At 42.3% G+C, this 72089-nt stretch overlaps 1 protein-coding gene across 1 annotated transcript; it reads left to right on the top strand.

The window, feature by feature from the left end:
* Positions 1–17993: 17993 nt before the first annotated feature.
* Positions 17994–59990, top strand: gpr153 (G protein-coupled receptor 153). The gene is made up of 6 exons (XM_020506178.2): positions 17994–18105; positions 21982–22646; positions 29642–30071; positions 47871–48060; positions 50743–50924; positions 53686–59990. Exons 2-6 carry the CDS (start codon positions 22258–22260, stop codon positions 54508–54510), a joined length of 2016 nt encoding a protein of 671 aa, XP_020361767.1. The 5' UTR covers positions 17994–18105; positions 21982–22257; the 3' UTR covers positions 54511–59990.
* Positions 59991–72089: the final 12099 nt, after the last annotated feature.

The raw sequence follows: 72089 nt of genomic DNA on the forward strand, positions 1-72089 counted from the left end.
AGATAGAAGACAGTTGAATGGTTTTATGAATTGCGTGTTTTATGTATATGGAATTGGATCTCAGAAAATACAACGCTTTGGCAGCATAGAAAACAGTAAATTACAATACAGAAATGACTAGAAAATGGATGCATCTGTGGTTAGGTCTACAGCCTGACTCCCCAAAGCTTCTGGTATAACGTAGCAGGTAGCCTAGCTGTTAAGAGCGATGGGCCAGTAACCTAAAAGGTCACTGGTTCAAATCCCTAAGGTGGGCATTGTGCCCTTGAGCAAGGTAGTGTACACTGAAGAACAACTGCTCCCTGGGCATTTGATTAAGGTAGCCCTCCCCCCACCTCTCTGAATCAGAGGGTTAAATACGGAAGAGGCATTTCAGTTGAATGCATTCAGTTGTGGAACTGACTAGGCTTTCCCTTTCTTGCGCCTTTTCAATATATCAACTACAATGGTGTCTTGTGAACATTATCAATCATTTATATCAGGCACATATTCATCCTCAGGCAGAGACTGTAGTACTTTGTCTCAACTTTTTTGTTTCCTATTGAATTGCGTAAAACATTTTCGTTTTTGTTAATTAAGTTATACCAAGCTTTAGTGTCTAATGGCAGGTAATGATTTGTCTTGGTTCTGCCGTTGCGTTGCATTGTGGCCAGTTGTTTGCGCCAACCTAATCATTTAAGTATTGTCTAACAGGGCCATAAGGAAAGGGACGGTGCCACCACTTTTGTCTGTAGATTACCATATATTACACAACTGACAGGATATTGGAAATTTGTTGTCGGTGTGACTGAAGACCACATTTGCCTACTGAGCTAAACCTTAGACATTATCTCTGAGAGAGCCACTACACAATTGTTTAGGTCTCTGGCATCTTGTTTAGGTCTCTGGCATCTTGTTTAGGTCTCTGGCCGTCTGGTGAACTGGCTCCACTACTTTCACTCTTCTTTTCAATCTTGGCACCAGTGTTACTGACCATGTATCGTCCGGACTGCATTAACCTGCTAAGCAAAAGCCGAGACGTTGGGTCTTTCAGCCCAAACACAAAATTACAAGTCTTTCAGGTCTCCGGCAAGGTTACTCATCACATGAAACAAGTGAATGAACTATCTCATATACCACATCTATCTATATATCATTGATAGGCCTACATCTGAGCACCAGTACAAACCCTTTCTTACACACATCTGAACATGAGCACACATTTACCACACACCTTTGAAAACAAAGACCAATATACTGGACACAAATACTATTTACAAATACACATTCATGTACACACTTGAATACAATTATACATGCAATCATACACCAAATTACATGTAGCCTATGCATTTGCACATGACTTGAGAATATTCCATATCATACACACCTGAACAGAAATGAGATGCTTCCTAGTCATTCAGTAGTATTAATTAAGGCAGCTTATGAATCATACACACAAGCTTGTCACCTGCCGCCCCTCTGATTAAAATATTTTAACTAGGGCATTGCCGACTGGGATTATTTTTTAGACTTGTGAATTACGGGGTGCAGGTGCACTAGATAGCAAGGTTATTATAGTAAACTAAAACTGAAATTTAAGCCAAAACTAATCATGAAAAAACAATTTAGTAAACTGAAATAAAATAATTAACTTGTTTCAAAAACTAAAACTGTACTGAAACTATTATCTTCGACTCTAAAACACAATAATAATCATTGTGAATTATGTTCAGTTTTAATTTTCTTTTCAAACATTGGGCAAAAATCAAATGGGTTTTCATTTAGGTTTTCAAGTTTTTGGGGGATTTTCAAGTTACTGATCTGTCTGTGAGGAAAGCCGCTGGAGACAAGAAGCAAGTACAGGGAGGGAACATTTAGTGAAACACGGACAGGAACAGAATACTGAGTTTTCCCCTGTCTGGACAGGGGAAAACAAAAACACCAGTGCTGACATAGGGATCTAACAGAGAAACAAACAGATATAGGAGGGGCAATCAACAAGGTAATGGAGTCCAGGTGAGTCCAGCGAGCGCTGATGTGCATAATGATGGTGACAGGTGTGGGTAATGATGGGCAGCCTGGCGCCCTGTAGCGCCAGAGAGGAAGAGCGGGAAGAGGTGTGACAGTACCCCCCCTTCCCCCTAGGGGCGCAACCCGGTGTCCCACCTGGGTGAGCCTGACGGGCCGGCCGAGATGTGGGAGCCTGATGAGCCGGCTGAGGCGTGGAGCCTGACGATCCGGCAGAGGCGTGAAAGCCTGACAATCCCGCTGAGGCGTGGGAGCCTGATGAGCCGGCTGAGGTGTGGAGCCCGACGACCCGGCTGAGGCATGACGTGGAATGGGCGCTTGCCGAGCCAACCGAGGCAATGAAACCTCTCGAGTCGGCAAAGGCTTGGATGCCCGATAAGCCAGCTGAGGCACCCCCGGGTTCCTACGGCAGTGGCACCCGGGCTTGACGTCTTCAACAAAAAACAAAACCCTCCCTGATGCTTCAAATATGTGTAAAAGGAATGACGCTGGAGACAAGAAGCAATTACAGGGAGGAAACATTTAATGAAACACGGACAGGAACAGAATACGGACAGTGTCTGGACAGGGGAAAACAAAAAGTCCAGGTGAAGTCCAGGTGAGTCCAGCAAGCGCTGATGCGCGTAATGATGGTGACAGGTGTGCGTGACACTGTCAGGTCGAGCACTAGCGAGGAGGAGCGGGAACAGGCATGACACTGTCAGGTAAATGCTGCCAGGAGATTGTGATGTTTCAAATAGGCCTAGCTTGTGCATCACTATCACTAGCTAATCTCAGTTAACCTGGAACTAAAGTATTGCGTAATTGGTCAGCTGCTCGATTAAGTTCTGGGTCCCTACATGTTAAGAGAAGTGTTCAAGAAATGCTAGAACGAGGGGTGGAACTGGAACGAGAAGCTCCACCCTCTCTCTTTGCAAGTTTGGGGCCCGAATTTCCCTTCCCCTTCCGAAATTCAAAAGATGCTAACACCTGCGAAATCGTGATTTGTCAAAATAACCAGTGACAAAAAAAACAACATCGGAACTACTGCAGCTCGTCATAACTTTGTTGATATTTTTATCAACCTACTGCATACCTATTAAAATATACATTTTAGTGTGCAGGGTGTGCTATCAGCATGCTAACACTCATTAAGACAGAGCGGTAGCATCGCTAGCATTCACTGGTTGAAGTTGAAGTAACATTGGAGTGTAATTGAGTTCACTGGTGACGATGACATGAATATACAGGTAACTGCCAAAATAATGGAAACACTTGAGTAAATGAGGGATACAAAGTGTATTGAAAGCATGTGCTTCCACAACTCAATTGAACACTTATGGGAGATTCTGGAGTGGGGCCTCAGCTGAGACAGCATTTTCCACCAACATCAACCAAACACGAAATTATACAATTTCTCGTGGAAGAATGGTGTCGCATCCCTCCAATAGAGTTCCAGACACTTGTAGAATCTATGCCACGGTGCATTGAAGCTGTTCTGGCTCAAAGTGGCGCAATGCCATCTGTATGTCGTTATTGCTTGAGTTCAGGCGTGGCTGAACTGTTTTTAATGGGGAAAGGTTGGTGCGTACCCCGCTTCTGTGATTTTCGTTGAAAGCTCTGCTCCCGGTGCGTGGACCTATTACTGCCGAATATAAAAGAAAGATAAAAACACACAAATATAATCAAGTTGGTGGAGATTACACTTTAGGACAGGTGGAAGGTCAAAAAAGGAGACCATGAGAACATCGTGGGGAATCATTGTACATGGATGAGGTCTGCCAAGTTTTTCAAATGTCAAAGGGCTCTCACAGAAAAAGTGTGAATACCACTGCCAACCTAGCCGCTGGCCTTACCACACTCTACTGGCAAATACTTGACTCTATGATGGTAGTATATGGGTCATTCTACAGAAGTGGTGGAAATTGGGGGTTGGGAAAAAAGTCAAATTTGTATCCTATCCTATTTTTTCTAACTTTAAGCATATGTCATACAGTACCAGTCAAAAGCTTTCCAATCTTTAGGGATCTCGGACGATACAAAAGAGAGTTTGAACAGAATGGTAATAGGGGTTGCAACAATGGCGGCGGATAATTACAGATACAGTACCAGTTAAAAGTTTGGATACACCTACTCACAGCAATAGAAAACAACTGTTGATGTCTGTATACAATGCTCCAGGCTATGACAATGTCTTCCTGTTCTTTGTTTTGTTATGTGTTATACAGTACCAGTCAAAAGTTTGGACACACCCACTCATTCAAGCGTTTTTCTTTCTTTCTTTTTCTTTTCTTTTAATTTTACCCCCTTTTTCTCCCCAATTTCGTAGTATCAAATTATTAGTAGTTACTATCTTGTCTCATCGCTTACAACTCCTGTACGGGCTCGGGTGAGACGAAGGTCGAAAGTCATGCGTCCTCCAAAACACAACCCAACCAAGCCGCACTGCTTAAAACAGCGCGCATCCAACCCGGAAGCCAGCCACACCAATGTGTCGGAGGAAACACCATGCACCTGGCGACCTTGGTTAGCGTGCACTGCGCCCGGCCCGCCACAGGAGTCGCTGGTGCGCGATGAGACAAGGATTTCCCTACCGGCCTTAATTTTTACTATTTTCTACACTGTAGAAAAAAATAGTGAAGATATCAAAACTATGAAATAACACATATGGAATCATGTAGTAAAAACAAAAAAGTGTTAAACAAATCAAAATATATTTTATATTTGAGATTCTTCAAAGAGCCACCCTTTGCGGCAGGTAGCCTAGTGGTTAGAGCATTGTGCCAGTAACCGAAAGGTTGCTAGATTGAATCCCTGGGGTAAAAATCATCTGTCGTTCTGCCCCTGAACAAGGCAGTTAACCCACTGTTCCTAGGCCATCATTGTAAATAAGAATTTGTTCTTAACTGACTTGCCTATTTAAATAAAGGTTAAATTAAAAAATTAAAAAATTGCCTTGATGACAGCTTTGCACACTCTTGACATTTTCTCAACCAGCTTCATGGGGAATGTTTTTCAACAGTCTTGAAGGAGTTCCCACATACGCTGAGCACTTGTTGGCTGCGGTCCAACTCATCCCAAGCTATCTCAATTGGGTTGACGTTGGGTGATTGTGGAGGCCAGGTCATCTGATGCAGCACTCCATCAATGTCCTTGGTCAAATAGCCCTTACACAGCCTGGAAGTGTGTTTTGGGTGTTCTTGTTGAAAAACTATTGATAGTCCCACTAAGCGCAAACCAGCTGGGATGGCGTAGCGCTGCAGAATGCTATGGTAGCCATGCTGGCTAAGTGTGCCTTGAACAAAAATCTCAAATTTGGACTAATCAGATCAAAGGACAGATTTCCACCTGTCTAATGTTCATTACTCGTGTTTCTTGGCCCAGGCATGTCTCTTCTTCTTATTGGTGTCCTTTAGTAGTAGTTTCTTAGCAGCAATTCCACCATGAAGGCCTGATTTCACGCAGTCTCCTCTGAACAGTTGATATTGAGATATGTCTGTTACTTGAACTCTGTGAAGCATGTATTTGGTCTGCAATCTGAGGTGCAGTTAACTCTAATGAACATCATCTGTAGCAGATGTAACTCTGGGTCTTCCTTTCCTGTGGCGGTCCTCATGAGAGCCAGTTTCATCATAGCGCTTGATATTTTTTGTGACTGCTCTTGAAGAAACTTTCAAAGTTCTTGCAATTGTCTGGATTGATTGACCTTCATGTCTTAAAGTAATGATGGACTGTATCTCTGCTTATTTGAGCTGTTCTTGCCAATTATGGACTTGGTCTTTTACCAAATAGGGCTATCTTCTGTATACCACCCCTACCTTGTCACAACACTGATTGGCTCAAACACATTAAGAAGGAAAGATATTCCACAAATTAACTTATAACAAGGCACACCGGAATTTGAAATGAATTCCAGGTGACTACCTCATGAAGATGGTTGAGAGAATGCCAAGAGTGTGCAAAGCTGTCATCAAGGCAAAGGGTGGCTACTTTGAAGAATCTCAAATATAAAATATATTTTGATTTGTAATAACACTTTTTTGGTTACTACATGATTCCGTATGTGTTATTTCATAGTTGTGATGTCTTCACTATTATTCTACAATGTAGAAAATAGTTTTAAAAAATAAGAAAAACCCTTGAATGAGTAGGTGTGTCCAAACTTTTGACTGGTACTGTATGTTTTAGAATTTTTTATTAATTAATATACAATGAAAAGATGAAATGTCTTGAGTAAATAAGTATTCAACTCCTTTGTTATGGCAAACCTAAATATGTTTTGCTAAATAAATTGCAGTTACTCCACAATACTAACCTAATTGACAGAGTAAAAAGACGGAAGCCTGCACAGAATAAAAATATTCCAAAACATGCATCCTGTTTGCAACAAGGCACTCAAGTAATACTGCCAGAAATGTGGCAAAGAAATGCACTTTTTGTCCTGAATACAAAGTGTTAGGTTTGGTGCAAATCCAACACAACACATTTCTGAATACCACTCTCCATATTTTTAAGCATAGCGGTAGCTGCATCATGTTATGGGTATGCTTGTATTCTTTAAGGACTGGGGAGATTTTCAGGATAAAAAATAAATGGAATGGAGCTAAGTACAGGCAATATCCTAGTGGAAAACCTGGTTCAGTCTGCTTTCCTCCAGACACTGGGAGACTAATTCACCTTTCAGCAGGACAATAACCTAACCCACGAGGCCAAATCTACACTAGAGTTGTTTACTAAGAGGACAGAGTGGCGGAGTTATAGTTTTGGAAATCTATGGCAAGACTTGAAAATGGTTGTCTAGCAATAATCAACAACCAATTTGACAGAGCTTGAAGAATTTTGAAATTAATAATGGGTAAATATTGTACAATTCAGGTGTGCCAAGCTCTTAAGAGACTTACCCCAAAAGACTCACTGCTGTAATCACTGCCAAAGGTGATTCTAACATGTATTGACTCAGGAGTGTGAATACCTATGTAAATGAGATATTTCTGTATTTAATTTTCAATACATTTGCAACAATGTCTAAAAACATGTTTTGACTTAGCCATTATGGGGTATTGTGTGTCGATGGGTGACCATTTATACAAATATTTAATACATTTTTAATTCAAGTTGTAACTCAACACAATGTGGATGGATTAAGTCAAGGGGTATGAATACTTTCTGAAAGCACTGTAAATGAAGGACTAGATGGATATAACTCGTTTTAGCATAGACACTGCCATTCCACCATCAGCTAGGTGAGGAATTCTATGAGTTGGAAGCCAATTATCAAATAAAATAAACGTTTATTTGTCACACGTAAAACACAGGTGTAGACTAACAGTGAAATGCTTACTTACGGGGTCCTTTTCCAACAATGCAGAGTTAAAGATAAAAAATGTCATAAAAAATAGAAATAGTGACACGAGGAATAAATATCCAGTGAATAACGAATAACAGTAATGAGTAAAAATAAGATGGCTATATACAGGGAGTATCAGTAGTGGTATGAGGTAATTGAGGTAGCTATGTAGGTAGGGGTTAAGTGACTAGGCACTTAACTAGGATAGATAATAGACAGTAGCAACAGCTAATGTGGTGAGTGTTAAAGTGTGTGTGTGAGTTTGTAGTGTTTGTGTGTGTACAGTGCATTCCAAAAGTATTCAGACTCCTTGACTTTTTCCACATTTTGTCACGTTACAAGCTTATTCAGAAATCTACACACAATACCCCATAAAGGGAAAACAGGTTTTTAGAAAAGTTTGCAAATGTCTAAAATCAGAACAGAAATAACTTATTTACATAAGTATTCAGACCCTTTGCTACGAAACTCGAACTTGAGCCCAGGTGCATCCTGTTTCCATTGATCATCCTTGAGATGTTTCTACAACTTGATTGGAGTCCACCTGTGGTTAATTCAATTGATTGGGCATGATTTGGAAAGGCACACACCTGTCTATATAAGGTTCCACAGTTGACAGTGCATGTCAGAGCAAAAACCAAGCCATGAGGTCAAAGGAATTGTCCGTAGAGCTCTGAGACTGGATTGTGTTGAGGCACAGATCTGGGGAAAGCTACGAAAACATTTCTGCAGCATTGAAGGTCTCCAAGAACACAGTCGCCTCCATCATTCTTAAACGGAAGAAGTTTGGAACCACCAAGACTGCGCCGCAAGGTCAAACTGAGCAATAGGGGGGAAGGGCCTTCGTTAGAGCTACAGAGTTCCTCTGTGGAGATGGGAGAAACTTCCAGAAGGACAACCACCTCTGCAGGACTCCACCAATTAGGCCTTTATGGTAGAGTGGCCAGACAGAAGCCACTCCTCAGTAAAAGGCACATGGCAGCCTGCTTGGAGTTTGCCAAAAGTCACCTAAAGGACTAAGGAAATGAGAAACACGATGCCAAGTGTCACGTCTGGAGGAAACCTGGCACCATCCCTATGGTGAAGCATGGTGGTGGCAGCATCATGCTGTGGGGATGTATTTCAGTAGCAGGGACTAAGAGACTAGTCAGGATCGAGGGAAAGATGAACGGAGCAAAGTACAGAAAGATCATTGATGAAAACCTGCTCCTGAGCACTCAGGACCTCTGACTGGGGCGAAGGTTCTCCTTCCAATAGGACAATGACCCTGAGCACACAGCCAAGACAATGCAGGAGTGGCTTCGGGACAAGTCTCTGAATGTCCTTGAGTGGCCCAGCCAGAGCCTGGTCTTGAATACCCAAGAAGACTCGAGGCTGTAATCGCTGCCAAAGGTGCTTCAACAAAGTAGACATTTGCAAACATTTCTAAAAAGCTGTTTTTGCTTTGTCTTTATGGGGCATTGTGTTTAGGTTGATGAGGGTAAAAAATGATTTAATCCATTTTAGAATAAGGTTGTACCATAACAAAATGTGGAAAAAGTCCAAATGTGTTGGAGTGTCAGTGTAAGTCCGTGTGAGTGTGTGAGTAGAGTCTAGTGTGTGTGCACACTAGTCAGTGCAAGAGAGTTAGTGCAGAAATGGGTCAATGCAGGTCGTCCCGAGCCATTTATGATTAGCTATTTAGCAGAGAGAACAGTCTACAACTTGGGTGGCTGGAGTCTTCTTCAAATTGGGTTTCCTATGGTTTGTAAACCAAAAACTAAGGTTATATCCAGGTTCCAAGACCAATATTTATACCAGGACATTGTTTCCAAGATCCAGACCTAGCAAGTTGAGAGCATGACAAGTTAAAGACCAAATTTATAGTAGAGTGCATTATAGTAGAGTACAATGAAGTACAGTAGAGTAGGTTACAGTACAGTATAGGGGTGTGAACTTTTAAACATTAAAATGTTTGAGCAAAATTGGGATGTTAACATTTTTAAAAATCCTTAACCATTTCTTTGTTTTAATTTTTTCTCACAAAATTAAAATCCCAGTGCAGTTATTAAAAAACTACCACTAACAACAGGTCACGATCATCATAATAAAGGGGAAAATGTCAATTACAAAAAATGCCTAACGCAGCAATGCTGTAAAGTTGGGAGATATGCATCTTTCAAATGATTTACCACAGATAGGAAGTGCTCTGCACTTTACCACCATTAAGTTGGAGAAGTGGCAGAGAAAGGCAAGCGACAGCAGAGAACAGCCTTCTCTGCCCTGAGTCAGTATATGGAGTCTGCTGCTGCGCTGTGCTTTTAGCTGACCCAATGTTACAACGATTGGTGCTTTGTAAACATGCTGAAGTACGGACTGACTACTCGGAACTTCATCAGCAAGCTGTCAAACTATTGCAAATGAGTGACAAGCTACACATTGTTTATCAGTGCAGTGCCCAACATCCTTACACTCTTAGAGAAAAGGTGCTATCCCAATAGGACAACCCTTTTTTTTCTTGCAGGGAGACCCTTTCGGGTTCCATGTAGAACCTTTTCTACAGAGTGTTCTACATGGAACCCCAAAGGGTTCTACCTGGAGCCAAAAAGGTTTCTACCTGCAACCAAAAAAGTTATCATATGGGGACAGATGAAGAACCCTTTTGGGTGTAGCTATTGTAGCTTGCTAAAGTTCCATCCATGTGTACAGGTTAGCGTTTTTCGAATCTTGTTCTGGAGGCAGCTCTGCAGAGTGGTCACTAGCTGGCACAGCCACAAAATCATAAAACCTAATCCTAACCTTAACCCTGACCTTAACCATACTGCTTAGCCTCCTAACCTTAAATGAAGTCCAAAAAGCAATATTTAGAGCGAATTTTGACTTTACAGCTCGCCTATCTAAGGAGAAGTCACTCAGTTCTGCTTCCAGGACAAGACTCATGACAATAAACGTCAACCTGCCCCTGGTTTTGTCAGTGAAGCTAACTAGCTAGCTAGCTAGCTAGCAGGCAGGCTACAACAAGCTAAATCAGCTGAGGAAATCACTGGTGACCGATATACTTGCACATATTTTGTGCATGAGTAGAGAGAAGTCATTTTGTCATTTTGTTTTCTCACTGTCTATCAGAGTGTGCGTCTGTGTCTGTCCCAGTGCCCGTGTTTCATTGCGAGTGACCTGCACAACAGGTCACGGGAGACAATGCTCACAAAGGGATTTAGAATTTTGTAATATTGTTACGTGGCAGTTGGAATGTTGAGTGACCAAAACCACTATCAAACTATTAAACAGTGATCACAATAGAAAGTGGCCCCTCGATACAGGACTTAGGGGCCAAGTTTTCGGTTTGAGATTCAGCCTATGACTGAATTATTGCCCCATAGCGGTCATACGCAATAGGACCATATTCTGCATTGTGAATTCACAAGGGATTTTTACGGAAAACTGATAAAAAATGTCTGTTTAAACATGAAGAAATGTTCCATTTGTCACATCCCTACTACAGTAGAGTACAGTAGAGTACAGTAGAGTACAGTAGAGTAGAGTACAGTACAGTAGAGTACAGTAGAGTGGGGTACAGTACAGTACAGTAGTGCACAGTACAGTGGTCCTCTGTAGTTCGAGATGCCCGTGCTGTCACAGTTGCCATAATGGCAAAGATACAAAGATGAGACCTTTATACACTCACTGGTTAGTTTATGATGTAGACCCATCTAATCCCGGGTCGGACCCCCCTTTGCCTCCAGAATGGCCTGAATTCTTCTGGGCATTCTACAAGATGTCGGAAACGTTCCACAGGGATGTTGGTCCATGCCTACGTGATGGTATCACGCAGTTGCTGCAGATTGGACAGCGGTACATTCGCGCTGCGAACAGCCCGTTCCATCACATACCAAAGATGTTCTATTGGGTTGAGGTCTGGGGACTGACCAGGCCACTCAAGTAAACTGAACTCGCTGTCATGTTCCAGGCAATATTTTTCCATTCCTCAACTTCGCAGTGTTGGTGATTGCGTGCCAATTGGAGACGCTTTTTCTTGTTTTTAGCTGATAGGAGTGGAACCATGTGTGGTCGTCTGCTGCAATAGCCCATCCGTGACAAGGATCAACGAGTTGTACATTCTGAGATGCCGTTCTACACACTACTGTTGTACTGCACCGTCATTTGTCTGTTTGTGGCCCGTCTGTTAGCTTGCACTATTCTTGCCATTCTCGTTCCACCTCTCTCATCAACAAGCTGTTTTTGCCCACAGGACTGCCGCTGACTGGATGGTTTTAGTTTGTCGCAGCATTCTCTGTAAACCTTAGACATTGTCATGCATGAAAAGCCCAGCAGGGCAGGCGTTTCTGAGATGTGGATTCGGCGCCCTGGCACCAACGATCATCCAACGCTCAAAGTCGCTTAGGTCCCTCATTTTGCCCATTCTAATGTTCAATCGAACTGTCACTGAATGCCTCGATGCCTGTCTGCCTGCTTTATAAAACAAGCCACGGCCATGTGACTCACTGTCTGTAGGAGCGATGCATTTTCTTGAACAGGGTGGTGTACCTAATAAACTGGCCGGTGAGTGTATATCTCTGGTGTCAATTGTTTTGGTTGTGATAATTTTGGTTTTGACTTATTTTGGACTTTAAAGAATCCCCATAGGTAAAATATGGCTGGCTTTCTTTCATTTGGACAGATGGACATCCCAGTAAACATATTTTAGTCCCAAAACCGTACTTTACATATATTAGATGTTCGGCAGACAGACTACTCACCATGGGGCCTTGCTGGAGAAGGATGCAATCCCAGTCGATTTCAAAAGGTGGGACAGGATAAAACAACTCCTAATTAGATCAGTATATTTCAATGTAATAACAAGATGTTTGATTGATGGTGTTAAAAATGGCATTCTTTTCAAACAGCCACCTCTCAATAGAAACAAGTTTATAAACAATGACTTTGTACTACATTCATTTAACAATGAATATGTGTTTGTTATTGGCTTGGATTGAATTAGAACATATCATGATGTTAATAAATGTTTTAAGTTTAGAGACTTTTTTTTTACAGTAGTTTGTTTTTATATACCCCCCCAAAATTTGATTTGAATATATTGTTTTGTTTTACAGCACCTTCCACTTTCACCCTATGCATTCTTTTGAGTATATTATCTTTGCATCTCGACCTCCTTGAGTTATTCCTTTTCATGGTTTTGAGTCCGAATAACTTTTGAACTCCCCAAAATATTTGTCATAATTCGCTCTTTTATGATTGCTTAATCAATAGAGACTACACCAACACACAGGACATACTTTTGCTCTGTGCAAAGTTGAGGATTTGATCATTCATTTACTGTCAGCATGTCTTCTGCAAGACCTCCAGTCCCTAATGACTCAAATCAAGTACTTTATCAACCTGGAATGAAGTGTTGCCGATCACTCTGCATCAGAGATATCATATTGGGATAATTGTTTATCACAAGTTGATTATTCGTCATTCACTGAAGATGAGTCAGATTGCATCTTGGCTTCTGAAGGACTAGTTCCACCCACTTGGTGAGAGTGCTGTGTCTTCTGCCTGCCTGCCTGCCTGCCTGCCTGCCTGCCTGCCTGCCTGCCTGCCTGCCTGCCTGCCTGCCTGCCTGCCTGCCTGCCTGCCTGCCTGCCTGCCTGCCTGCCTGCCTCCCTGCCTGCCTGCCTGCCTGCCTGCCTGCCTGCCTGCCTGTAGTGGATGACTCAGCGGGCCACGCCAGCTGTAATTCCTAAACTGTCTCTGACTCCCCCATCCTGGAGACAGGCTTTGTACTCCATGACACTACACTATTCTGCACTATTCCAAAAGGGGAAGATCAGTTAATAGTAAGCCCCACTCTGCTTCCATTCAGGCCCAGTCGCTCACATGGACAATGGGAGTGTCAGATATCTTCCAGTAACAGATCATGCTGATGATGGTACGCTGAAGAGGGCTGTTTGTATGCATGGGAGGATGACGCTGTAGTCAGCCATTTGATAGCACACCAAGAACACTCGCCACAACACTCTGAGGCCTTGTACGTGAAACAGAAAAGATGTCACGATTGTACTATGTATGTACATGTTCTGAGAGACCCTATGACCTAACCTGTGTCATTAATAAATTGGAGACCTGTGTCTCTTAAACAACACAGTAAAAACAGGCGAAGGGTAATCTGATCCTAGATCTTTCATTCAGGGCAACTTCTGACTAAGCTCTACTATATCTGGCTCTACTTATCAGCTGTTTGCCATTCACTTATAGGAGGCATAGTGTTGCCTTCATGATAATGTCATAAGCATGTCATAATACTCCATAACGTGTGAATTATGTCAGTAAGCTGCCGATAGTTTCCAAGACATGTTCGCCAGCGTTCGTGACATTATTCGGAATCATATTTATATTGTGTTTACATTTCAGCTATACATGTTATTAACTTCCTAATGGGACCTCCATTATGGCAGTTCACACACGTCACATAGAAATGCTTGGAAACACAAATGTCAGTTCAACTAAAATAAATGGAATAGTTCTACTCTTTATTGTATTGTTCTGGGTTTTGCGGTTCCCTTTCAGGTTTTCACTCGATGTTACCACAAAATGGGAATACCAGCTTGGAACCACTCCCTGACTAGACAAGTGACTTCTCTTTTTGAGTGTGGCATTGTGCTATTTTAGCTGACTTCCCGAGCGGTAGGTGAAAAGCTCTCTTTGGATGACCAGAGCCTTTCAGTGACTTAATGAGTCTCTCCTGGGGCCAAAGCAAAGTGCTTGTTGGGTTTTAGGGTCGCGAGGCTTCACGGCTACGAGGGTGTGCAGGCGGCGCTTCCGGTGTAGACGCCGGCCTGCTGTGGCACGGAGTGTTCGTCTTTTCCGACAGCTCTGGAGAGACAGGCGCTCTCGGCCTAGGCCGATGCATCGTGCTGATTGGTGGCAAGGCACCGGGGGCATCCGCAGCTCTCCCGCCCCAACTCACAAACCAATGGGGAGATGTAGGTCAGCTTCACATTCAAACACACACACCTCTGTTCTGTCTCTCCAAACACACTGACATGTCTATCTGTCTGTATCCTATCCTTTTGTGTGATATACTGTCTCCATCAATCTACTTTATAATCTGTCTATTTCTTTCTCTGTCTCTCACTCTCATTAACTCACATACTTATTCACTTACTCTCTCTCTCTCTCTCTCTCTATATATATATATATATATATATATATATATATAGATATGTATAGTACCAGTCAAAAGTTTGGACACACCTACTCATTCAAGGGTTTTCCTTTAGTTTTTACTATTTTCTACATTGTAGTATAATAGTGACGACATCAAAACGATAAAATAACACATATGGAATCGTTTAGTAACCAAAAAAGTGTTAAACATATCAAAATCTATTTTAAATGTTAATAATGTCTTAATAGTAGCCACCCTTTGCTTTGATGACAGCTGTGGTAGCCATTCTGGTTAAGTGTGCCTTGAATTCTAAATAAAGCACAGACAGTATCACCAGCAAAGCACCCCTACACCATCTCACCTCCTCCTCCATGCTTCACGGTGGGAACCACACATGCCAAGATAATCTGTTTACCTACTCTGCGTCTCACAATGACAGTGGTTGGAACCAAAAATCTCAAGTTTGGACTCATCAGACCAAAGGACAGATTTCCACCGGTCTAATGTCCATTTCTCGTGTTTCTTGGCCCAAGCAAGTCACTTCTTCTTATTGGTGTCCTTTAGTAGTGGTTTCTTTGCAGCAATTCGACCAAGAAGGCCTGACTTCAGTCTCCTCTGAACCGTAGTTGTTGAGATGTGTCTGTTACTTGAAGTCTGTGAAGCATTTATTTGGGCTGCAATCTGAGGTGCAGTTAACTCTAATGAACTTATCCTCTGTAGAAGAGGTTACTCTGGATCTTCCTTTCCTTTGGCATTCCTCATGAGAGCCAGTTTCATCATAGCGTTTGATGGTTTTTGCGACTGCACTCAAAGAATCTTTCAAAGTTCTTGCAATTTTCCGGATTGACTGACCTTCATTTCTTAAAGTAATGATGGACTGTCATTTGTCTTTGCTTATAAGAGCTGTTCTTTTTATAATATGGACCTGGTCATTTACCATATAGGGCAATCTTCTGTATACCACCCGTACCTTGTCACAACACAACTGATTGGCTCAAACAGATTAAGAAGGAAAGAAATTCCACAAATTAACTTTTAGCAAGGCACACCTGTAATTGAAATGCATTCCAGGTGACTACCTCATGAAGCTGGTTGAGAGAATGCCAAGAGTGTGCAAAGCTGTCATCAAGGCAAAGGGTGGCTACTTCGAAATAATCTAAAATAAATGTTGATTTGTTTTACACTTTTTTGGTTACTACATTATTCCATATGTGTTATTGCATAGTTTTGATGTCTTCACTATTATTCTACAATGTAGAAAATAGTACAAATATAGAAAAACCCTTGAATGAGTAGGTTTGTCCAAACTTTTGACAAGTACTGTATATCTACAGTATCTACCTATCTCTATATGTGATGATGTGATGCATTCTGTATCCCCCCCCCCCCCCTCTCCCCCATGTCTCACTAAGCTTCACTGACAGATTTGCAAAGCACTAAATTACTCATCCAAAGAGTAGGAGGACGTGGGACTAAATCTTGGCTCCTTATGCAACACTTTGTTTGAGACCATTGAAATTATTTTGATAGGCTACTAGGCTTCCACATTGCCACCGACAACGCTGGCATTGTATTTATTTGTTTAATGAAGTGAACAACATGTTAGACAGTATGTTTATATTACAAATACAGCATCATTCGATACATCATTTGGCATCACTCTGAATCTGGTTCTTATGTCGGTGCACATCCTGCAATTTATTTCATCTATACTCTGGGACATTATGGCTCGCCAGCATTTTTCTTGGGACATAGCCGTACCTAAACTGTATATTAATGTAATGAGTTGTTGATTAAGCAGGACCACTGACTGGAAATATTGATCAAGCCAGACTGATATCAGATGATTTGTGGATTTTGGGGGATGTTTGGCCTGCAGACTTGGGCTGGCGCCTTGCTGCTTTGGCAATGTCGCCGGCACACAAAGGTCTCGAGAAAAACTGAAACATGGACAAAGAGAAGACTTTTAAAGACTTTGACAGTCCATCAGAGTTGGACATTTTACCTTAAGCTCCCGAATGGCTCAGACAGACGCCACAAATTGGGAGCACAGATTCAGCTGCAGAACAGCGCGCCTGGAAGATTGTAGGGCTTAAGTGACTCGCTCAAATGCAGGAGAGGCTATCTGTGATCTACCTTGTGGTGGCCAGTTGACCTCCCCTATTGTCCAGCACGGGATTCAAACTGGAAACCTTCTGGTTTCTGGTCCACTCGTCTAACCTCTGAACTTCCTACTGCCCGAGATCAGAGGAGAGGTGAAGGAGGAAGCACCCCACTACAACTGAAGCCACATAATGAGAACTTAGCCAATACCCCATGTGTCTATCCACTCCCTTCCACATCTCTGAAAGAGCCTGTCAAAAACAGACCAGGCTAAAAAGATTGTAGACAAACAATATGTGTAACTTTGATGAATGACTTACAAACTATCCTGAACAAAAATATAAACGCAACATGTAAAGTGTTGGTCCCATGTTTCATGAGCTGAAATAAAAGATCCCAAAAATGTTCAATACTCACAAAAAGGTTATTTCTCTACATTTTGGTGCACAAATTTGTTTACATTCCTGTTAGTGAGCATTTCTCCTTTGCCAAGATAATCCATCCACCTGACAGGTATGTCATTTCAAGAAGCGGATTAAACAACACCATCATTACGCAGGTGCACCTTGTGCTGGGGACAATAAATTGCCACTTTAAAATGTGCAGTTTTGTCACACAACACAATGCCACAGTATGTCCAACCGACCTCACAACCGCAGACCACATGTAACCACGCCAGCCCAGGACCTCTACATCCGGCTTCTTCACCTGCGGTATCATCTGAGACCAGCCATACGGACAGCTGATGAATCTGAGGAGCATGTGCGTCTGTAATTCTTTCCTTTTGTGAGGAAAAAAACATTCTGATTGTCTGGGCCAGCTCCCCAGTGGGTTGGCCTGTCTCCCAAGTGGGTGGTCCTATGCCCTCCCAGGCCCACGCATGGCTGCACCACTGCCCAGTCATGTGAAATCCATAGATTAGTGCCTAATTTATTTATTTCAATTGACTGATTTAATTTAATGAACTGTAACTCAGTAACATTTTGAAATGGCATGTTGCTTTTATATTTTTGTTCAGTATAGTTCTAATGTTTTTGCAATGACATCTGGATCAAAATAGATCTTAGGAGTCTTTTCTCCTCTGAGTCAAATAATAATATTCAATCAGAGGAAAAAAAGTGGGTAGTTGAAATTACGCATCAATAATGTATTGTATAGATGTTACAAATATAGGCTAAGCACAGAGGAGACGACAACCAAGAAAATGATATTGTCCCAATAAATTATTTCTTATTATTGCGGTTTACTCCCACTGCCACAGGGAACTAAGCATATACGTTATTTTCTCCAAATAGGACAAAGGACGCGCACACTACAATAATGGCCACGTACAGCTGTGCTGATACTGTTTCAAATCTGCCTGTTCATTTTCGAAATCACACTGTTGAATTGATGTTCGGTCGCCGGTGTCGTTCCTCAATTCGGAATGTAAGGACTGACCACGACTTTTGTGGACTACAGCAAAAGTAATATCACAGAAAGATTGGAATAGTCTGCGGGTGGAATCTTTCATAAGGTAAGAATACAACATTAGCCTAAGCATCCACGCATAATTCACGAGGCTGGGTGATTAGATTAATTTAGCAAACCTATTTAAATGATTTATGAACCAGATAAGTAAAATTCATTCCTGGCTCCCAAGTGGGTCGGCCTATGCCCTCCCAGGCCCAGCCATGGCTGAGCCCCTGCACATTCATGTGAAATCCATAGATTAGGGCCTAATGAATTTATTTCAGTTGACTGATTTCCTTATATGAACTGTAACTCAGTAAAAATCTGTGACATTTTTGCATGTTGAGTTTAGATTTTTGTTCAGTGTAATATTGCTCAATTGCTGCACCCACAATAATTTCAAATCAAGATTTTGTTAGAATTATGCTTTAAGTGCATCTCATGGGTAAGTTTGGGAGGCAGCTTTGACCTGGGCATTTTGATAAGGCTAGGTTTACATCATTATGAGTGTCTGAGCCTTCTGCTTATAAAAGGACTCCAATGGCTCCAACCTGTCTGTCGACTCAATTTATTAGGTGGCACCACTTGCCCCTTTATGCTTATGCTATTGGTCATCATCATTCTCTACAGGAAACCACAAGAATCTCTGCAAAAGCTTTTAGCTGGCTTTCTCCATGACCTGATTCACACAATAGGGCTGATATTTCCAGCAAGGTTCCAGTAACTATGGTGGATGTGTAACAAGGCCAGCCCAGTACAGCTCGGCTGGGTTGGCCCTATAATGGGATTCAGGCTGCTCTGTGGCTGAATCTGTGCTGCTGAATCTGTGGTGTGTCGGGGTTTGGTATGCGCTGACAGCAAAAAGACATGCCCAGAGTTGTAGGGATAGTGTGCAATTTTTTCATCATCATCTTTCAAATGGTTAGCAACAATATCTTGAGCAGTATTGCAATAATCTTTCACTTATTTTGCAGGTCAATATTAATTGGGATGAGTCTTGTCCTGGAGGCAGAACTGAGCAATTCGCGCTAGATGGGGCAATTGCAAATTCAAAATGGGCTATATTGTAAAAATGAATGAAAGCAAAAAAAAATCTTTTTGATGTTAATTTAAGGTTAAGGTTAGGCACAAGGGTTAGCAGTGTGGTTAAGGTTAGAGTTAGGGTTAAGTTTCAAATCAGATTTTATGACTTGGTGGCTGTGCTAGCAAGTGACTACTCTGCAGAGCTGTGTCCAGTACAAGATTAATTACGAAAAACACTAACCTGCATTTATTTCCTGTACCTGGGACTTCTCCCAATTAGTAACCTTATGCTGTGCTAGCAGCACACTACCATATCGGCTGTCATCAGTAGGGTGGGAATTGCCAAGAACCTCAATATACGATAGTATCACAATACTTAGGTGCCGATACGATATGTGTGGCGATTCTATATATACCACGATTTATTTACAATTCTATAAGTATTGCGATTCTATGTTCCTAACATATTGCTCACTATATGTCTGCTGCAGAGGGACAAGAGAGAGCCATGAGAAAATGTTTGATCAGACATGTAGTGCCAAAAACATATTGGCTCACAAAAATATTGAGGCCAAGCTATAAAAGGAGAAATACCAGAGTTTTGGACTAGGTACAAATGACTAGCGCTAGCTAACGTTAACTACCTACAAGAAGAAGAAAAAAAGAATATACTTTATATATTTATTTATTTATTTTGAGAATCGATCCTTAGAATAAATATAATATCTTCAAAAAATAATTTTGTGATACTCTACTGTATCGATTTTTCCCGCCATCACTAGTCATCAGTATAATGACAAGGTTCTGACATTGACTTGCCTACCTGCAGTGGTGTGCTGTCTCATAACAAACAGTGGTCCAATAAGTGCTTGCTAAATGGGAATTCAGTCAAATATCAACCAAAAGTTGATGTTAATCTGATGTCTTTACCCAGTAGTTTCCCTTAGTGTAGAATGTAGTTGGTTGATTGAGTGATTGATTGATTTAGATTATTAAAAACACTACTCTGTAACATAACATACACTATATATTCAGAAGTATGTGGACACGCCTTCAAATTAGTGGATTTGGCTTTTTCAGCCCAACCCGTTGCTGACAAGTGTATAAAATCGAGCACACAGCCATGCAATCTCCATAGACAAACATTGGCAGTAGAATGCCCTTACTGAAGAGCTCAGTCATTTTTAACGTGGCACCATCATAAGATGCCACCTTTCCAACAAGTCAGTTTGTCCTGCTAGAGCTGCCCCTGTCAACTGTAAGTGCCGTTATTGTGAAATGGAAACATCTAGGAGCAACAACGGCTCAGCCACAAAGTGGTAGGTGACACAAGCTCACAGAATGAGACTGCAGAGTGTTGAAGCACTTAAAAAATAATCTGTCCTTGGTTGCTACACTCACTACCGAGTTCCAAACTGCTTCTAGAAACAAAGTCAGCACAAGAAGTGTTCGTTGGGAGCTTAATGAAATGGGTTTCCATGGCCAAGCAGCCTCACACAAGCCTAAGATCACCATGTGCAATGCCAAGCGTCGTCAGGAGTGGTGTGAAGCTCAAACTCGTTCTCCAGAGCAATGAATTACGCTTCACCATCTGGCAGTCCAACGAACAAATCTGGGTTTGGCAGATGCCAAGAGATTCCTGCCCTAATGCATAGTGGCAACTGTAAAGTTTGGTGGAGGAGGCATAATGGTCTGGGACTGTTTTTCATGGTTCGGGCTAGGCCCCTTAATTCCAGTGAAGGGAAATCTTAACGCTACAGCATACAATGACATTCCAGACGATTCTGTGCTTCCAACTTTGTGGCAACAGTTTGAGAAAGATTTTGGAATGAGATGTACGACGAGCAGTTGTCCACATACTTTTGGTCATGTAGTGTATCTTTTTGCAATGCAACCCTGAATGTAAAGCTCAAACCGAAAGCTAGCACCACAAAACAATGCAATAGCTGTTGGAGGCAGGAACTCGGATAAGTTGGCTAGCCTTTGTACGAGAGGCCTGAGCGATGACATCTCACTCATTTTGAGTGTATCTCCTTGGGGTATGGCCCAGAGCACATCACTCTCCGGACAACAAAACAGACAGGAAATAGAAGTGAATTGACAACACTCCAGCTGCGCCAAGTGTTTTACACTTCACTGTGGTGTGGGGGAAAATGGATCTCCTTTGTGTATTCTCTCTAGCAAGGGCAATTTGACTGAGAAAATAGCTTTGAATGCTGATCAAAGAGCATAATGCAGTGTACACATACCTGCAGATGGCTGATGGGAAAAGAGTGGCATGTAGATTGTTTGGGGGTCATTATGCTGTCCATACAGACATTTTATGGAAAACAGGGAGTTGATTGACACATTGTCATATGTCCTATTACCATACTGGCCATATATATTATTGGGAATAAATGTGATAAAAATGTATTCAATACAGTAGCATCTTGGTATGCTACTGTATTGAACTATACAATATTACTTTACAGCACCGCCAGTTTGAATCAGGAGCAAGAATTGGATTTCGTGTTACTGGCACCATTTCATTATTTCCAGATTGTGAAATTCCCCAGTTGGGGCCAGTTGCAGGACATGGCAGTGAATAGTGAAGCCTACCTTAGAGCATCCGTAGCTTACCGTAGAGTCTAGTTTTGGATTCAGCCAATGAACCTAATAGATGGTCGAAATTGTAAACTCTGCTGGAGTGTGTGGTCAAATTCTCTTTGGTTGCACATGAAATGAACCTGCCTTCACTTGCACCATGTTCACCATAAGAGTTTTACAATGAGTGGCCTATCAGTTGTTTGTTAAAATTGAATTGGAATTGTTTTGTATTGAAGTAATGTGAATGTAAACTATTACTCCTTTATCATCTCTCTTTGTATCCTTCTCCCCTCCCCTCCTATTTTCTCTTCCTTTTCACCCTCTCCAGGCCTGTTAGTGACGCTGGCTGGGCTTGGCCACTCCTCCCCAGTCTCTCCCCCTCCTTCACCCTCCCCTTCTACTAATTCTCTCCTGCTGCTGCCACCACCATGCCCTCTGTCCCCTGCTGCACCACCTATCCTGTGGAAAGTGCCTGTCCGCCCCGGTAGGATGCCCGAGTCGCCCTGCTGTGCCCTGTGCCCCCTCCTGCCCGCCTCCACCACTACCAACGCCGTTTCCTCCTCCTCCGCTGTGACCTCTCCTCTCGCCGCCGCCCCGCCCCCCGATGGCATCGTCCCCGCGCTCCGCCATGGATGAGGATGAGGTGAGCGAAGTGATCAGCACCAACGCGCTGGCCTGGCTGGTGTGCTCAGCCGTGTCCATCCTGGCCAACGCCTGGGGCATCCTGAGCGTCAGCGCCAAGCAGAAGAAGTGGAAGCCGCTGGAGTTCCTCATCTGCACGCTGGCCGGCACGCACATCCTTAACATGGCCATCCCCATCACCATGTACTGCGTCATCACCCTGCGCCGACAGCACTCCAGCTACCAATGGAACGAGGGCCTGTGCAAGGTGTTCGTGTCCACCTTCTACACCCTGACGCTGGTCACCTGCTTCTCAGTCACCTCACTCTCCTACCACCGCATGTGGATGGTACGCTGGCCCGTCAACTACAGGTATGTGTGGGGAAGAACTGGCGTCTTGTTTGATTGCTTCTCTCTTGCTGTGTGTTGTTGCGGGTGGGTGGACTCTCTTGCTGTGTGTTGTTGCGGGTGGGTGGACTCTCTTGCTGTGTGTTGTTGCGGGTGGGTGGACTCTCTTGCTGTGTGTTGTTGCGGGTGGGTGGACTCTCTTGTGCGAATGTATCTTTTTTTAAATAATATATATATTTTTTAATTTTATATTTTTCTCACTCCATATACAAACTTATACATACGAACAATAACTTACAGACGCACACAAACAGTGACTACATTTGTTTGTCCTGTTTCTACAGATGCTGTGAAAAGTTGCACGTCCAAAAGAAAAGTGGAAAGGCATTCAGTGCATTCGGGAGTTATTCAAACCCCTTGACTTTTTCCACATTTTGTTATGTTACGGCCTTATTCTAAAATTTATAAAATTATATTTTTTCTTCATCAATCTACACACAATACCCCATAATGATGAAGCGAAAACAGGTTTTTATACATTTTTCCAAATGTATATAAAAAAAACAGAAATACCTCATTTATATAAGTATTCAGACCCTTTGCTATGACACTCAAAATTGAGCTCAGGTGCATCCAGTTTCCATTGATCATATCATCCTTGAGATGTTTCTACAACTTGATTGGAGTCCACCTGTGGTCAATTCAATTGATTGAACTTGATTTGGAAAGGCTCACACCTATGTATATATGGTCCCACAGTTGGCAGTGCATGTCAGAGCAAAAACCAAGCCATGAGGTCGAAGGAATTATCCGTAGAGCTCCAAGACAGGATTGTGTCTAGGCAGATCTGGGGAAGGGTACCAAAAAGTTCTGCAGCATTGAATGTCCCCAAGAGTACATTCTTAAATGGAAGAAGTTTGAAACCACCAAGACTCTTCCTAGAGCTGGCCGCCCGGCCAAACTGAGCAATCAAAGGAGAAGGGCCTTGGTCAGGGATGTGACCAAGAACCCGATGGTCACTCTGACAGAGCTCCAGAGGTCCTCTGTGGCGATGAAGGAAAATCATCTCTGCAGCACTCCACCAATCAGGCCTTTATGGTAGAGTGGCCAGACGGAAGCCACTCCTCAGTAAAAGGCACATGACAGCCTGCTTGGAGTTTGCCAGAAGGCACCTAAAGTACTCTCAGACCTTGAGAAACAACATTGAACTATTTTGCCAGAATGCCAAGCGCCACATCTGGAGGAAACCTGGCATCATCCCTACGGTGAAACATGGTGGTGGCAGCATCTTGCTATGGGGATGTTTTTCAGCGGCAGGGACAGGGAGACTAGTCAGGATCGAGGGAAAGATAAACGGAGCAAAGTACAGAGAGATCCTTGATGAAAACCTGCTCCAGAGCTCTCAGGACATCAGACTGGGTCGACGGTTCACCTTCCAACAGGACAACTACCCTAAGCATACAGCCAAAACAGCGCAGGTGTGGCTTAGGGACAAGTCTCTGAATGTCCTTGAGTGGCCCAGCCAGAGCCCGGACTTGAACACGATCGAACATCTCTGGAGAGACCTGAAAATAGTGGGCAGCAACGCTCCCCATCCAACCTGACAGAGCTTGAGAGGATCTGCAGAGAAGAATGGAAGAAACTCCCCAAATTGTAGAGTCATACCCAAGAATACTTGAGGCTGTAACTGCTGCCAAGATGCTTCAACAAAATACTGAGTAACGGGTCTGAATACTTATGTCCTGTAAATGTGATTTTTAAAATGTATAATACAAAAATGTCTTAAAACCTGTTTTTGCTTTGTCATTACGGGGTATTCTGTGTAGATTGATGAGAGGGGGGGAAATTTATCCATTTTAGAATAAGCTGTAACAAAACTAAATGTGGAAAAAGTCAAGGGGTCTGAAGATATTTTCAAATTCACTGTATATACAGGGGCAGCCATTGATTGTGCTTTTGGTCCCACTTTTTTTAAAAGTGGTGCATATACCTGTCTTAATGGTAGTTAAATAATGTTGGGAGATCGGACAACAATGTAAAGCAAAAATAGAAAAGGTGCAGTGTAATTGGTAGACATTGTTACTTAGTAATTACAACCGTTACACCTGTTCGTGGGATTGCATAGTTACATTTTGTCACGCATTAGATAAACCACAAATTATGAATGACCTTCCAGTAGCCTAGAATTAGCGTAATCTACATTGTGAGTTTATTTGCAAATCTACTAACAGCTACAGTAAATGTTGTTTTTCTTCAAGACTTTCAAGTAATTCAATGCAGCCTCCCTCTGACAAAGCATTCAGCTACAGCGACATCATATAATTTCGCCAAATATAGCCTAGGCTACATTATCTCTCCCCCAGAACACATAGTCATACTCATCCTTTCCAACCATGCCAATCATAATATCAAGAATCTGACTGAGTGTCTGATGGACTTGGTTTCATAGGGTTAGAGAAACAGGAGAGTTAGTGATGCGTTCCCAGTGAATTCACTTTATCCCGGACACATCTGTTGGTGTGGAATCCAGGTAATGCCGTGTGGGACTAGACTTGCTAGACTGTGAGAGCATCCGCTGCATCACTTCCATCCAGTTCCATCTGGCTTCCACAACCATCAGAAGTAATGTGATCCGTGTTGGCGCTACTTGAACAACACAGGAACCATGAATTAGGGTCAAAGTCAGAAGATCTGAATGATCTGTTCTGTGCCATTTCTACCTTACGTGCCCCTCAATAAAGATGTTTCAAATCTCAGACCTACAAGTATATTGTAGGACTAGGAGAAATGTTTTAAATCTCAGACCTACAAGTATATTGTAGGACTAGGAGAAATGTTTTAAATCTCAGACCTACAAGTATATTGTAGGACTAGGAGAAATGTTTTAAATCTCAGACCTACAAGTATATTGTAGGGCTAGGAGAAATGTTTTAAATCTCAGACCTATAAGTATATTGTAGGACTAGGAGAAATGTTTTAAATCTCAGACCTACAAGTATATTGTAGGACTAGGAGAAATGTTTTAAAGCCACCATTTGTAACTTGTTTGTCAACTGCGGTTTGTTTAAAAAAAAAAGAAGGTCTTCTCCCCAATTGGTAATTACGGTCTTGTCCCATCGCTGCAACTCCCGTACGGGAGAGGCGAAGGTCGAGAGCCGTGTGACCTCTGAAACACAACCACACCAAACCGCACTGCTTCTTGACACAATGCTCACTTAACCCGGAAGCCAGCCACACCAATGTGTCGGGGGAAACACCATACAACCGTTTCAGCGTGCACTTCGCCCCGCCAGCCACACCAATGTGTCGGGGGAAACACCATACAACCGTTTCAGCGTGCACTTCGCCCCGCCAGCCACACCAATGTGTCGGGGGAAACACCATACAACCGTTTCAGCGTGCACTTCGCCCCGCCAGCCACACCAATGTGTCGGGGGAAACACCATACAACCGTTTCAGCGTGCACTTCGCCCTGCCAGCCACACCAATGTGTCGGGGGAAACACCATACAACCGTTTCAGCGTGCACTTCGCCCCGCCAGCCACACCAATGTGTCGGGGGAAACACCATAAAACCGTTTCAGCGTGCATTGCACCCCGCCAGCCACTAGAGCGCAATGGGACAACCTGGTTGGCCAAACAATCCCCTAACCCGGACAACTATGCACCACCTCATGGGTCTCCCGGTCGTGGCTGTCTACGACACAGCCTGGGATTGAACCAGGATCTGTAGTGACGCAGTTAGCGCTGCGATGCAGTGCATTAGACCGCTGTGCCACTCAGGAGGCCCCAACTGTGGTATGGTTTTGACAGTTATTTGAATAACAGATTAAAAGTGAAGTTTGTGCTTTTAATTTCAAAATGTCTGAATGTTATTATTGTTATGCAAATCTGTCCCCATGTTGATCATCAAAAAGTTCATAACAATTATTTGTAGATGAATGCATCTCAAGAGCGATGTAATTGCAGGCCAAGTGCACATGAACAAACACATTTTAGTGTGCAAAAACCGTACTGCAAACCAAATGAGTTTAGGGGTGGGTATCAAACCAGCTTAAGAGTAAAATTTCAACCACTTTGAAACTGAATGTCATTTTATAATGTCAGAATCAGCCCAATAAAAACAGGGAGATGGATACTGTGTGTTAATGACAATGAGATTAATCAAATGGTGTGTATTGATAAGGATTCTCTAAATAGCCCTTCCTGTGCACAGATATTTTATTCTAGCTCCTATTGTCAAATTGTCTACAGATGTCCAGATCATAGTTAACGAGGCCAATTTTCCAGCTCAGCAGAGACAAGGTTTTTGGCAAAAAATACAATTAACAACATTTTTGTTTACCCAACAAGCGGTGCTTGTCCTCAATTATCTTTACCTAATATAATTTCAGAGTAGCTAAAGCTATGGGTTTGTGTCCAAACAAATCATCCCAAATTGTTGTGAAACCTGTGTACAGATTCTCGCTCTCTCAAAAAGAGAGAGGGGGGATAGAGAAAGAGCAAGCGAGAGTCAGTTATAGACCTGAAGCTTGATTCACAATAACATTTTCCATCTTCTGTCCCCCAAAGTCATCTTTTTTCTCACCCCGCCCCCATAAAGACCCTCACACATTTTCCCAGCTCCTCTTAACAATGTAATTCCACATGTGACCTCTTTTTATCATGACACAAGGCGAGACCCAGATGCAGACACAGGAGGCAGACGGTTGGAGTCTTACAATGTTTATTAATCCAAAGGGGTAGGCAAGAGCATGGTCGTGGACAGGCAAAAAGGTCCAAACCAGATCAGAGTCCAGGAGGTACAGAGTGGCAGACAGGCTCGTGGTCAAGGCAGGCAGAAGGGTCAGGCAGGCAGGCACAGAATCTAGAACAGGCAAGGGTCAAAACCAGGAGGACTATGAAAAAGAGAATTGCAAAGGCAATTGCAAAAACGATGGTAGACTTGGAACATACAAGACGAACTGGCACAGAGAGACAGGAAACACATGGATGAATACACTGGCACAGAGAGACAGGAAACACAGAGAAAAATACACTGGGAAAACAAGCGACACCTGGAGCGGGTGGAGACAATAACGAGGAAGGGTGAAACAGATCAGAGTGTGACACTTTCATCTTTCACCTGAAACAGACCCATTTTTCTCCTTTTGAATGCACATGGCCGCGTGCTTTACCTGACGTGAGCATACTGAAGGCCTGAATAATGAATTTTGCCATTGCACTGGAAACAAACGCTTCAGCATCTGTTCTCATCAGCCAGTGCTCACTATCTCTCAGGAGTTTTTTTCTCTCCCTCTCCTCTTCCTCCCTCTCGTTTTATAGTAATAGATTCAAGCAGCTTGATGACGTAAATCCCTCTCTTTGCTCCCACCTCAGGCACTTTGAGGAAAGGCTAGCGATCTGTGACTCGCAGCAGCTAAGAGACCCACTTCTTTAATGCAAACATGGCAGACCAATTCAAATCAAAATCTACCATTTATATATGTCGTAATACTGTATACTTTACTTCATTTGGTGAGGTTGGTGTCATTCTCTGTGCAAAGACACACGTACAATGTCTCTGTGAAGCGAGGGAGATTAATCAAAGGATGTGAATGAGGGTAAGAGGAGATGAGAGAAGAGGGGGATGGACGAGGCTGGCTTTGATCTCTCCCCTGAGAGAAAGCTTGGGTTTACCTCCAGAACTCCTCTCGGACAGTTGTGGTAGGCTATGGGGGTTGGAGGAGGGGCATCCTCAGCCGGAGTAAACTCTGAAAATCTGCCTGGATACTCTTGAGTCCCTTTATACTGTAGCCACTTTCTAAAAACAACCCACAAAAAATCATACAATTGACAATCGGGTATCCATAAGTAAGGCAACCAATAGAGGCCTTTGCAACATAAACTGTCTCATGATGTCTTCAATTCTTTCTAGTTTAGTCAATGAATTTCAGGGCTCTGTTTAATCAAACTCGCATTGGTGTATTTAGACAGTGGCTTGAATCATGGTAAAATAAAATCACTGACTTATTTTGGGTATATTAAAACCACTAATGCTTCCTGAGACTTGCTTTTCAGTGTCAGGGCTTAGTCCAATCTGTTAAACTGGAGCGTTACTGATTCTGCCATAGAGATGTAAAGGTAATTTCCCATTGAGCCGAGATATGCAGCATTTACCGTGAATGTGGTCTTTAAATTTCAATCATTCTGTAAATATGAACTTCTGAGATGGGGATCGAATAGAGCCCTAAGAAGTGCAGCAGTTTTTAAATCATGACACTGCACCAACATTGCTCCGGCAGGTTCGATTTGAATTCCAGACTCGGTCTTTGTGCAGTTGAACTTTGTGAATGTGCTGCAACCGTGTGTGTGTCTTAGTTCAGGTAAAGCCTGTGTCGCCTCTCGTAGATGTGTTAAAAGGAAAAACGCCCCAGCCTCCTGCAGTATTTTTTGTTGATGTGTGCCGTGCACATAGCAAATGCATACTACCACAGGACACTAACACTCTGAGCAAATTGCTGGGGCTAAAACAATTACTTAGAGGTGAGGGAGAACCATTTAAATAGACCAAGGAGACAAATATACCAAAGGGCATGGCAATGATCTGGGTCATAAACCAACCATTTCCATTGATTTCCACTCCTACTCTCTATCCAATTGAATGGTGTTATTCATAGAATATATTGAAATGATGTACATTAAGTAAGTCTATTCGTGTAATATTGATTTGATCGTAATCAAATTCTCTCAGACCGATCCTTATAATATCATGAAGCTCATGTAGAAGTTTAGATTTGTGGCAGTTTTATTATCGTGTCCTCTGATGATGTGGAGTAGATCTTCAAACATCTCCCCTCCTCTTCCTCCCCCAAGTTGAGTCTAATAATAGGAATTGAGTAGGAATTAGACATCACTTTGCAAGCCATGTGGAGTGTGGTTTATAGAGCCAGGAGTTTCAGACCACAGTTTAAGGGAATAACTATGACATCAAAGATAGGATTATGTTATTTACAATCCCCCTCTTCCTCCCCCATGTAGGTTGAGTAATACCAAGAAGCAGGCGGTGCACACGGTGATGGGCATCTGGATGGTGTCCTTCATCCTGTCCACACTGCCCGCCGTGGGCTGGCACGACACCAACGACCGCTTCTATGCCCGCGACTGCCGCTTCATCGTCACGGAGATCGGCCTGGGCTTCGGCGTGTGCTTCCTGCTGCTGATCGGCGGCAGCGTGGCCATGGGCATCATCTGCATCGGCATTGCCCTCTTCCAGACCTTCGCCATCCACGCGGGCCACAAGGCCGACAAGAACAAGTTCAACGTGCCCACCATCGTGGTGGAGGACGCTCAGGGCAAGCGGCGCTCGTCCATCGACGGCTCGGAATCGCTCAAGACCTCGCTGCAGATCACCTACCTGATCAGCGGCATCGTCTTCATTTATGACTTCCTCACCGGCTTCCCCATCCTGGTGAGTTCAGCTTCAAGTTTTAATAGTGGTATGTACAGGATACACATGGTATATACAGTCCAATGAAATGCTTACTTGCAGTTTCCCTCTCGATAACGTAACAACAATAAGAAATAATAAAAGATAAGAATAAGAATAACCAGGAAATGGCTCTCTGGTAGAATATAATAAAATGTTTAGCATAAGTATAAATATAGGAAAGGCACTCAACAATTGATAGTAGAATATTTAAATATTTACACGTGTGTTGGGAAAGGGGGGATTGGAGAGCAGGTGTTTAAACTGTTTAGCAATAATAAATAAAAGTCTAGTAGCAGCAGTTGTGATGTGTGTGTTGCATGGGTGTATATGTGTGTATGTGGATGTGTGTGTGGATGTGTGTGTGGATGTGTGTGTGAGTGAGTGAATGAGTGCTAAGTTGTGGAGAGTCAGTGCAGGTGGTCAGTCCAGTTCAAGTGTTCAGTCTGATGTCTTGTGGATAGAAACTGTCTGAGCCTGTTGGTATCAGACCGGATGCTCCGATACCGTCTGCCCGATGGTAAGGAATTGAACAGTCTGTGGCTGTGGTGTGTGGGGTCCTTGATGATGCTGTGGGACTTCCTCATGCACCGTTTTGAGTGGATGTCCAGGCCGTGGCCATGATGCAGCTGGTCAGGACGCTCTTGATGGGTGCAGCGGTAGTATTTGGAGAGGGGGCGTGACCATTTTATTTAACCACCTTAGGAAGTAGAGGCGGTGTTGAGCCATCTTGACAAGAGTGGCGGTGTTGTGTTGTGGTGGTGTTGTGGTGTTGTTGTTTTCATGGTTCAAATAGTGTGTGTCTGTGTGTGTGTTTGTATGCGTGTGTGTGTGTGTGTGTGTGTGTGTGTGTTTGTGTGCAGAACATATATGGTTTTATGCAGCCTTTCCCCATAGTCCCCCCGCCCCACATCCTCTCTGGCACAAGTCTGCCCACTTATGCAGTGGTGGGGGGGAAACGGGTTAGATGTATTGGATGGTTATACAGTCTGTTGTTAAAACTTTACAATCCAAATAATAATACATAATAACTCAGTTATACAAGCCTTGTAGTTGGTGGTTGAATTATAGAGCTGTTCTGTGCTGTAGCTTAGTCCATTTCTGCCATCGGTAAAAGGTGTAATGGTTCACCAAACACGGTACATATTGCGATTTTGGAGTCACGGTTCGGTTTTTGGTACAAAGGGGGAATTACATGCCATTCACAATGTTCAGCGTTCACAATGTTCCTGGCATTGTCTGTTGTGACTCTGGCATTGTCTGTTGTGACTCTGGCATTGTCTGTTGTGACTCTGGCATTGTCTGTTGTGACTCTGGCATTGTCTGTTGTGACTCTGGCATTGTCTGTTGTGACTCTGGCATTGTCTGTTGTGACTCTGGCATTGTCTGTTGTGACTCTGGCATTGTCTGTTGTTTCCACTCTGCTTTTGTAACCATGTGGGAGGTGGGAATTTACCAGTTGTGAAGTCGTAAATAGCAGTTGGATGCATTCAAGTTATTTTGTCTCATTGAGAAATGCCAATTGGCTATCATGCATGTAAACAAATTATAGAGTTGAAAAACCACATGAATAGATTGCTTTTTATGTATAATGTTTTGCTGTTGCATTTAACTGCCAAACATGCTGTTATAGAGGCCATTTCCTTAGTATGTGACGTCAGAGGTCACCATGTAGGAAAAGTGGGTGCTCAAGATGAGTTTCCCACAAGTAATTACCAGTTGGAAGGCCGTTCAAGTGGATTTTTCCCAGTTGTATGTGGTAAATACCGACTTGCATCTTGGTTACGAACGCACCATGACACTGCCTCCTTCAGTGTCAGATGATTCTCATAAAGGGGGTGTGCCTATAGCACAGTACATCTCCCATTCCAGGTTAATGTTATGGGCTGTCACTGTTAAGTAAATGCAACACAGGGTGCATTGGCCAATTAGTTGAAAACTTCGGCTTTGGCTTTCTTATATAGAGCAGGTACTACTTGTTTGCTGGAATGGGTGCAAGGGAAGTTTGTAATGTGTTTCGAGCACTTTCAAGAGTTGCTGACAATCACCGGAAAACCACCCAGTGGATAAACCGTGGCAAGTGGATAAACCTCATCTACCCTCTGTTCTATTGGCGAACGTGCAATCACTGGTCCCCACAGTGACCGTACGTACATATCCCAACCAGAAGCCATGAATTACAGGCAACATCCGCACTGTGCTAAAGGCTAGAGATGCTGCTTTTAAGGAGTGTGACTAATTCGGACGCTTATAAGAAATTCCATTACTCCCTCCATTGAACCATCAAACAGGCATATACAGGACTAAGATTGAATCTTACAGGACTAAGTTTGAATCTTACTACACCGGCTGACGCATGTCGGTTGTGGCAGGGCTTGCAAACTATCACGGATTACAAAGGGAAAACCAGCTGCGAGCTGCCCAGTGACGCGAGCCTACCAGACGAGTTAAATGCCTTCTATCCTCGCTTTGAGGCAAGCGATGCTGAACCATGCATGAGAGCACCAGCTGTTTAAACAGGTTAACATTCAAAAGACTGCAGGGCCAGACGGATTACCAGGATGCCTACTCAGAGCATGCGCTGACCAGCTGGCAAGTATCATCACTGACATTTTCAACCTCTTCCTGACCCAGTCTGTCATACCTACATGTTTCAAGCAGACCACCATAGTCACTGTGCCCAAGAACACCAAGGTAACCTGTCTAAATGACTATCGCCCCTTAGCACTCACATCTGTAGCCATGAAATGCTTTGAAAGGCTGATCATGGCTCACATCAACACCATCATCCCAGACACCCTGGACCCACTCCAAGTTGGATACCGCCCCAACAGATGCACAGATGACGCAATCTCTATTGCACTCCACATTGCCCTTTCCCATCTGGACAAAAGGAACACTTATGTGAGAATGCTGTTCATTGAAAACAGCTCAGCTTTCAACACCATAGGGCGACAGGTAGCCTAGTGGTTAAGAGCGTTGGGCCAGTAACCCGAAAGGTCGCTGTTTCGAATCCCTGAGCCGACTAGGTGAAAAATCTGTTGATGAGCCCTTGAGCAAGGCACTTAACCCTAATTGCTCCTGTAAGTTGCTCTGGATAAGAGTGTCTGTTAAATGACAACAAAAAAAATCTAAATATTGCCCTCCAAACTCATCAATAAGCTAAGGACCCTGGGACTGAACACCTCCCTCTGCAACTGCATCCTAGAGTTCCTGACGGGCCGCTCACAGGTGGGCCATTGACATCGATGGGCCTGTAGGGGAGCGGGTCAAGAGCCTCAAGTTCCTCGGTGTCAACATAAGTAAGGACCTATCCTGGTCCAAACACATCAACACAGTCTTGAAGAGGGCACAACAACGTCTCTTCCCCAGGAGGCTGAAAAGATTTGGCATGGGCCCTCAGATCCTCAAAAGGTTCTACAGCTGCACCATTGAGAGCTTCTTGACTGGCTGCATCACCGCTTGGTATGGCAACTCTTTGGCATACGACCACAAGGCGCTACAGAGGATAGTGAGTACGGCCCGGCACATCACTGGGGCCAAGCTCTCTGCTATCCAGGCCCTAAAAATATTCTCTCTTCTACCGCACAGCAAGTGGTACCGGAGCTCCAAGTCTGGAACTAAAAGGCTCCTGAACAGCATCTACCCCCAAGCCATAAGACTGCTGAACAGTTAATCAAATGGCTACCTGGACAATTTGCATTGACACAATTTTTTTTGCACTGGCTCTATTAACACTCACTGGATTCTACCCACAACCTCACACATACTACACTGACACGCCAAAACACACATAAGCACACACTTTTAACTCTGAATTGTTGGGAAAGGGCTCGTAAGTAAGTGTTTCGCAGTAAAGTCTGTTGTACACCTGTTGTATTCGGTGCATGTGACAAATAACAGTGATTTGATTTGAATGGGTGCATATCCACAACTACAAAGCAAAGACTAAAAATATATACATCTGGCCTACCTTTTGCTATTGCAATCTCTTTGGCCCTGTCAGAATCAGCTGCCAAGGGCTGCTTGAATGCAGAGGGAATATGATGCTGTGTTGTTGTTTCTTTGCGTTTCAGTCTTTCGTTATATATTGGGGTGATGTCGGCATAAATGTGTCAACATATTTGAGGTGTTGGCAGCTGCAGAGGCTAGTCTCCTTGAGCGTGGCGACATACTGTTAACGTTTTGTCCACCACTCTCTGTCCAACGCCGTAGTAATCGACTGGGAAGACAACAAACTGGAGATTTAAACGATGATGGAGGATCCTCCAATTCTGCTTTATTGACCCCACCACTCGCTATCTTACAGAACTAGTTCCCGGCTGCGTCTCACAAAAGGGACAACACTAATTAAGATTAGAATTTTCATCACAACGTGCACATGGGTTCTAGTTGTTCAAACGGAATAGCCTGAAATGTTGTTGTTTTTTCAGCTCAGATTTACCCGAGTCATAGGCCTACAACGCAGCATAGGCATAGCCTATAGGCCTAGCGTTTTCAGTATGGAAATGTCAATGTTTTTATCTATTAATTTGGGTTCACAGTGCAGCCCAAACCGAGGTCCCTATATCAAACGGTTGAATATGAATACATGTACCATTACAAACTCAAGCCTAAATATGTAGATAAAGAAGCTGTACAGCACGCTTTCACTCACTCACTCACTCACTCACTCACTCACTCACACACAAACACACACACTCGCACTCAGAAAAGCACTTAAAGACTCCCCTAGCAACACGCCTGTGACATGCTAACTCAACTGCAGATTGAAAGAGTTATGGACCATATTCAGTAATGCACTTATGATTTTAGCAGGCAAGTGACAAACTAGGCTAAGGCTACAACTCTCAGATAATTCCTCAAGAAATCCTATTCCCGTCACATAGCATTCCACACATTTTAGCATGGTGCTAAGCATTTGCATCTTCTTAAAATGTCATGCAGTATACTGCTATGTAGGCCTGCAATGTTTGCCCACCCCCTGCTGCCCCCTCGCAGTGGTGGCAGCCATTTTGTCTGACATCAGCAGAGCTCCGTCTGTTCGTTGTGCTCCAGAGAGGGAGTAGGGCCGAGGCAGATGGGAAGGAAGAGGATGCACTTTGAGTCAGCACAGGAGGACTCAAAAACACCATAGAAATAAGCTACCTCGCAGGAGAACGGAGCATGAACAGAGTATGCTCAGTGTGGGCCAGTGTGAAGTATAGGCAAACCCATCGTTAATTAGTAGACTAATGTTCCCCGTAGGGCCTCCTATAAGACTAGTTTATTATTTAAATTAACTTTAACGCTTTACCCAGCTCATCTGGGGCTTTAGGTAGCCCTGGAAGTGAGGGAGGCAGGGTGTGTGTGAGTGTGGGTGTCTCTGCTCCAATGCACGTGTCTCTGTGTGTGTCTCTGCTCCAGTGCCCTTCAAGAGCTGCTCCAAAACATCACACTAGGGGGTGGAGAAAAGTGGCTATGCGTGCATATGCATGCGTGTGTGTGGCGGGATTCCCCCTCATCTCATTGTGCAAGACTGCTCTACCCAACAGAGTGTTTGGTAGCATTGCAGGTGACATAGAGTAAACCCTTGTGATAATCAATGGTTGTTGCCATTTATCACCAATGTGTTGCTACAAATGGCATCACAAACAGCTTCTGGAGCCATTTCGCTGACCTTATGAGTGTTCCTTCATAGGAGAGAGAAGTCTGTACCCTAGGGTTAAATCTGCTCTATGGCTAATGTACTATGTCATGTACTTCTCGTGGTTTGTTAGCAGTAGACATCTGCGTAGCCTGTCAATTTACTCTCCCTCCTTGCTTGTTAATAACCTTGAATTTTGTCAGCAGGTTTTTTTCTTCCTCTACACACTCTTTGGTTTAGCGCTGTTCTCTTCACACAAGTAAACAGATGAAGCACCATCCATCCACACAACAACTCCGGATTCGAAACCTTTAGGAAATGGGTGGGTGGCACAAAGCCAAATTTGGCATAAACTGTCCCTATCATAACGTCTATTGCGTTGGTTAGCAGCTGCAGTTCAAATGTGGGGTCATTCGATTAGTCGCAGTCGACCTGCTGAGAATCCATATGGCAATCAAATAGGTAAAACGTCAGTCAAAGACAAAGTGTAATCACAATTCAACGTCTCAGACACGAGACGTATGTGGCAGGGACTCCAGACAATCAAGGATTACAAAGGGAAAACAAGCCATGTTGCGGACACTGACGTCTTGCTCCCGGACAAGCTAAACATCATCTTCGCCCTCTTTGAGGATAACACATTGCTGCTCCCGAGGACTGTGGGCTCTCATTCTCTGTGGCCGACGTAAGACATTTAAGCTTGTTAATCCTCACAGGGCTGCCGGCCCAGACGGCATCCCTAGCCGCATGCGCAGACCAGCTGGCTGGAGTGTTTACGGACATATTCAATCTCTCCCTATCCTAGTCTGCTGTCCCCATTTGTTTCAGGATGTCCACCATTGTTCCTGTACCAAGAAAGCAAAGGTAACTGAACTAAATGACTATCTCCCCATAGCACTCACTTCTGTCATCATGAAGTGCTTTGAGAGGCTAGTTAAGGATCATATCACCTTCACGTTACCTGACACCCTAGATCCCACTCCAATAGACCCACAGACGATGCTATCACCATCGCACTGCACACTGCCCCATCCCACCTGGACAAAAAGAATACCTATGTAAGAATGCTGTTCATTGACGACAGCTCTGCCTTCAACACCATAGTGCCCTCCAAGCTCATCATTAAGCTCGGGGCCCTGAGTCTGAACCCCTACCTGTGCAACTGGGTCCTGAACTTCCTGACAGGCCGACCCCCAAGTGGTGAAGGTAGGAAACAACACCTCCACTTCGTGGATCCTCAACACAGGGGCACCACAAGGGTACGTGTTCAGCCCCTTTCTGTACTCCCTGTTCACCCATGACTGCGTAGCCCCACACGCCTCCAACTCAATCATCAAGTTTGCAGACGACACAACAGTAGTAGGCCTGATTACCAACAATGACGAGACAGCCTACAGGGAGGAAGTGACGGCCCTGGCGGAGTGGTGCCAAGAAAATAACTTCTCCCTCAAAGTCAACTAAATGAAGGTGCTGATCATGGACTTCTGGAGACAGGAAAAGGAGCACGCCCCCATCCACATTGACAGGGATGCAGTGGAGAAAGTGAAAAGCTTAAGGTTCCTCAGCATACACATCACTGACAATCTGAAATGGTCCACTCACACAGACAGTGTGGAGAAGAAGGGGCAACAGCGCCTCTTCAACTTCAGGAGGCTGAAGTAATTTGGCATGGCTCCTCACAAACTTTTACAGATGCACCATTGAGAACATCCTGTCGGGCTGTATCACTGGTACAGCAACTGCACCATCCACAACCGCAAGGCTCTCCAGAGGGTGGTGCAGTCTGCCCAATGCATCACCGGGGGCACACTGCCTGCCAATTTCCCCTGGAATATTTTTAGGCACTGAGCTAATTTCAGGTCTGCTGAGCGCAAACTTGAACGGTGTGAAAATTCTATGCAATTTCCAACACACGTTTACTGTGAACACTGAGGCTGTACACTCTTTAAGTTACAGTTTTAACAGTGGTCAAGTAGGCTACTGTGGATATTTGATCATAATGTAGGCCTACCAGAACAGTCTACCATCAAAAACAATGTAGAACATGCATCCCATAACATTTTTTAAAACATTTTTTAAATATTAATTCTTTCCCCCTTTTTCGTAGTATCCAATTGTTAGCAGTTACTGTCTTGTCTCATCGCTACAACTCCCGTACGGGCTCGGGAGAGACGAAGGTCGAGAGCCATGCATCCTCTGAAACACAACCCAACCAAGCCGCACTACTTCGTAACACAGCGTGCATCCAACCCGGAAGCCAGCCGCACCAATGTGTCGCAGGAAACACCGTACACCTAGCAACCTGGCCAGCGTACACTGCACCCTGCCCGCCACAGGAGTCGCTAGTGCGCGAAGAGACAAGGATATCCCTACCGGCCAAACCCTCCCTAACCCGGACGACGCTAGGCCAATTGTGCGTCGTCCCATAGACCTCCCGGTCACGGCCGGCTGCGACAGAGCCTGGGCTCGAAACCAGAGCTTCTGGTGGCACAGTTTTAGACTCTCTGGATCCCACCGGGAAGGCAGAGTTTGTACCTTCAGACACATGGAATGGTTGAAACAGTTTGCCTACCTGGCGCAGGACAGGTGAATCGAGTGCAACTACCACCAACAGCCCGAGACGAATAAATAAAAAATTGGAGATCGACCAGTCGATTGCGATCGACCGGTTGGTGACCACTGTTCTAGAAAGTTGAATGATGTTCAATCTCGTGCTTCTCTCTGTGTGCTGATATATTCTGTGTGGCAGTCCTGGGGGGAGCCTCGCGGCAGTCTCTGGGGAGCTGCGCGGCAGTCTTGGGGCTACTGCACGTACACATGCAGCTTAGAGGGAATGTCACTGCCTGCCCTCCAGGACACCTTCAGCACCCGTTGTCACAGGAAGGACAATAAGATCATCAGGGACATCAACCACCCGATGTCACAGGAAGGCCAAAAAGATCATCAAGGACATCAACCACCCGAGCCTATGGCTGTTCACCCCGCTATCATCCAGAAGGCGAGGTCAATACAGGTGCATCAAAGCTGGGACCGAGAGACTGAAAAACAGCTTCTATCTCAAGGCCATCAGACTGTTAAATAGCCATCACTAGCCAGCCTCCAACCAGTACCCTGCCATGAACCTAGTCACTGTCACTAGCTGGCTACCACCCGGTTACTCAACCCTGCACCTTAGAGGATGCTGCCCTATGTACATAGTCATGGAACACTGGTCACTTTAATAATGGAACACTGGTCACTTTAATTACAATCTGTTAACAATGCCATCCTATTCAACTATTGCTGTATTTATACTATTCTATCATACATACTGTCCATAATGTCTATACATCCCATCACATATATATATTTATACTCCGGACTCTGACATTGCTGCTAATATTTACATGTTTGTTAATTCCATTGTTTTACGTTTAGATCTGTGTGTATTGTTGTGAATTGTTAGATATTATTGCACAAGTATTTCACTACACCCGCAATAACATTTGCTAAATATGTGTATGCGACCAGTAAAATGGGATTTGATTTGAGCGGGCGCACACACAGTGGCTCAGGTTGTGTTGTTGCCATTGTTGTTGCCCTGTCCACAGATGTGTCCAGACTGAGTAATTATACAGTGGAACAAAATGGCGTTAGGATGAATGCACCGTAGTCCTGCCTTACTGACTTTAATTATCTCTTCTTGTGGACTACAGCAGCTGAGGAGACGAGAGGGATTGAATTCCTAAGAGCGCATGCCAAAATGACCAACTCTAAGACGACTCTCATAATCTGAGAGTCCCAAATTCCCAAGAAGGCCACGGACCTGGGATTATTGTGGCTGTTTTGGCACAAAGGAGAGAGGTTGTGGTTAATGCCTTTTTTCTCTAGGAAAATACTCCTCTTTTAAGCGAGTGGGTGTAGGAGTTCTATTACTCTCTTCTATATTCATCAGCTTGCCTGCTCCACTGTCAGGTTCTCATCCATTTTTCAGTGAGACGTTTTCTTGGGTTATCATGCAGACTTGGAGTCGGTGGTGGGTGTGATCAGTGGGATAGGATAGGAGGGACTGGTGGTAGAAGGGAGGGACCATGCACAGAGACAGGAACCAGGAAGGCAAAGTCTATGAGGTAGGTCTATGAGGGAGAGACCCCACCCCCTATCTTTGCCATTAGGATATAAGGACAATACTTTATTGGTGTTCTTATTGGACAAGTTCAGGTGGCACAGTGACGTTTGAGAATGTTTGCTCCCATTTGGAACCTAATGAGTGTGACTGGGGTTACAGGCTATAGAGGCTGTAGCAGTGTTCGTGCAGCATCTGGTACACGTGTTTGGGCCAGCAGAAAGGTTTTAATATTGTGGAACGATGAAATCGGGACAATATACAGTATATTGTGGCATTCATGAATACAGGGATGTACTGTGTTGTGATAATACAGGAATATATTGTGATATCTAGGAATACAGGCATATATCGTGACATCAATTAGTGACATCAATTAATACAGGCATATATCGTGATATATAAAAACAGCTATTTACTATAATATCCATAGGCCTATATCCATCAATAGACAGCATAAAGCCTAGACCATGTTGTTTGGCATCCAAGCTTCATCAGTATTTCCAATGTTAATTGTAATCAATTCCAATGTTCTGTTAATAGATTCCTGGTATACTTCCCTTTAATGAATTCAGGTCAGCAATTGCTGGATCGCACTGCTTGCTGTATAGCCAGGCAGGCGATGCTATTTGACTTTGCTACCCAATTAACAAGTCAATCCAACTTAATTGATCGTGTGATCAGTTTAAAAGCTACAATTGAAGGCTTCAGGACATTGGCTGGTGATGCCAATTGATTGATTTATAATGGCTTTTGTACTTACTAATAGAGATTTAACCAAAGGCATCAGAGTTTGTACATGAGGATTATTACACATACTTATCAAGGGGACACCTATACTATTGAAAGATAAACTGGTATAGTATTTTCTCTGACTCTCGGTGGAGCAGTAGACAGAGTTTATGTTTTATCACACCCATACATAACAGTTTACTGTGTGTGTGTGTGTGTGTGTGTGTGTGTGTGTGTGTGTGTGTGTGTGTGTGTGTGTGTGTGTGTGTGTGTGTGTGTGTGTGTGTGTGTGTGTGTGTGTGTGTGTGTGTGTGTGTGTATGTGATTTATGGAGGCACATGATATCTGTGTATCCCTCATTTGCTGCGTCACATAATCTCCCCCTGGAGTGAGAGAGAAAAAGGGAGAACGAGAGCGAGTGAGAGAGAGACAAAAGAGAAAGAGAGAGATAGCAGTGGTAGTATTTATGTGTGTAAACCAGTTGGCCATGTCCAGCTGTTTGAAATCGATAAGAGCGAGCGAGACAGAGAGCACACGTTTGGTTATGACCCATTGATTTATTTATACTAGTGGCTGGGGACAATTTCATGAACACTTTGTTTAAACCCCTCTGTATTCCATATGTGACCTTGAATGCTACTGTTCTCAGCCGCTTCATCCTTAATGTCACGGGGGATCCATATACCTTCTACACAGTTTCACCCTTTTGACCTGCACCACATACCAGTGGAGACTGGTGAAGGTGGACGACTCAGTAATGGCTGGAATGAAATGGAACGGGAATAAACACAATGGAGCCCACCACTGGCACATGGATGCACGCATGCGCACACACACACACACAGACACAAACACACACATTCGCACAGACACAAACACAAACACACACACACAATCCCCCCCCCCCCCCCCCTACACACACACACACACACACACACATACATACATACATACAGAATAGGCCCAGTTATACGATATGTGAACAACCGTTAAGTGGCTCTTCAGCAACCTTTAAATGTGATTTATCTGTTGGCTTTATGCCTCTCCTGGTGTCGACACTTCATCTCTGAGTGATGCCCCTCTGCCCGTAACATTTACTTACACTCCAAAGAATTATGACCCAAAGTGTGTGTGCAACAGAAACCCTTAAAATGATTATAGCGGATCATATTTCCAGTGTGCCTACTAAAGCACAACAAATCTCCAGCCACTCCCTGGTGGCCTGGAATAATGAGCCATTTAAATGCAAGGGCAGTTATAATACAACATTCATCCATTATATTTCTATGGACTTTAGCTGAGAAATACATGCATTTAGTAGATTTTCGCAATTGCTATGCTACTGTATTTTACCCCTCCCACTATGACGGATGGATGGATCCATTGATCCATGTAGAGTGCATGATGATGGTTATCCATGTAGAGTGCATGATAATGGTTATCCATGTAGAGTGCATGATGATGGTGATCCATGTAGAGTGCATAATGATGGTTATCCATGGAGAGTGCATGATGATAGTTATCCGTGTAGAGTGCATGATGATGGTTATCCATGTAGAGTGCATGATGATGGTGATCCATGTAGAGTGCATGATGATGGTTATCCATGTAGAGTGCATGATGATGGTGATCCATGTAGAGTGCATGATGATGGTTATCCATGTAGAGTGCATAATGATGGTTATCCATGGAGAGTGCATGATGATAGTTATCCGTGTAGAGTGCATGATGATGGTTATCCATGTAGAGTGCATGATGATGGTGATCCATGTAGAGTGCATGATGATGGTTATCCATGTAGAGTGCATGATGATGGTGATCCATGTAGAGTGCATGATGATGGTTATCCATGTAGAGTGCATGATGATGGTTATCCATGTAGAGTGTATGATGATGGTGATCCATGTAGAGTGGGATGCTAATGATAATGATGGTTGTACAAGTAAGAGAGGTGTGGGGGGCTGCCATAATCGACATCTACATCTTCGGCGCCCGGGGAACAGTGGGTTATCTGCCTTGCTCAGGGGCAGAACGACAGATTTTTACCTTGTCAGCTCTGGGATTTGATCCAGCAACCTTTACGTAGCGGGTTAGCCCGGGTACCAGTCTGTTTTTGCTATCATTCCACTCCTTGTACTCCGTGTCATTGTTTGGCAATGACCGATTACAAGGAGTGGAATGATAGCAGAAACAGACTGGTGGCCAGGCTAGTATATAGTATGATGGTACATGCAGAGTGTGTGATGATAGTGATGATGATAGTTATACACTCATGCTGTCTCTCTGAATCTGACTGTATCGCCTTGTGTTGAGAGGAACTGTGACTTCCCCACTCAGAGGTCAAACCAAGTGTAGCCGCTGGAGGGGAGACATGTCGGTGCCTTTATTATGGTGCTTAAAGGCACAATCTGTGATTTTAACAGCCTGACCCTGCCACTTTAGTTTGAGTAAGCTTAGAGGGATGGTTTAATGTAACCCCACTCAAATGCATAGACTGATCTATCGGTGCAAGGAAGGACTGACAGTCTCTGAGATCGACATGATGGTTTTAAACGTATTTCAAAGCTATACATTGTGTTGTTTGTTTATAAAAACTAAAATGCCAAAATACAACAACGATGAGTAATAGGCATACATCCTTGGTTTATGATAGCGTATGACAGTTTACTAAGCTCAAAGGGTGTTACAGTCTTTAACAATCATTATTTGAATTGAACTGAACATTGAATGGGGGAAATCTCACAGATTGTGCATTCAAAGGCAAATGTGAATTTCATTTTATTAACTTGATTGAGTATTTAGAACTAAGCCCTAATAAGCCTGTCCTCTAATGATTTTGCTGACTTGATTCATTGTGATTGGGTGGTCTGTTGGCTTGCGGTGTACAGTATAGGGATTTGCCTGCCATAGAAACCCTTAGGCGGGCCCCTTAAGCATTTTTACGGAACGTCTAAGTCCAAACTGCCAAAATAAAACAGTCAGGGGAATTGACATTTCCAAAAACAATTCATTTAACAGAATTTATTTTGTTATTAAGTTTGAGCAAAAGAACACAGCATTAGCCATGGCAAAATGCATAGTATTGCAGGAAATTATCTTTAAAACAGCAAATGTTCTCTCAGCTACATGGCAGAATGTGTAGAATCCAGGGGTAGTCGGTGACGTTTAAGATGAGGGAAGGCGATTTTTTTTTTTAATGAGCAGGGCCTTATTTCTATTACAACATATTGGATGACTGTCATTCATATTCCATTCACCCAGCTCAATGTAACATTGATAGGTTTGGGCTACTACATGATACTGGAATTTCCCTGATATGAGGTCCCATCATGGTCAGGTCCCATTTCCCATCATGAGGTTGCTACAACCTAGCCTATGAATGAAAGTTTACAGCGTAGGTGCACAGGTCAAGAGAAGTTTGAGTAATCAAGGTGACAGACACTGACACATTCAAAACCGCCTTGCACAATCTTGCCTGCATCTAGCTGATTTAGGGTGTAATCATCAGTCCAACGAGAGTTTCTATTGAACAAATTCAGGTATATTTATCCCTGTTTTGTTCTGTTTGTTGTTTCCATTTAATAATTGTTTTTCAACAGAATCGGCAGAATGAATACACCCTTGATCACACTCAAACACAGTTCACTTTCATAGCAGCAACATACAAACAGCATGATCCCTTTGATCCTCCTGTCACCTTTTCCCTTCGCTTGTGGACTTCAATGCACAACACATCAGCTGTATGTGACCAGGCGAAAAAAACTTTCCAAGCCAAACCTTCATATCATAACCACTACACACAGCCTACAGCATTGTCACCATATTAGCTAATGTCATAGTCAACATAGCTACTAGAGTTAATGCGTTAGTAAACCTGCTACAATCATGCAGTACAGTGTAGAGTTCGCAAGCAGTTTAGAAGTTACACTAGCAGGCGCCGGTGGCAATAAATTCATAAAACCAAAAACTTACCTTGACTTGGAATAGTTCCAGTGTTGGATAGCCATAGCCAGCTAGGTAACATAGCATCCTTCTCTGTTTGAGCCAGGTGTTTGAGTAAGCTAAACTAGCTAGCTGCATTCGGCTAATTAAGTGAAATTGTAAATATATAAATATTTACAAATATATATAAATATCTCTCTCGCTCTCTTCTCTTTCATTTAAGAAGGAATTAATTTGTTCAAAACTATTTTCTTATGCACTGCAGTGCTAGCTAGCTGTAGCAGGTGTCCACATACTTTTGCCGTGTAGTGTACTTTCTTATATATAGTGTATCTTGGCTCCATCGAAAAATTCAGAGAATTGCAGAATTTTTAAACATAAAAAAATATATATTGTTGTGCCGACTGTGCCCATTGCCACGCCCATTGTCATGCCCACCACTTAATCCCCTTTTTATCCAGAAAAACCCTGCAGTATCTTACATCTAATGAAGATGTAGATTAGGTTGAGAGTGATCTAATCGGCCTAATCGAGTGGCTCATTGATGTACCCTCCATTGTGCTCCTGAAGTTGACTCATTACACCAGGGACGTCGCTCAGCAGGGCCTAAAATTTAGCACCTGCCAAATGCAGGTAGATTTTGGCATTGGCAAGTAAGATGTGTATTTTGTGAATAAAAATTGTCAAGCATGATCACATTTGTAGTAAAATAAATGCTGCAGTGGTTTTCAAAGTATTTCTGACATTTTGTTTGATAGCTGGTATATTCTACGCACAAAGTCAAAGAACTATGAATCCTATATAGCCTATTCCACCTTGCGCTGCAACACTGCCTGGCTGGGGCCTCTTCGCACATGAAGAGCTGAGTGAAAGATTCATTTTTAGAAGCACTGCACACAGGCATAAAAGTTGAACTCATTTACTTGAAACGAAGTGAGACTTTGTCCTTGTGTTTCTTGGCTATTTACATTGTTTTGTTCACAAGTTAGGTTCTTTTTCTGTTTGAGTTTCAACTGCTAGGGAAGAGAAGACACTTAATCAGACACTTAAACTACAGTGCCTTGAGAAAGTATTCGGCCCCCTTGAACTTTGCGACCTTTTGCCACATTTCAGGCTTCAAACAAAAAGATATAAAACTGTATTTTTTTGTGAAGAATCAACAACAAGTGGGACACAATCATGAAGTGGAACGACATTTATTGGATATTTCAAACTTTTTTAACAAATCAAAAACTGAAAAATTGGGCGTGCAAAATTATTCAGCCCCCTTAAGTTAATACTTTGTAACGCCACCTTTTGCTGCGATTACAGCTGTAAGTCACTTGGGGTATGTCTCTATCAGTTTTGCACATCGAGAGACTGAAATTTTTTCCCATTCCTCCTTGCAAAACAGCTCGAGCTCAGTGAGGTTGGATGGAGAGCATTTGTGAACAGCAGTTTTCAGTTCTTTCCACAGATTCTCGATTGGATTCAGGTCTGGACTTTGACTTGGCCATTCTAACACCTGGATATGTTTATTTTTGAACCATTCCATTGTAGATTTTGCTTTATGTTTTGGATCATTGTCTTGTTGGAAGACAAATCTCCGTCCCAGTCTCAGGTCTTTTGCAGACTCCATCAGGTTTTCTTCCAGAATGGTCCTGTATTTGGCTCCATCCATCTTCCCATCAATTTTAACCATCTTCCCTGTCCCTGCTGAAGAAAAGCAGGCCCAAACCATGATGCTGCCACCACCATGTTTGACAGTGGGGATGGTGTGTTCAGGGTGATGAGCTGTGTTGCTTTTACGCCAAACATAACGTTTTGCATAGTTGCCAAAAAGTTCAATTTTGGTTTCATCTGACCAGAGCACCTTCTTCCACATGTTTGGTGTGTCTCCCAGGTGGCTTGTGGCAAACTTTAAACAACACTTTTTATGGATATCTTTAAGAAATGGCTCTCTTCTTGCCACTCTTCCATAAAGGTCAGATTTGTGCAATATACGACTGATTGTTGTCCTATGGACAGAGTCTCCCACCTCAGCTGTAGATCTCTGCAGTTCATCCAGAGTGATCATGGGCCTCTTGGCTGCATCTCTGATCAGTCTTCTCCTTGTATGAGCTGAAAGTTTAGAGGGACGGCCAGGTCTTGGTAGATTTGCAGTGGTCTGATACTCCTTCCATTTCAATATTATCGCTTGCACAGTGCTCCTTGGGATGTTTAAAGCTTGGGAAATATTTTTGTATCCAAATCCGGCTTTAAACTTCTTCACAACAGTATCTCGGACCTGCCTGGTGTGTTCCTTGTTCTTCATGATGCTCTCTGCGCTTTTAACGGACCTCTGAGACTATCACAGTGCAGGTGCATTTATACGGAGACTTGATTACACACAGGTGGATTGTATTTATCATCATTAGTCATTTAGGTCAACATTGGATCATTCAGAGATCCTCACTGAACTTCTGGAGAGAGTTTGCTGCACTGAAAGTAAAGGGGCTGAATAATTTTGCACGCCCAATTTTTCAGTTTTTGATTTGTTAAAAAAGTTTGAAATATCCAATAAATGTCGTTCCACTTCATGATTGTGTCCCACTTGTTGTTGATTCTTCACAAAAAAATACCGTTTTATATCTTTATGTTTGAAGCCTGAAATGTGGCAAAAGGTCGCAAAGTTCAAGGGGGCCGAATACTTTCGCAAGGCACTGTACTAATCAGACTCAATTTCACATGCACAAACATGACTGGAGTCACGCTACCACGGCAACCTCCCGCCCATAAAGGGGCAGGTGAAAATGTTTGTCTTTGATATTTTGGTTAAAAGACTTATGTCACAAAATGTATAATTATTCAATATACCACATTAGTTAATTATTACTAGTAATACATAATTCATTTTTTAAAACATGACAAAACATGCTCATCCGTTTATTTTCTGTTTTGTTGGTGTAATTTTAGTGGGGGGGGGGGGAGTATTTTGGCTGGTAAAAAATCTGAGTGGCGTAGATTTTTAAATCTACTTAAATCTACCTGCCACAGTGGCTGGTGAACCGAAAAGTAAATGTTATGCCCTGTTGCTCAGGCTGGTTAATTAGTTGAATTAATCAATTTGATTAAAGTGTCAAGGCCCAGTGAAAAGGAGTACATGCTTTGGTCCTGGAACACACTATACTATATTATACTCTACTCTGCTATACTATACTATACTATACACTTTTGCTCATGGAGAGGCACCACAGACACACTTCTCTGCTGGTGTTTCTTGAGATGTAAACATAAACCGCTCTGTTGGAAAAATATCCGCTTGGGTATTGTTGTAGTTTCGCTTTGTACTTGATGTTGACCGGACTATGCCTTGTGCCCTCCATCTTCCCTTCCTCCCTCTATCCCTCTCATGCAGGTGGTGAGCTTTACCAGTCTGAAGTATGACCGCTCCTACAGCTGGATGGTGCTGTGCGTGCTGTGGTGCTCCATCGCTCAGTCCATCCTGCTGCCCATGTTCCTGTGGGCGTGCGACCGCTACCGCGCAGACGTGCGCATGGTCTGGGAGAAGTGTGTGGCCATCATGTCCAACGACGACGTGGACGAAGGTAAAACAGGCGAGGAGGGGGAGGTGGAGCAGGCCAGGTTCCATCTGTCCACCATCTACCCCCTCCAATCCCTGGCTATGGTGACTTCATAACATGAGGGGGGGTAAGAGGTAGGGGGTAGAGGTCTGGAAGTCTGGTCCTGGAGAACTGGCATAGGACCTATGGGCATTTGATTAAGCGGGGGTTAAGGGTAGAGGTCAGCAGCCCCCAGTCCTGGAGCCTCTGCTGGTGTCTCACCTTAGTGCACAATCCCAATCTTAGCTTTGGCATTGGTTGATTTATGAATGGATGATTTGATAGTCATCTGTGAATGGATTCAGAAGATATAAAACTGGATTTGAATTCTGAATCGGGCAATTGATTTACATTGGGGGCACCATGTAGGTCTATGGTGATGTTCTGTCGAAACTTCATTTGAAATAAGCAGACCTAGAAGGTTCTCCGGGAGCAGGGTTGGAGAGATCTTGTTTTGAGAGTGATGTCTGTTCAGCTTACAACGCTAGATTTGATTCAGTATATATCATCTTCCTTTAATGTGGTCATATGTAGCCATCCGGGGGTCCTTATGTGATCGGTCTAATTTGATGTGGTCTAATTTATCATGTGACCTATCATGGGACCTTTTTCTCCAAGTGGAGAAGAAGTGACCAAACAAAAAGTGTCTGTAGGAAGGACTTATAGCCACATTTTGTGGTTTCATTCTTAGTGGGCTCATTTAAAAAGAGTGAATTATATGCTATGCTCTCGGACTGTTACAAGATATTGCTGGAAAAGCACATACTTTCCCCACAGAATTTGACTTTGTTTCACTTGAATGAATTCAAACTGTGAAATCTTCCCTGGCCTAGAACACCCTGACACACGACGCATAAATAAAGAGAGGATTTATGAAGATTTACAACCAAACCAATACTGAAGGACTTTAACTAGATAAAAAAAGCGCAGTACATTTCAGCACGATGGTCATATTTCCAATCCTATGAGATTCTGGTATGCGTTTTTCTTAAATCTATGATACACATCGAGGCATGATTGTACGCACACCTATCAAGTTTTTTTGGACTAATGTCAGCGTATGAGTGTAAACAGATACTGCCGGGATGACTCAATACTGTTTTGGAAATGCACTAAACTGTTCCTGTCCATGTTGGCTGTAGGCCTATTAGACATCACAAGGAATCTCGTTCACAATATTCCCTCAAATTATGCAAATGAGATGGCCATTTTGACAAACCAAAATGGCTTAGTGATCCAAAGAATACATATATTTAAAATTCAGGAATACACAGACACTTACCCAAGTTGTGGTCCCTAATTAACTTTAAAGTTAGGTCACATGATAAACGTAATCGCCCCTATAGTTTGTTAATTGTGGATTGGGTAGATATGAACTATTCTATATTGATATGAGATCAAAATAAGAAGAAGAAACTCGAAAAATCCTCAATGTTAAAAACCTGCAAATTGAAATGAACCCTGTGAAATAACTTGCCTTTTCTTGCAATGAAATTGTTTAAACTCAACTTAATATCTCCCCTCTCCCCTCTTTCTAACTCCCACACCTTTTTAATAACCTCCCTTTCTATACGTCCATCCATGTTGATTGTTTAGCATAAGGCAAAAAACTCAAATGTAGGACAATGTATTTTCTGTGTGGTTTTAATGTTGCTAGCGTTTATTTATTTTTCAGAGGGCTTGCCTTGTATATCACAATACAGTTGTATGTATAAGGGTTGTTTCTTGTTTCCAAAGCTACTGACTTGCATGCTATGCTGCCTGTGCAAATAGCCAATCTCATCCTCCATCCTACCGGCCAACATTTGTCCTAAGATCAGCATTTTACACCGATCTCCAATTGACCTCTCATTGAATCGAATGCAATTCTTCTTTTGATCCTAAATTTGCCTGACAAGTTATACAGTATGTAAAATGATTACTTGAAAGTATTCCTTTGATTTGTAGTATTATGGTTCTCACGATAAGCCCCAGTTTTTGAAAGATTAATATCATTATTTCTGGACAGGGTCTCTGAATTTGGAAGGAGTTGTTTTGTATGTTTCTATTCGGTAAACGCCCACAGTCATGATTTTCAGTCAGTGATTCTTTTCAAATGCACTGTTCAACCCTCTGAGCCATAGGGCATCTTGTTGCAGAGATCATTTAGTCACAATCATTTAGTCACAATCTACAACATAATGACCCACTTAGTGTTATGTTCCCTGTTATTCGAAACACTTCAGACTAAGTTCACAACAATATCGGAAATCATTTTCACAAACGCAAAGATCTGTGATTGCCACAAAGACAACAAAAAAAGGCACTAGTTAATTAGAAGACTTGTGCAATTTTGTGGCAATAATGCACTTATAATATATTGTGATAGTCTGAAGTATTCTGAATAAAAAGATATATAACACTTAATGGTTCATGTTAGAATATTTATTTTATTTTAAAATATTAACTTTTAAAAAAATCTTTAAGACTCAGAGTGCAAGAATGTCTCGAGGCCTCGAGGGCTACAGTGACTCCTGTTTGATTAGGAACCCCAGCGGACACCCCCCAAAAAAAGAGAAAGATGAATTGTCTCTATTATCTATTCGTCTTGTCTGTCTGTCTGTCTGTGTATTTTGAGTACGTTGGTCTTTAATCCTGACGCCGCGTATGCTTTTCTGCGTTTTGCAGAAAACAGCCAAGATGGAGGAATTCATGCGGACTTAATATATGACAGACCATATGACTATAGCTCCGCGGCTGATATCATGACGGTAGACCGTATTGCCAAGTACGAATTCTCAACCTTAGAAATGGGGGTCCCACAAGGGTATCCATTGCAACTACAGGAAGATAAAATGCAGTATTTGCAGGTATATTTCCATTGATTTTTATTATTTCATCAATTGATTGATTTTTCACTCCAAATACAGATAACAATGTGCATGGTGAAAGAGGCCCTTCGGCCTACTATAATATCTATCTTATTGTTTGATCTTGCTGGAATCATTTTACATTTTGCTAACTGATATTTCCTATCTAGACATGGCATTGAAAGGTCAAAAAGCATATATCTGGCTGACTAATGTTTGGCAAATATGACCATCAGTTGTTTTCACCTTCATTGCAGATACGTTTCTCTAATGTTTATAGGTGGGTCTTTCACAGACCTCCAATGTATTCATCGTAGTATCACAAGTTAAACATAGAAGTACCAGAATAGTATGAGGTGGTAGGGCTGATGCTGACTTCCAATATCCTTGACTGAACCACTCTGCTAAAACAATGCAAATGCTTGCTCGTGCTAATGCTATTTAGTCCTTTTGACTCCTATTGAGTCCTGTTGAGTACCGTTGACTCCAATTGAGTACCATTGACTCCTATTGAGTACCATTGACTCCAATTGAGTCCTATTGACTCCGGGCTCAAAGCAAGTCAGTTGTAGAGCTGTGAAATGCTCCTCTTTGACGTATTATTAGGAACCCCAATGCTGCTCTCCCAACATGCAGTCTTCAAGAGCTTACAAACAACCTAACCACAACTGTGTGTGTGCGAGTGCTTGCGCGCGTGTGTGTGCGAGTTTGCGCACAATGTGTGCGTGAGTGTGTGTGCGTGCAGTCGTGTAGCCCAGATAAAAATGAACTAAAAGAGCAGCACAATTACAGGATTGGAGAGAAAATGAAGGCTTTTGAAGGCTGAATTTGGAGACCTAAACTAAGAATGGCCATGGCCCTTTTACCTAACACAACCCAGACTTACGGTCACCCCCGCAAGACATCTACCACTGTGTCATCTTTGTTCCATTCTTTTTGCAAAACAATCACCCAATTGGGCTCTCGACTACTCCATGTAGCAAATAGCTGCTAGCAAAACCACATGTAGCACAGCACAGTGTAATTCTAACAAGAAAGTAGCACACAGGAGGTGTAGCCCTTAGATTTAGACATCAAATATTCATATTATTTTATAAATGGTTCATGATAGCTGGCTGCATTATAACAAGCTGCCAGTTGGCCGACGTTTCTTATCTGGCAACTTGGACTTTAAATTAGTAGGCCTAGCCATGAAATCTATGGGCCTATGATATGATATAGACTGAAATTTGATCTCCTGATTCAGTCTCTTGTTGATAGTCACGCTCATTCTATTTTCTAGTAGGATCGAGTCTATTCTATTTTGGGATAGTTATTGAAACAGAGATGTATACAGTAGCTATCATTTCACCACATTGACTCATTAAACCATTGATTCTGTTTCGTCTAAATAGTACATCTTATACACTGAGTGTACAAATCATTAGGAATTACACCCCCTTTTGCCCTCAGAACAGCCTCAGTTCATCGGGAGATTGGCTCTACAAGGTGTCGAAAATGTTCCACAGGGATGTTGGCCCATGTTGACTCCAATGCTTCCCACAGTTGTGTCAAGTTGTCTGGTTGTCCTTTGGGTGGTGGACCATTCTTGATACACACGGGTAACTGTTGGGCATGAAAAACCCAGCAGCGTTGCAGTTTTTGATACACTCAAACCGGTGCACCTGGCACCTACTCCCATATCCCGTTCAAAGGCATTTAAATATTTTTTCTTGTCCATTCACCCTCTGAATGGCACACATACACAACCCATGTCTCAATTGTTTCAAGGCTTAAAAATCCTTCTTTAACCTGTCTCCTCCCCTTCATCTACACTGGTTGACGTGGATTTAACAAGTGACATCAATATCAATAAGGGATCATAGGTTTTACCTGGATTTTACCTTCACAGTCTGTCATGGAAAGAGAAGGTGTTCCTAATGTTTTGTGCACTCAGTATGTAATTGGTTAAGATACAGTCTGTGTTTTAGCAGTCAATACTGTATAATGGAAAATAATGATCAATAAATAATTATCAATAAAACAAATGTGTTTGTATTACAACTAAATACATGTCATGGCATTGAAACAGATATATTAGCTACATATTGTTGCCTGCAATTCTCAAATGGCTTTATATTTACAGAATCAGACTTTTTCATTTGCCATGTTGCATCTCGTTGGGATGACATTCCCCATCCTTCCCCTGTCATTCCTCATTTTCAACTACTACTCGTGCTTTGCTTCCCCCTGTTGGTCAAACTTCTCACTCAACGCTACTGTATCGTCTGCTGTTTCATTTCTGCATTTACCAAAAGACACCACATAGTGGCACTCTGATATTAGTTTTGTGCTGTGTATCTTCTCATTGACAAACCCATACTAAAAGCTGACGTTATGTCTCTCCTACTTAGTTCTCAGAACAATGTGGAATGTGAGTATCAATTTGGAATAGAATGCCGTTTAGCCCGACAAGTTAGTTGTTATAGTAGTGCTGTATTACTGTCATAATAGTTTCAAAAACAAATATGTGTTAATTGAGTTGCATTAATGACTCATGTTAGAGAAGACAACAGTTGATTAGAAAACAGCCTAATGTTTAACACCAAATCATTTAAAGAACTTTGCATTTGTAGTTTTAGCAGTAAGAGAAACAAAATGTATTGCTGTTGTTTTTTCATCGAAATGTATGAATGTATAGACATTTTCATATGCATATTATCCAGGCCTAACCTTCTCCATACAAGCTGATGTTATTGGTCTGTGTGTTGTGTTGCGCCAGGTACCCCCTACAAGAAGATTCTCCCACGACGAAACCGACATGTGGACCAGCGGCCAGATCCCCTCCTACCTACACCACTGGGGCTCCACGGAGGACGTGATGGGGATGGTCCATTACAACTCCAGCTTGCCACGCCACGAGAGGCGCAGGAGCAGCCCGGTCTCCTACCACGAGGAGAGCCACCCGCACCGCAAGCGCCGGCGCTCAGAGGATAGCGGGCACATGCTCAAGCAGCTGCCGCGGGTGAGCGGTGGCGAGCGATACGAGGAGGCAGATTTGCGCTGCTTTAGCCGCGACGAGGTCATCAACTTTATCGATGAGACCCCGCTTCCCAGTCCCATGAAGAGCCCACGCCGCACCTCCACCATTTCCCTCATCCCAGACGTCTATGAGCAGCACATCATCTTGTATCCGCATTTCCCGCTCACCGATTTTGAGCGTGAGCCCCATGCCCTGCGGCGCCTCTCGCAGCATGGCAGGAGCTGTAGTCGGGGAGGGTCACCAGATGGCTCACACAGGGCAGACAGGGCGTGCGGTGGGGAAAGCTCCGGGGCATGCCGTTCAGGTTCCCTCCGTGAGCACCGGCGGGAGGGGAAGCGCCATGGCGAACTAGTCCCCGCGGGGCAAAGCCTGCGGACTGGGGAGCACTCGTCTCACAGGCCCAGCAGGACAGGAGCCCACAGAGCTGGGCCCGACTGGGGGGGACACAAGCACCTGACTACGGGAGACAGTAAAGGGAGCACAAATAGTTTTATAAGCTCACCTTCTGCATCAGCCTCGGGATATATCACATTTCACTCAGATTCCATAGGATCTGCCACCTAGAGTAGAGAAAGTTTTTATTATGAATATTATTAGTATTATTATTACAGAACCATGGCATTGGGTGGTGGAAAGATTTCATACTGGTATATCCTAAATAATGGTTGATTTTTTTCAGCCACACTAAACTCCCAAAGCCAGGACTTATACTCTGTTTTATTGGCCTTAAAGCTTTGTACACATTTCATGACCTGCCTACCTTTGCTTTAGTACCTGGTAGGCTAGACAACGTAGCAACTTTGAAAGAGGCTGTGCAATTCCTAGGAGGCAGTGAGCTCCACCACATAGTGACTCAAACACATTGCTTTTAGTAAACCCATACTAACATTTCCTTTTAATCTTGTGCATATTCCACTCTTTTGTTTTGTGTCATTTATTGTACGAGGATTGGGGGGGGGAATTGGTATTTTGATATTTTTTTGCACTTCAAAATCTCAGATATTGTGTAAGGTGTTATGAGATGAGAGGGCAAGGCCAAAACAGGCCATGTTCTTATTTGTTGTGGTTATGACGTGTCTATTTGATGGATGATCATTTGCTATATTTTTGATCAAAATAAACAAGGAAGAGAGGGAATGTTTTTAGGAAATATACAAAACTTTATTTCTTCATGAAGGAAGCCCTCTGATGTTGTGTTGTGGCCTATCGTTAAATATCCTATACAAAGACATTATTGCAATTGCCTCACTTCAGTGTCATTTTCTACATGGTTGTGTAAGAAGAATTTCTACCATGACGTCCCTTAGACACTTTGAAAAAGTTAACTCGGCGTGGAGTGGATGTGACGTGTACATAATGAAAGTTACAGGTACATTGGATGTATGGTTTGGTGTGCTCCTCGTTCTTTCATTGAGGATTTGACTGGGATGTTTTCTTGTTTCCTCTTATAAATACTGTCATTCGATATTTATGATTACAAATGTGTAACAGTGGTCAGCACACGCACAGATATTCATGCAGACATACATAATATGATATACATCAGCCGTTAACAGTAGCTTAACCTCACAAATGGTGCTTGACACTTGGCAGCAGAGTGTTGGTCAATCTGTATATCCCTAGATTGGCCCCAGTGGCCCTTTTAGGAAGCACCAGGATGTGCAGAGGAAAATCCTCCAGACCAGGGGTGCATCTCAATAGTCTGAATTGGTCTCCAAGCCTCCTTGTCTCCTCTCTATCGCCACAGATATCAAATGATAAGGTAAATCTTGCAATCAGTTTACACCTTTCCCATTCTTTCAGCTCAGTGAGGATGAAGAAAGGAGACGAGGAGAGGGAGTCACTACACTATTGAGATGCACCCAATGGCTCATGTCCAAAACATCTGCCATATCCCAATTTGAAAGATGTAACTCAGACATTCACATAAATCAGTCATTGATGTCAATGTGATATTTCTGGGAGGTAAAATTATGCATGCAGATCTCAAATTAGGATTACGCCTCCTTTTGCTGAGCTGCATCTAAATAGTCTAAAATAGTGTCTGTTAAAAAGGATGAGGGCCACATTCAGTCCAGGATGGAGCTTTAATCTGCTACTGGCACATACTTGAACCATAGAAATAGAATTCCATGTCAGTCATACTAAGTGTACCAATGAGGTACAGTCAAACTGCAATGGTCTGAGGGTCTTCCCCGTTCTAGGGATTCTATTTCTATTGCTTTAACTGTGACCAATCAGTGAATCTGGATCGAAGGACCATGAATAGAAGTACAGGTTCTCTGGGTGACCTCGACTAGAACGAGGTGCTTTTTCAGAGAATGTTTGACATGCCAAAGGATGGCCAGTAAGAAGTGAAGCCAAGCATGGCTGAAGGAATGTGAATGGTGTTCATTAAATTCACCACCACCAATGCACTCCAGTGTTTATAGAGTATGTGGTTCACTGGTGGTGTGGGTACACATTTATATTCATTTTTGCTTTGACATCCTTGGCTTAAATTCTTACAAAACTCTAGATGGTGTTTTGGGAAACACTTGAAATCGGGGCCCATCAGGTGTATAAGACCATTGAGGCATGATGGACCAAGGCAACTGAGTCTTCCTCATGCTGGAAAGATTTGAATTATATTGATAACTTGTTATTACAAATGTTTTAAACTTTAAAATGTAATATTCCCCAAATATGTTAATTTGGCAGTTCTAAAATCCTAAGTTTGACATTTGACATGAATGTATTTAGACAAGTTTTGTGTAGGTTTGCAGATCAATTCATTAAATGGAGTGATAGTACTTTCAACTCGCAGTGTGCCCCAATGAACCCTTTTATAGCCTCATTATGTTGTAAAAAATCCTAGACTTTCTATGAGGCACACACACATTGGTATTATAATGCATCATAGTGATGTATTATAAGGATGTTATAACTACTTGGCGTTATGACAGCTTATAATATGCATTATAATGCACTTTAAGAGTATGAAGTTAAATGCTAGCCTGGGTACCAGTCTCTTTCTGCTAACATTCCACTCCTTGTACTCTGTGTCATATGCCAAACATTTGGCATATAAGCTAAACATTTGGCATATGACATAAATGCGGTTAAGAGGTCAATGGAACGCAGACCATGGGGTATAGAAACACGCTCGATTGGTGCACATTCAAAAAAGTGGATATATATACAGTACCTGTCAAAAGTTTGAACACACCTTTTCTTTATTTTTACTATTTTCTACATTATCAAATAATAGTGATGACATCAAAACTATGAAATAACACAAATGGAATTATGTAGCAACCAAATAAGTGTTAAACGAATGAAAATATATTTTATATTTGAGATTCTTCAAAGTAGCCACCCTTTGCCTTTTTGAAAGCTTTGTACACTCTTGGCATTCTCTCAACCAACTTAATGAGGAATGCTTTTTCAACAGTCTTGAAGGAGTTCCCACATATGCTGAGCACTTGTTAGCTGCTTTTCCTTCACTTTGTGGTCCAACTCAACCCAAACCATCTCAATCGGGTTGAGATCGGGTGATTGTGGAGGCTAGGTCATCTGATGCAGCACTCCATCACTCTCCTTCTTGGTCAAAAAGCCCTTACACAGTGTGTTTTGGGTCATTGTCCTGTTGAAAAACAAATGATAGTCCCACTAAGTGCAAACCAGATGGGATGGCGTATCCCTGCAGAATGCTGTGGTAGACATGCTGGTTAAGTGTGCCTTGAATTCTAAATAAATCACAGACCAGCAACGCACCCCCACACAATCAAACCTCCTCCTCCATGCTTCACGAGGGAACCAAACATGCAGAGATCATCCGTTCACCTACTCTGCGTCTCACAAAGACACCGGTTGATTACCAAAATCTCAAATTTGGACTCATCAGACCAAAGGACAAATTTCCACCGGTCTAATGTTCATTGCTCGTGTTTCTTGGCCCAAGCAAGTCTCTTCTTATTATTGGTGTCCTTTAGTAGTGGTTTCTGTGCAGCAATTTGACCATGAAGGCCTGATTATCAGTCTCCTTTGAACAGTTGATGTTGAGATGTGTCTGTTACTTGAACTCTGTGAAGCATTTATTTGGGCTGCAACCTGAGGTGCAGTTAACTCTAATGAACGTATCCTTTGCAGCAGAGGTAACTCTGGGTCTTCCATTCCTGTGGCGGTCCTCATGAGAGCCAGTTTCATCATAGCACTTTATGGTTTTTGCGACTGCACTTGAAGAAACTTTCAAAGAACTTTCAAAGAATTTACTGACCTTGTCTTAAAGTAATGATGGACTGTAATGTCTCTGCTTGTTTGAGCTGTTCTTGCCATAATATGGACTTGGTCTTTTACCATATATGGCTATCTTCTGTATACCACCCCTACCTTGTCACAACACAACTGATTGGCTCAAAGGCAAAAAGAAATTCCACAAATTAACTTTTAACAAGGCACACCTGTTAATTGAAATGCATTCCATGTGACTACTGAAGCTGGTTGAGAGAATGCCAAGAGTGTGTAACGCTGTCATCAAGGCAACGGGTGGCTACTTTGAAGAACCTCATATAAAATATATTTTGATTTGTTTTGATCACTTTTTGGGTTACTAAATGATTCCATATGTGTTATTTCATAGTTTTGATGTCTTCCCTATTATTCTACAATGTAGAAAATAGTTTTAAAAAATAAAGAAAAACTCTTGAATAAGTATGTGTCCAAACTTTTGACTGGTTCTGTTATGTATATATTTGTACCTTTATTTTATCAGGAAGTCATACTGACACCAAGGTTTCTTTTACAGATGAGCCATGAATTACATACATTATAGAAAATACACATGAAAATATAAATACAAGCAGAAATAAATAAATAAAAACACATTCATCAGTAAAAAGCAATAAGGATATTTGTCAAATCCGTCATGATTAATGTATTGTAACAGGCACACAATGTGATTACTAAAGTCCGATGTTTATATTTTTGACTCTTTTCGTTGCATAACAGTTAGGCTAGTTGTCCCTTTTCAGGTTTAGAAGTGACTACTAATTGCTAAATGGTATTCCTATAAACTGATAGCATAGCTAAATTAGCATACAGAAATCGGTGACATTAGTCAAAGTCGTTTTTAAGCAGTTGATTTATGATGATGACATGATGGACATGTATTGGGGTTGACATCCATACAAGCGTTATACTCCGATGTTTACCCCAACATAGTGTGAAATACACATATAAACAATAGCCTAAATGTAGGCAAATGTTGTTGTTGGACAATGAGGAGATTAGGGATCTTTCCCCCACGCGTTTCCATGGTATTCCCATTGTTTTGGTCGAGTTCAATTGACCTCAGAAACTGGTACCCAGGCTAGATAAATGCACTTATAAGGTATAATGTGTGTGTGCCTCATAGAAAGTGTGCTATTATCATAATACTTTGCTTACAAATGTTTTGCATACACTTTAAGCTAATTTGTTTCTATAGCATAAGTCATGCTCCAAAGTCCAGGTTATTAATTTAGGTTAGCCTGTTAATTGTGCACCTCTCACCCCTTGTTCAATATTCAAATGAATATCATAATGTGAACACCTTTCTTTGAAAGTATTGCCGTCTTTATATTCCTTTTCGAAATATGCCACGTCATTGACTTTTTCTGCATTCTGTTTTTCTCTGTGTTTACAGTAGCCTACCTATTTATCAGAATCTAATTTTGTAACATATCCTGCTCTGTTAAAGCTTTTATGACTGTCAATCCTATGAACAATATTTGGTGTTTTTGTTGCTCAGATGATGGTTTTGTTAAAAGGATAAAGATCTATTTCGAATCAAAGTTGCAGTGGGAAAAAAACACTTTATTGGTTTGAAATCGTTGAAAGTGTGTTTTGCGTTTGTATTTTGAATTGTTTTTTTGTTTTTTGTTTTTTCCGTGAGGTGCACATCAACCATATTAGAGTTTGATTCACAACACGGTTTTATTGAATTGATGTTCACACTTCTTTGAGATAATTCGAGATATTATTCTGTACGGACCAGAAAAAAATAAAGCAGATGTTTCGACATATATTGTTTTTGACATATTTCTTATGCACTCACAATTCTTCATGGGCTCGCGGTCCAGATGTGGTCGGCATGCGCAATTTGAGTATCACTAATGTAGTCTATTCAATAGACAGTTCTAGCACTCCAACTTCATGTGATTCTTTTCAGGACTAGCTCTGTATGAGGCTGAAGAACATCCTCAAGTTGCCCCTGAACACTGCCATTTCACGCATGCAGTCATGTCTGGTCCATAATTCACGTATCGTAAGCCTAGCCCCTTAAAAACTCAAGTAGCCTAAATTTACACGATCATAATTTTTTTAGCAGGTGTTTTGAACGCTTGACTCTGCAGATTCAGTTACGTCTAGCCCCTTACCCTCGTTTCCTTGGAGAATGCCCACACCTTGTTCACAACTTACCCGCAGCCTGTGAGCCTCGACATGGGTCTTTATCCATCTCGAAGGGAAATTCCACGGTATTGTGGAAGTCTAATCGTGCTGCGACCTGGTCTCATGGTTAATACATCCAATTGCAACGATTATACATACGCCTAATTATGATACATTTTCGTTGGTGGAATGGGGGTAGTCGAGTATTTAACCCATGTGAGTCCTATTACTTAACGCTAGAATAATTTTATAAATTAATGATACATAAAGCCTACCCATTGATTCTTGAAGAATGTAACCTATCCATGAGTTTAGTTCAACTGTCGTACCCCACCACAACCCAATAATAAACATGTTTTACTCCAATGTTTGTAAACAACTTCAATGTAAACGAACACTGTATAGCCTCAAAACATGGTTAAAATGTGACATTGTATATCATGGATGGTCAGTCCTTGCATTCATAGCTCTGTCTATGAATTTAAGAGTGGTTACATTTCTTCACCCCATCCCTCAGCTTTTTAGCGAAACAGGGGCGGGGACTATGCTTTGTTATTGTTTCAATAAAGGATTCTATCTTTAAAATAGATAGGATTTTTTCCAGTTTCTTTCAAATTAGATGATTTGAGGCTATTTTGCACTCTTCGTTTTAGTGTAGCCCTATAAAAAAAATTGGCCAAGAGAATATCGAATATGCCTCACCTTGGTCATAGACCAAACGTTCCACCTGAAAAAACATCTCTCTAGTCCACCACAGGGTGTTGAAAGGCTCGGTGGACACGGGGCATGGCTCTTTGCATCGCTGTATATAGGCCAGGCCTACACGTCTGCCTCTTATGGGCGCTTGACTGGGCACAGTCTAATGCAAATACGTTTTTATTTTCCATTCTCTGTGTTTCGGCTCTGATGCACCACTATTATAGTGCAAACCAAACTAGCTTATTTAAACAACGCTGAGACGAGTTCATAGACATTCTTAAAAGTTTCAGTGCATTCAGGGTGCACATCACGTGGCTTGGCTTTTCTAAAGTAAAACAAACTCAAGGGCTTTGGTAGGTTCTTTAGCCTATACATCTCCATGTATTCACTTCACTAAAAGCGCAACAGCGGGACTTTTGGGCCCATATGGTTGCAGTGGGTCTGCCTATATTGAAAACGGCTTGCTCTAAATAGGCTACCCTGGTCACAATCGTCTAAAACCCAACTCTTAAGTTAGATATAAACGAACATTTAGTACAAAATGTAGGCTATGACGGTCAAAACGTGGATGCATGGTGTAGGCCTGCTAAGAAAAGGCATAGAGATATAGGCCATTAATGTGAGCCGCGCAGTCTACAAATAGCGTGTGGGTCAGAGTTTGCACACAAGCGACTTGAACAAGTCTTTTTTGCCTTCTTTTTTTCTCACATTGCTGGAAGGCGTCCTTTTCTTCGCGAACCCATGCCTTGTCAATGTCCCCAGCACGCAGCAGGCCGGCAATACCATCTGAAAGAGCGATGGGCGTTTCAGTGATTCTCCTCGCTGCAAGGTGCCATCCTCTCCAACCTTAGTCGACATGAAAAGAGAGCCATTTTATGATACTGATGCTAGACCTCCAACCCACTATAGCAGCGGAAACGCTGTTTTCCATCCAAAAGAAACCAACTTTTATTTTGGGGGTCAGTTTGGGCCGGCTATATCGATACATCTTTATGAGTAGCCTGCTATCTTTAGGATATATAGGCCTACCAAAACTGACTAAATGAAAGTGAAATTAAGCGACTATTCTTATATGTATGAGCTTCCAAAACCAACGTCTGGTCCACAATGAATCCCAAACCTCCATAGCGTTTAAGATAACATGGGGCCTATGAGACGAGAAAGCAGATAACGTGCATGTAAATAATTAGTAGCAGAAAATTGCTGTGCTGTTCAACAAGAACCTAATTTGCGCGCTGCTGTTTCGGTAGTTATGCGTAAAACTGGAGAACAATGAGATGAATGGCGCGTCATGGGATGCGCCCTAGGCGGTTGACAACCCCCCAGATTTGTTTCCTCACTGGTTACTTAGGCCAATGTCGTAACATTGCCAATGTAGGAAAGGGATTGATTAAGGCTATAGCTTCATTGACAATGTTAATACATAGCAGCTTGAGCTTTATCATGGATGTGGCACTACTGGGAACATGGGGTACCCCTGGGAACCAAATGCCAAGGCTACCCGATGCCAATCGTTTCAGCAACAGGTGACAGCCATGTTTGTATCTTTACCTGCAGTCTAAATAAAGAAGAAAAAACAACAATAGAATATAAAATGGTCAAGTTATAGATATTAAAATAAACGTAATCCCCTGGCCAGTCCCAATGTTGCTTTTTCGAACGAAGAAGCTGGTGAGGTCCGCCACCATTTGAATGCATGTTCTAAACCTGTATCAAGCACCTGGTGGAACAGCTCCCTGTGCAACTTCATACACGAATTGATTGATATGCTTTTGGACTTTGGTACAGGATGACACACCCCTGTTTAATAACAGGCTAAATTAATAAAAACAATGTGCGACCGATAACTTCCCCCACCAGCCAAGTGGCTAATTTATATTCCAGTTTACTAACTAGGCGTACAGCAGATTCGAAACCATTTTCATTAAATATGTAAGATGTTAATGTAATTTGTTTGCTACAGCGGGAAAATAATCCTGCAGCAAATGTGGAAAATCAAGTCTGAAATGTCAAAGTGGATATGACTAACTTAAAAGCCTTTTCAAATCTCAAATAACACTACAAGTTTAAAATGTCCTGCATTGCAGCAACGTTCTCTTGCAACAGGGTGATCAAATTAAGATCCTATATCTGTATAAAACACACTTTTAACCATGTCAGTGACAAGGATGAATAGATCACTCCATGTGAGCAACCATGGAGAGGTTAGAAGAATGACTCCAAGTTCAAAAAGGGGGAGCGGTTAGGGCAAAGCATTTTTACGAAGTAAGCTTTTGTATTATGAGTCTTATTCGAGTCTATTCAGTAGCCCTATGAAGCCAGCTAAGGTCATGGCTGCTTCAGAGACTGAAGCTAAATATTTAGATGATGAGGAATGGCCTATTTGCCTTGCAAGATGAGTTTAGGTGAATAAATGCATTGTTACTATTGCATTTGATTCTGTATTGTACAAATTGGTTACAGAATGACTTATTACTTTCATAAAGAAATGTGTGTGTGAATTTCCCATCCATTCACTTTCCCAGTCCACTACCAAATAAGACGACAAAAGGCTTATTTAGTTCTTTCAGTTCTTTGATTTTATTGATAAAATTTTTAAAAAATCTATACAATAGTAAAAACAGTATTTAGAAAATACAAATCTACACCGTGCAAATACTACACAAAGTATTTATCAGTTCAAATAAATCTCTATTCAACATGCTTACCAAGGACGCCAAACATTGTGCATGGTAACTGCATGGCTGTGTTGACCATTTGAGAGACACTTGTTTCTGTAGCATGAGCTGAGACTGTTATTTAGTTTAATCTTATTTGTGGATACGATGACTTGACTGGTCCCTGCGGAGAGTTTAGTAGGTTTGGATTCGGACACGCGCACCGTGGCGCTGTAAGGTTCGAGCGCCCTGATGCACCGGGCGAGGGGCACTGTGGTCGGTGCCTTGCTCACTTCGTGCCCAACTATCGAAGGAAGACGTCTTTGCATCGGGCAGCACACAACAGTTTCGGGCAGCACATGTTTTGCTACCGTGTCGCTGTCCGCGGTGCTGGAGTTCTGAGCCTTTCCTCCGGAGCAGTGCAGGCTGCTTGAAAGGTGCGTCAGCATGGTCAAACGACTGCTGCTCCCACTCGAGTTGTCTTGCAAGTACTGGTTCACGCCTGCTAGGCAGCTCCTGAAGCCAGCTTGGTATTCAGCATACTCGGAGTTCATGGAAAATCCTGTAGAAAATGAGAGGAACATTTTGAGTAAATATGGCACCATGCGTAAAACCCAGCCTGACGAAAATGTCACTTGACAGTAGATCGAATAATTGCTAGTAGAAGCTAATAGTGATAGGCCAGCCTATCGAGGCAAGGCCTAGAACGAGATAACAAATAGTTGTGATGGATAACGCACCACTCTGGATCTTCTGAAGATTTCTCAGATGCTTTACAGTTAGTTCCAAGATGTCCGCTTTCTCGAGTTTGCGTTTTCGAATCTGAAAAGGAGCATACATTTAGCCACTAAGCACTAAAGCACGATTGGTTTGTATCAATTGACCTAATAGACTCGAAGTATTACTTACATTGCTGGTGTAATAATTCTCCAGCAGAGATTTTAACTGGTCCAAACATTTATTTATGCGCGCTCGTCTTTTCTTCTCCATCAATGGTTTGGATACCTTACAAAAAAAAAAAGATAATTAATGCATTAACAAACAATCCATCAGTTACTTTAAAATATTCGTTTTTGACATGAATTTGTTTGAAAGCTAGTATTACTTGCCAATAAAGCATGCATGTAGGTAACATAGGTTACATACCTTTTTCCCGTTTATGATTTTGGTCTTGAATACACAATCGGATGTCGACACCATTCTGAAGGTAGTTTCTGGTTTGCTAACAGATGTTGTTGACCTACTACCTGAACTGTTCCTGGCGCAGTGAAGGAATTCTGCCTCCGGAGCCGATTTATAACGTCCCTCACTTAACATCTCAATGCAACAAATGCCCTGTGGGTCGCGCGCGCCGAGATGAGCGCTGCTTTGACAGCCCCAAACAACCAATCAGCCAAGAGCTCTCAACGAATAATCTATTGAACGCGTATCATCTCCAAAGGCGGCATATCTTGGACCTCTAACAGCGTAAATATCTAATATCTAAATCTTAATATATTATTAGAACGGTATGCTATTTATGGAAAGAAGCACAGTCATTGCGAAAATGACATTGTCTCCAAAAAACAACTAGCAACTATCTATAGGCGTTTAACTATATCAACACGTTTAATGAATTGATGAAATAAAGGTATATTATAGCCTACCATATCTGGAACATAGATTAATTACATAAATAAAACATTTTAGGGAAAGTAGGTTTCAATGCTTGCCTTATTATTTTAGCTATTTTCATAGCCTTCAATTTGTGTGTGGTGAGCTAATGTCAATGTTCTGTCAACTAAATTATAAAAAATGACTACATGTTCATTGAAATTTGATGCAATTTCCAAAGGTTAAATGTAAACCTATACCGACACGCCTATAGACATATCAGTGGGCTTCAACATTCAACGTGTGAGGTGAGATTTTACAGAAAAGCGTAGAAAATCACCCCATAATGTGTTGATGTTAATTGTGTTTTGCTCGGTTTGGGGACTCATACCAGGTCTTGCTATTGATTCTTTTATATCGGAGTTTCACGCCAATGAGGTTAAAGGCAGTACCGTGGAAATTCTCTCCATGTCTCCACAACATTTCGATTTTCTGGTGATACAAGAATCTGAGACACCTGTTGCAAAAATCTATGGTCACACACTAAATCGTCTTGCGACCATAAAGCATATCTAGGCCTATCTCAACGATATCCACCATTACATTATACAGAAGTGAATATGTGAATATGTCTTCCCTATGTTTTTGTTTTATTCCGAAATAATGCATTGCCACTTTTGTCTTCGCAGGCACCGAGGAGAATCGGTGGGCCGCCCCCTGTCTTGAGGCCCTTGCCTCCAGATTCTTGACACAGCGCCCTCAAAAGGCACAACCCTTGGGAAAGTCATGCCAGCTGAACCGCCTGAACTAGCCCACCTGCACTGCTTTGCGCATCACAGACATTGACAATATACGGAGACCTTCTGGAGAATCGGGGACTTTTCCTTGAAGTACAGCCAAACCTGAAGAAATATACATTATAGCCACAACAATAGACACTTTCTATCTTCAGATTTTTTGTTCTTCTAAAAATCTAAAAGTTTTAAATTCTTGTGACGTTAAATAAAGTGGCAGCGGAAGTATCGTGCAAGTAGGCCATATATTATGTAGCCTATAATTGTGGTGTAAATGATTGATAACAGCCGAAGTGAAAAATCGAATGTGAAACGGGACCATGCCATTTGTTGGACACGCGACATGCTCAATGGAGATTCCTTAGACTACTTTCAAAGTTGCTTAAGTCCTCTCAAGTTTGATTCCAGACACAATGGATGTGTTCAGATGACAATAAGCGCGCGGGAACAAATGGCGGGGAAAGGGAGAGGGTTTGGGCATTAACATCTCAGTGTATTCAGTTCAGGGACAAGGCGCCCCTGAAAAGAAGGCAGTATATATGCCTACTGAGAGGCCATGGATCTTTTCTTCTGTCCGTTTTGTGTCCACAAAAAGTGGGCCGTATCAAAGATTTCTCTCACTTTCAAACACAAAACCACATTGTCCCGTAAGTCTTTGAAAGGGAGTTGTTAAAGAGAGTTGAGAAAGGCAGTGGATTAAAGATAGGCCTTGCTAGGCTTGTGTCAGGGAATATTTCCTGGAGAGTTTTTTCAGGAAAAGTATGTTTTATTAGAACAGTAGCCTAATAGCCTAATAAGGCCTACGAATAGGCCTATATACTTTCCACAGTGGTATAATTTTCATGAACTTACTCAAAAAAAGTTAAGTAATCTTAATTGTAGTGTTTAAAATACATGCAATGTAGCCCGCAGTTGGCCTGTATAATAGCTTGCATAATTAATAGGCTACACATGGACAATGCACAAATATTAATGAGCCTCGCCGACTAATTGGTATGTTTAATTACTCCAATCGGACATGCAATAAACCGAAAATAACGGATGGAAAACAATAACCTATAAGCCTATGTTGTATTAATCATTGAACTCCAATGATTAATCCTCGATATTTACTGTTTTGAATCAAGGTGATTACATATCATGGTCAAAATAAAAAAATATATAGCCTATATTTATAAAGCTATGCCTATGTCTACAAATTGTACCTTAAAGGCCATATACAGTGCATTCGGAAAGTATTCAGACCCCTTGACTTTTTCCTCATTTTGTTACGTTACAGCCTTATTCCAAAATGTATTACATTTTTGTTTCCCTCGATCTACACACAATGACCCATAATGACAGAGTGAAAACAGGTTTTAAGAAATTGTAACAAATGTATAAATTTTTTTAAACAGAAATACTTATTTACATAAGTATTGAGAACCTTTGCTATGAGACTCGAAATTGAGCTCAGGTGCATCCTGTTTACATGGATCATCCTTGAGATGTTTCTACAACTTGAATGGAGTCCACCTGTGGTAAATTCAGTTGATTGGACATGATTTGGAAAGGCACACACATGTCTATCTATATAAGGTCCCACAGTTGACAGTACATATCAGAGCAAAAACCAAGCCATGGGTCGAAGGAATTGTCCGTAGAGCTCAGAGACAGGACTGCGTCGAAGCACAGATCTGGGAAGGATGCCCAAACATTTCTGCAGCATTGAAGGTCCTCAAGAACACAGTGGACTCCATCATTCTCAAATGGAAGAAGTTTGGAATCACCACGACTCTTCCTAGAGCTGGCCACCTGACCAAACTGAGGAATTGGAGAGAAGGGCCTTGGTAAGCGAGGTGACCAAGAACCCGATGGACAGTGCTCCAGAGTTTCTCTGTGGAGATGGGAAAACCTTCCAGAAGGACAACCATCTCTGCAGCAGTCCACTAATCAGGCCTTTATGGTTGAGTTGCCAAACAGAAGCCAATCGTCAGTAAAAGGCTCATGACAGCCCACTTGGAGTTTGCCAAAAGGCACTGAAATGACTCTTAAGACCATGGAAAACAAAGATTCCTGATGAACCCAAGATTGAACTCTTTGGCATGAATGCCAAGCGTCACATCTGGAGGAAACCTGGCACCATCCCTACAGTGAAGCAAGGTGGTGGCAGCATCATGTTGTGGGGATGTTTTTCAGTAGAAGGGACTGGGAGACTAGTCAGGATCAAGGGAAAGATGAACAGAGAAAAGTACAGAGAGATTCTGCTCCAGAGCTCTCAGGACCTCAGACTGGGGCAAATGTTTACCTTCCAACAGGACAACGACCCTAAGCACACAGCCAAGACATGGCAGGAGTGGCTTCTGGACAAGTCTCTGAATGTCCTTGAGTGGCCCAGCCAGAGCCCGGATTTGAACCCGATTGAACATCTTTGTAGAGACCTGAAAATAGCTGTGCAGCGATAGATCTTGAGAGGATCTGCAGAGAAGAATGGGAGAAACTCCACAAATACAGGTGTGCCAAACTTTTTGTGTCATATGAGGCTCTAATCACTGCTAAAGGTGCTTCAACAAAGTACTGAAAAAAGGGTCTGAATACTTATGTAAATGTGGTATTTCAGTATTTCTATTTTTTATACATTTGCAAAAATGTCTAAAAACCTGTTTTTGCTTTGTCATAATAGGGTACTGTGTGTAGATTGGTGAGAAGAAAACAACTGTTTAATCCATTTCAGAATGAGGCTGTAACATAACAAAATGTGGAAAAAGTCAAGGGGTCTGAATACTTTCCGGATGTACCGTATGCTGTTCAAATTGCGTAAAATGTGCCGAAAAATTGGTGCCGCAATTTCGATGCTATGTTTTCCAAGTGATAATGCAACGTTTAATCAGTATGAAATCTGACCGCTCTGCTTTGGTGTATGAAGGCTGGTTCTCATCCTTTGTTCTGGTCTCTGCATTATGTCGTCGCTTTCACGCTCTGAGTTAACATGCACCGTGTAAAACCTGATTTCAGCATGGCAACTTGGCAACATGGCAAACTTTGTTCTTTTTTGTTGTTGTTGCAAGCGCACACTGGAATGATTTCACGTTAATTACGCGGTGTGTTATATCAGTTATCACTGGTTATAGGCGAGTTCAGAATATGGAGGCTACTCAGAATGTTGAATACAGATATTTATATAATTAATATAATGTTAAACGAATTGAATGATTTACAATTCACAAAAGTTCTAGATTTTTTTTCCTGCATGGGCTTTAAAAATGTCTTTAACTGGGTTATACCGTCACTCCCTTTCTTGCAGCTCTCAAAAGATTTGGTTACCTCTCCATGATAATAGCTCAACGAGCGACTTGTGTCCAAAATGGGCATGATAATGACGTACCATTAAATAACAAGTTAAGTGTATGTTTATAAAAGGACCTCAGACTTTTTCCCTCCACTTTCACTTTTCTCCCTCGAGTAACTCATTAACCACGACAGTCTATTGTCATGTATGCCTGCCAGGGGGACCTGACAAAGAGTGCTGTAATAATTGGAGTATTCGAGAACTTGTTAACAACAATTAGTGAAGCAATTATACAATTACCTGCAATAAACTGTTTTTCTCCAGAGGAAAACTCGCCCCATTTGCAAGAGAATGGCTATACATTACACAGCAAAGTTCAGGTAAATCGAATGGAGATTACTTTTGGCAAAGTAGACATGTATAGCGTGAATTGCCACATGCATATTCCAGCATTGTATTAGGCCCAGCCATCGGATCATATACATGTTGGCTTTTAAAATGCATCTAATAACCTACACTCTTAAAATAAAAGTTATATATAGAACCAAGGGTTATATCGCTTGCTTCATATTGGCACCCCTAAAAGTTCAATATAGAACCCTAATGAACCCCCCATTAAAAAAAATGAACATATGGGTTCTATTTAGAATATTTAGGGCTGCCATATATGAAGCAAGCTATATAACCATTTTAGAACCCTTTTTTCTGAGTGTAGCCTACAATAAATTGCCAAAATTAAGTTGCCAAACATAAAGCTTTTGGGCAAGAAAAAAAACGATAGACTTATTTAAAGATGTGAAGGCAATTTCACACATCGAAACTGCAACGGGTCTCTGAGAGCGAAGCAAATCGAGGAACCGCCTCTTAACTATTCAGGGATCTGACGCAAACTGGAGGATGCAAAACCTTTATTATGGGCCTACACTTGGGGAGTTCGAAACGAAATCACACAGGTGCTGACGCTGGTGAACTGTTTATATCGAATCATCTACATCCTTCGACATTGCGGAAGGGGGATAAATAAAAGCCACGCGACGGGCCTGTTGGCGAAGCTCTGATCAAACATCAAATATCATGAATTTCTATAGACTGGTCTCCAGGTTATTTAAGGGTCTTTACTTTGGTTAAGGCGCACAATAGGTTGTGTTTGGCTATTTGCACCGGGGTTACCGTCTGAATAGAACAGAGGTCCACATTAACATCGCTTAGGGTTTTCTCAAGGGCCGAAATGAACTAGTGGAAAGTAACTTTATAACTCGCAGAGGATGGACCCTTTGTCAAGCGCTCCACTGAAAGACACAAGCGCCTAACAAAAGAGAGACGTCATTGTTAAACACTATGGCTCATGGGTATTGATGCGCCTTGAATTGCTAAACATCTGCCATTTACTTTGCAACCACTTCAACCGATTTGAATACGAATAAAGTGTCTGTGCTTCTTAGTAGTCTGCACTATCTTTGCCCGTGCGTAAAACAACAGAGTTGCCAAGCGTATGAGCGGATTAGAAATCGAAACTTTTGAGCTAGGCCTAAACATATGGCTCCCCTATGGCATCGAAAAAGAGCTAACTGCTAAAAAATGTTTTATTGGAAACTGACTGAGAAAAGAAGGGTATGATCCACAAGTCAAATAATAAGAATCCTTGATATCAGGCCTGGTTGTCAAAACGTTCTTCGTTTCTTATTTATCTGCTCACAAAAAGAGACACTAAACGTTACTTGCGCTATTAGTTGAGCCTACGTGAGACTATTCAATGAATATGAATCCAGTTTCACTCTTTCTTTTTAAACCTGAAATTATAACTTTCTTTCTGTAATTTTTTTTATTGTGCGTCATTACGCAGTTGGTCCATCAATAGGCCTGCGCTTAATGACCAAAATAGAGAGATAGAGAGAGCGAGAAAGTATCACTAGCAACAAACAACTGTATGTATGGATATTAGGCCTAGTCCATCTTAAATTCTAATAATTTTGTAGCCTACTCACTTTGTTAATAATCAAACCAAATTGCGCTTCAATGTATTACCGACGGAGTTGATGAGTTCTCGACTCAATCAAAAAGGCATCGGCTACATTCTGTCGTCTACTGCTATATTCTGTAGTTACCCATTTGTTTTCTTTTAATGACTAGTCATATGAGAAACAAGGGGTTGTGTCATACGATGTGGCATGTAAAAAGCATAAGAAACAGACAACTCTGACAACGCATTTGTCTACTTGCGCACGACAGTTATTCCAAACACAATAGACCAACTGTATAGTTATAATTTCTTACTGAAATCGAGTCCAAATACTTTAAGTCTATATAAGCATTTAAGAAATAGCCCGGTTACACAGCTGGTGGGTGAATCAAAGAAAGACGTTCTTGTGACCCGTTTTCTGCAGCAGGTTTTCCCAGGGTTCGTCCTTTATATGGCAAAAGTGGAAAATCGGAGTGTACAACTGAAAAGCCAGGGGGCGTTCCTCCAATTTTCCTCGCTCCATATTTTGCAGGGCAGAGAAATATGCATTCTCTCCCTCACTATCAGCAAGTAACATGGTTGCTGATGCCGTTAGTAGACAGCCAAATAAACCATTGGATAGGCTATACCAGATCTAAATGCATGACATTTTTACATGCAATATTTTGTAATATTAGCTAAATGTTTCCAATAGCCATTTGTCAATTAATTGAGATAATAGTTATATTTTTATTATCATCAACTTTTTCCATAGAGAAAAG

Source organism: Oncorhynchus kisutch, linkage group LG17 (genome assembly GCF_002021735.2).
Source record: "Oncorhynchus kisutch isolate 150728-3 linkage group LG17, Okis_V2, whole genome shotgun sequence".
In the NCBI taxonomy this organism is placed as follows: domain Eukaryota; kingdom Metazoa; phylum Chordata; class Actinopteri; order Salmoniformes; family Salmonidae; genus Oncorhynchus; species Oncorhynchus kisutch.

Excerpts from the sequence above, each read along its gene's own strand:
- gpr153 (XM_020506178.2), top strand. The coding sequence starts at position 22,258 with ATGGCATCGTCCCCGCGCTCCGCCATGGATGAGGATGAGGTGAGCGAA. Across the intron at positions 30,072-47,870 it reads TCACCGGCTTCCCCATCCTG|GTGGTGAGCTTTACCAGTCT; the intron begins GTGAGTTCAGCT and ends CCTCTCATGCAG. Across the intron at positions 50,925-53,685 it reads ATAAAATGCAGTATTTGCAG|GTACCCCCTACAAGAAGATT; the intron begins GTATATTTCCAT and ends GTGTTGCGCCAG.